Below are 60,948 nucleotides of genomic sequence, written 5' to 3'. Positions count from 1 at the left end.
ATCATCATGTACTGATGTTCTTTGGATGAAGAATGTTTTTGCTCTATGACTTATCTGAGAAAATGACTCAGATGTAAAGCTTTGAGTTGGTATGGTCACTATAGTGTGAGTAGGTTTGCCAACTAATGTTTTTAGCCTGCATCATCAATTGATGATAGCTGTAATGAACATAAAGCATGAAATCATTAATTGATGATGGCTGCCTTTTTCTAGAAAACACAAGTTGACAATGACCAACTTTTTCTTGGAAAACATCAATTGATGACAGCTGCTGTTTAAGGCTAATAAAGATGTGTAAAAAAAAAAAAAAAAAAATCAAACCACTCAGTAAATATTGAAAAGGATTAGTTTATTAATCAAATTTAACAGAAAATCATATGCATATAAATTTTAGATTTTCTGAAATGCTGCAATATCCACTGATTGGACATAATCTTGAAATTCTTCTATTTTTTCCTGCAGCCAGTCAATGCTCACCTAAAAGATTCATACCAATTAAAACAAGTAAAAATATTGAGTTCTTCCACAACTATTTCTTAATTGCATTTTTCAAACAAAAACCATAATAAAATAATTAGTAAAATATCTACCAACTATTTAACAATGAAGCTCGTTACCAAGATTAAAATGTGTTATCTTTAAAGATTAATTTGCAATAATTGAGACACAACAATTGAATGTTATTTGTAGTGATTGATGTTTCTCTAATAAAACAACTTCCAAGTGTTAACACAAAACTTTAGCAACATCATAATGTAGCAGACGATTAGATTGGTTGTCATTTTCTGTAGAAAACTAAACAATCATATTAGTGTTAATTAACTAGTTCAAAGAAGTTTTAAGCTGACAAACCTTTTCATCTTCAACGACACAAAGTATCTGCAACTTTTTGATTCCATAAGCTAGTGGTACCAGTTTGGCTGTTTAAAAAAATGGTGTAAATTAAGGAAACTAGTAGAAAATTAAAAATATATTTTCAAGCCATGAGTTTTAAACACTGGAAATACAATTAGTATTTATTACTATAATCTAAACATTTCTATTCACATCTTAGAAGTATATAAATATTCACAATCATAAATTAAAAACAGAAAACCCAAATCTGCATTTACTAAGTTACTCTGCTTGTGCACAAGTTAATTTTCCCACAAATTACTCAACTAATAATAACATTGAAAAAGTGTTGGTTATACCCAGATTTTCCATTATACTTAGAGTTACAAAAAATATCATAACCAAACTGAACACAACATGACTTACTAGATTACCAATAATAAACATTCAACACTAGTTTTCAAATTTCAAGACTACATAATACTTGTGAAGCTTCCAAAATCATAAACAGATTTAGTGAGACTAGAATAAGTTCTCAGAAGTAGGAACTATTATTACATGCTGTTAAGTAACTGCTACATACTTTTTAATAATGCAGATAAAACATGAATTGAATAAATCTCTAATAAATGCTGAATTTGATGATACTTTATAAAGTTGTCACTGTGCTGTTCAAGGATGGATGTGAAGCATTTATTTTAATTCAATAGATAAAAACTGAAAGTTTTATATTATTTAAATTAGTCCAGTTATAAACATCTTGACTATTTTTTCCTTAAGTTTGAATATGTGTGAAAAAATAGATTGTAAGTAAGATACAAGCTAACATACATAATTCCTACAAAAATAAAAGCTTGAGAAAAGCAATTTGTCCAAGGTGAAATCTTAATTGCCACTTCCTGAGGTAGGCCCAATTTTTTCTGTGGGTGTTAGTATTCTAGCCATCTCAAGAAAATTGCTCACAAGCTGTCATGTTATTCTGATTGTATCCATGCCTACTTTCAAAGTTTTATTGTTTGTATGTTGAATTTTCACACAAAGGTACTCAAGAGCTATCTGCATTAGCTGTTCCTAATTTTGAAATGAGAAACTAGAGGGAAGATAACTAGAGAACATATCCCACTGACAATCTTTGGGCTACTTTAATTGAACTAGTGCAATTTGAACATCACTTTCATAATGTATCTGTAACCCGTTGTTTTTTTTTTTTTTTTACTTTTGCAGCAAAATTCAGAACCTCAAATCTACAATCTATTGCACTAACCACTTAAGTATTTTATAAGTTAGTATCTACATAAAAATTGTATTTTGTTTTACTTTGTATTTTACATTGTTAACCCTAATTTTGCAAACTCCAATTCAGTGTGTGTGTGTGTGTGTGTGTGTGTGTGTGTGTGTGTGAAAAAATATAACTTTATATTTTTTCTTTAATAATAAGGACCTGAAAAGTTCAGTCTTTTTACATTCAATTTTTTCTTTTCAGAAATGAATTTATTTTTATTTAATAAATATGACAGAGTTCCATGCACGAGTCTCTATTAAAGTCCTCTACGTGCATAGACAATCTCTTGCAAATTAGATGAAAACCTGATAGTAAACAATAGAGGATAACCACTCAAAAAAAGATATTAAATGTTGTTTTAAACTACCACTAATTTTACTGATGTCTTCAACAGAAAAAATTAAAATACTTACATAAGGCATGTGAAAAATACTTTAAAAACCTTTTCTGAAGGAATTTAACTCTAACATGACCTTAAAAACTTTTATTGAAACTACAATGTTTTAATATTAATCTCACAGGGCATTCTTATAAACCGTAAAAACCTAGGTGTAAGTTACATAATATATACTTACCTGCTCCCCAAACTAAACCATCACATTCTATTGTTCTGACATTCTTCTCCATTTCTTCCATGTTTGTTTCATCATCCCATGGTTTCACATCTAATACCACACTAGACTTGGCAATTGGTCCAGGCTCTGCAAGTTTAATTGAAATATATCTTACTTATCCCAATAGATATGATACACAACAATCATAAATATAAATATATAAACTTAATTTAAAAATTAACTAACCATTACAATAAACTTTGATTATGAAGAGTACAACAGCACACTGATTCATTCAATAATAATGTTAAGCAGACTCAGTTAATAAATTTAAGCACATTTTTACACCACCATAACACATCACTATAAAAGGGGTAATATATTTTGCTCAAGAGACAACTCTACACCACTGAGATTAAAACAATAAATGACAAATAACAGAAAAAGAAAGCCATAAACAACATGACTTGGTAAATTTAACATCATTAGCTTTTTGAGGAGAAAAAAAATCTAATTCATACTGCTTTACTTTATATACAATATCCTTCACATTGCAGTTTGTTTTAATTGTAATGTAACTCATGTGTACCTTTCAGGTGATAAACGTAATACATTTTTACAAATTTCAGTATATTTCATGCAGAAAAATACACAAAAATGTTTACACACACAGATATATTTTATGATATTCCAAACATAATGATCCAAGTCTTGTTTTTCAAAACATTTTTCTTCTCTGTCAGTGGTTTTATCACTACATTATTTCACTGTCTCCTTTTTATGGTGTCACAGTACATGCTCTGAACCTATCACTCACAAAGCCCACACAGCCTTTGAAGATATTTAGACCTAATCATTGAAAAAATTATAGTTTAATATACATACATCAACAAAGTGGTCCTAGCAGTAAGTTTTTTTTGGTCAAAGTATTAGGTACCCAAAAATCTCCTAGGAGCTAATACTGAATCCTAATGTGAAAGTGGTTCTAACAAAGTTATTGTTTGTCAAAGTAGTAGCTACCAAACATCTTGTGTGAAGTTTATAATACTTTGAAAAAGATTAAAAACCTAAGAATTTTCTATCATTTCTTTTCATTCCTAAAAATATTTCATACATGTGATTGAAAAATCACAGGAATATTTTTATACGACAAGACCTTAGTTGAGATCAGTTAGTTTAGCAAATATGGTAAATAAAAGCAAACAACTTGGATGGATAGTCCTTTTTCATTGGACCTACAGTTAAGTTCATCATATTCAAATAACACCAATAAAAGAACTTAATACTTACTGGAAAAAACAAACAAACTATTTATTATATACGAGTTGATCTCAAAATAATCTTGGTAAGAATCATAACACATGGAAAAGGTAACTACATATTTTTGAAAGGTAAGATCATAGGTCACCAATAAATCTTTTAGTTTTTGCCATGTTTAGCATGATTTACAGCAATAAATTTCTCAAAAGAAATATATAAATAAATATGAAGCAGGTTGAACTTGACCCTACATATAAAATGGAACTTTTTGATCAATAATAAACAAAAGTGAAATTATAAGATGAAGGAAATATTTTTTCAAAAGCACCTAATAAATACTAGGAAATTTCATGTTATGATTATACACTTTTTAAAGCAAAAAGTTTGTAACATGCTTCACAAAATTTGGTTAAGTATTTTCACCATGAGTACAAAAAAAACAGAACATTTCACTGATACCCCTACAGTTCAGAGAGGGTTGAAGAAACACCATTAGTGTCTGAAGTTTTCAAACAAATTCTACGCTCAGAATTTTAAACAATTTCCTAAGTCATAAAACTTGAAAAAGTTATGCAGAATTGTGCAGTGCATGCTACTTCAGAAAATGAATATATCTTGAGGGTACGAGTTTTTCATTTGAAGAGAGAGAATCAACAAGTAGGTAGTTAAAAAACTAGATATTCAATACAGCATCTCCTCTAATTTATTCCAGTAGAATAACATACAATTTTTTAAAAAATGTACAGTTGATAAACCAGTGATAGGTAAAGACACCAGAACAAAGATTGCTGATTAAAACAATCCATTCAATTGAATAGAGTATATGGAAAACCCTAGATATAAATTCTGGTCTTTAACCTTAGTATGAAATAATACTATTTTGTTTTTCATGACACAGTTGTGTTTCAATAATCTTTCTAAAAATTCATAACATTTTTAAGCAAAATATATTATGACATGTTCAAATGATACCAAGGTAATGATTTAAGATTCCTTTAAAATTGCTTTTCTATGCTGAAAATGTTTCATAAACAAGACTCAGTTGAGTTAAAGAAAAAAGTATTAAAGATATTCTGTTCCTCAAAATAACTAAATGTTCACAGTTGAAAAACACTAATATCTATTATTTGTTACAACTTTCTCCCTTCTCACATTCAATTTTACTAAAATAATAGCAAGAAAAATATTATAATTAAAAAGGTAGGTAATCTTTTACCAAACCTGTTCAGCAAGTTCATACATTAGCTATTTCCATGGCACCTTAAATATACTTCTGACTTTCTTCCAGTTTATACTTTTTTTTTTTTTTTAAACCTGGCATTAATATGCCACTGTACTAATATTTTTAGATGTATTACACTTATGACTGGTGAACACCTTTCAGGTATTCAAGTGCATACGTGTATATCAAATTTCAAAGTTCACGTAAAAAACTATATTTATAAACCCAATATCAATAAATTCTTATTCAAAAATATTTTAAAATAAGAATAATAATAATGTGTAATTTTCAAATAAAACAAGTTTTCCAACTTTAAACACAGTTCAGCTCCAAAGTCTCACAAACAACAAATTTGCAATTTTTTTCAACAATTTTTAAGCCCATCCTCAATCAATGACTTATTTTAAAACCCCACAACTTATATTTTGTTATGACAATTATACACTGCATGAAAAGTATGGAAAATTTAAATAAATATTATGTAGCTGGAGGCTTTTTAGATCTATAATTTGGTTTAAGTTCACTAGTAACTACAAGAAATCAATTATATATCATTATATATAGCTTTACATTAGTACACAAGTACTTTAACTCTTAGCTTACAGAGCTGAGCAATTAGTTTGATAAAACTAATTACCTATGAGTATCAATTAGTGTAACAAAAATAATCAACTGGTTTCCAATTTTTTTAACCAATTACTTCAACTTCCCAGTAATCGAAGTTACAAATAAATCAGTTGTAGCTATGAAAATGACCAGTCAAAGTCAGTATATCCAATTGTCCCAAGTTTCTATTAATTGAAATACTGCCATTATTATTATTATTCATTATGTTTGACTATTTGAAGTTTGTTCTGTGTAATTGGTTGGCATCACAACTAACAAAAATAATAAACTAGTAAAATTAGGGTTTTTGATTATTAATATTTTCAATTATTCCAATTAACTGATCAGTAAATTTCAATAATCTCCCAGTTCTAATAGTTTATTCCGTATTCTAGACAGTTTTTAGATGCAAAAGTTTCAGTCATCCAAGTATGCTAATGCCTGCTCTCAACTGAATTGCTTTTAGCAATTTCAAATCTTTTTAATCTGACTGCCAATGAAAAATGATTGCTCACTTTTGTTAATACTATATCTGCTATCATATTAAGTTGGGAACTTAAAATGTTTTAGTGAAATGTGGGAAATTTTAATGAAAAATTAATACTTTTGAATTGTTTGACAAACTTAGTGTTTCTGTTACAAATTTTAGGGTACTTCACATTAGAGCAAGACATATATCTCAAGGATTACATCTGACACATAAGAATGACTTCTTTTATCACACACAAAACACACCAAGTAAAATTTCACATCAGCTCCTAGCATTTTTTGAACTTTCAATTAAATATAGTTAGAAGGATTACAGAGAGAACCTTCAACTTTTCACAATAACACAAAATGAAACTACATACTTGACTTTTGCTTTCACTTTTTATTCTGAAATTCACACATCCTGTGCTATTAGAGCAGATATAAAACAGTGGTTAGTACATGAATTAAATTCTACATACTTTTGGATTTCTTTTCTTGGTATTGTTTTAATCTTTCTTGTTTCAATTTTTCAGCTTCTTCATCCTGGAGAGCAAACACACAAAATTAACACAATTACAAAACTGATAAAAATGCAGCATAAAAAAAACAATGAACAAGAAATATATCTGACATTAAACAAAACGTTACACTAACTGCTGATAGAACTTCAAATTGTGTAACCCACAGACATATAGCTGCAATAATGATGCACATACAAAAAGGCACTAGGAATACTCTTTTTATCAGAATTAATGAAAAAATGGTTGACATATGAAACAGTCATGATTGAGAGACAGTTGGTTAAACAAGTCTAAATGTCAGTGTTGTTAGTACAGTATACAACTATATTCCCATTAAGCGAATGCATATTTTACAAAGAGTAAAAGTAATATTTACCTAAGGGGTCAAATGTTACAGATATTAATGAAAAATATTTACCACTGCTGTAATAATTATGGAAATATGTAACATTAATAATAACAAGTACCGTTTCATCTTTACATTAATGCAAGTGTGGTGGTTCATCTTTTTCACTGGTCTTAATTTTCTTAGTGCACTAAGAAAAGTAACATCTTTTTTGAAAGAAAAAAATATATAAATAGATAAGTGATAGTAATACAAAATATAAAAACCTTTATCTGAAAAACTGTTAAATTCAATATGATACAACTTCCAAGTATATATAAAGCAAACATGTCCATCTATTGGGTGTCAATTTCTTGGGAGGAACTGACTGAACTAATATCACTGAAATCTGGTACAGAAAACAAATGCACCAGAGAATTAAAAATGCTTTTGCAAAATAATCCTTTGTTTCATTCACACATTAGAAACTTCAAAGTTGGAATGTACTATATAAAAGCTTTATTTATTTAATTTTTTATACATAGAATAAATTACAAATTCTGATTCTGGGTTGATTTCAGCACATTTCCAACAAGAACTTCATGTGAATTTCACTAATGTTTTAATAAAGCTTAGCTTGATGATACATTGTTGGAAGATTATTATAAAAAAACTTTTGACACTTAATCATTTTATAAAGCTTGCTTTATCATATAACACTTCAAATAAATTATGATATTGCAATTTGATAAGAAATGTTTTTCATAGAACCAAATGATATAGAGAATTTTTAGGCTTAGATTACTTTCCACCCAACCCTATCAAGTTTCATTACAGTTCATAACTGAAATCTACAGCAAAGTAAACATCTGTAACAGTTTTGTACAAAAACGTATTACAATGAAATCTCAAATTTTCAAAATACTGAATTCATAACAATGTTATGTACAAGAAATGCATTTTCATTTGCAGAATCTACATAAAATTCGTAAAAAATAAAAGTACTCAAACACTCAAATTTGTGTCCTTGAGTGTTTGAATACTTATTTTTTGCATTTACAGCAAAGCTACTATTAGTCACCATTCATAACTTTGAACTGCTGACCAAACAGAAAACAGTCAATGAGCAACATCCTACAATCCATAGTAAGTGATTGAATGCATCTTATAATGCACTCACAGTTAAAGTGTGTAAATATTTTATTGTATCATACAGACACCAAGCCAGTTCTAAAATCACAAATTCTACAATAGAGCTAACTTGTATCCTAGGCTGTTAGGAACTAAATATAAACCTATCACACATAAAAAGAACATAGGGATATGAAAATGTTCAAAATAGCAAACAATTTACTTCTGCTCACAAGACAATGGGCAATGCCATATAGGATATTTTCATTCAGTTCTGCAATTCTTATAAATTAACTTGCTCTGTATAAAGACAATAATTTTAAAGCCTGAGAGAATATTTGATATTTATTAATATTAATTTTCAGCATTATCTAAGTGATTACACTGTCATGTTCACAAATAACAGTTAACTATTACATAAAGGTTTTGTTTCTTTGTTTGTGATTAAGAAGAGAATATGGATTCTGAAACATCTGTGGCACTTTAATAACAGCATATAGTATGATCTTCAACTCTTACTACAAAACAACTTGATATTAAACATACATGCATCAAAAATGACACATTCAAACACCTGTCTCATTTCATAAACAGTTGGAATAATACATGCACTCACAATCTCATCATCTGAGCCAAATAAATCAACATCATCATCGTCACCTGCAGCTGGTTTATTTGGCTTAGTATCTGAAATAGTTTCTGAGGTACCAAAGGCACTGATGTCCTTCTTCTCACCAGGAAAGCTGTGGTAAAACAAGAAAATACTTTTAATTATAGTTAACCAATAGATATTTTGTTGTTTATTGCACTCATATAATCATCCTCAGTAAGATACAAGAGAAAATTAAAGTCAATGCTAACTCAACTAGGATTCAATCTGTAACTTGAAACTCAGTTCTATTAACAAAATTTACAAAAAATATGTTCAAATTTTGAAAGTGAATCTTTTAGGACTTCAATTTAAAGTTTCCAAAATATTAACTTCTTGTTATATCATATTCATCATGCAAGCCACTCCAAACTGGAGAAAGGAATCTAACAATCAACATGTGACTCAACTTTATTCAGTTGATCTAAAAAATCATTAAAATATTTGTAATTTCAAACTTATTTTGATGAATAGAACATGGATTACATAACAGGCTGACATATCTAACAGTGCTGATTTTATATTATATGATACAACATAATGCCTTAGTTACACAAAGATCTAATAAATGTAAGACAGTGTATTTGGGTTAAACACAATTTAAATTTTGATAGGAATAACCTTAAAATTGTTATGGAAGACAATTATCTTGGTATTCCAGTTGATCAGTACCTTAAACTCCAATTAACCTTAGGTTAGACTCCTATACAAAATTGTGTGTGTGGATTATACTGGATTATCCTAAATGAAGATTGAATAGTAAAATCAAAACCTACCAAAACTCCTATCCAAGAAAAGTGCAAACAGAATGAAAAATGGAGAGTTCCTAAAACATAGTGAATGTATGGTGTTTCACATTATTCATACAGTGAAATCATCCAAATAGTGTGCTGTTGATAGATGCATGGCAAATAGAATTTTAGGTTGTATCTTTGAAATGTTACATTTAAAGAAATTATTTCATTGTAAAGATCACTGATTAGGCCTCATTTGGAATATTGTGTTGAGTCTTGTGCACTTTACTTTAGAAATGATACTGAACCTTAGAATAGGTAAATAGAAGGATACTAGGAAGACATCTGGTCTATAAAGGACATATGCCGTTTGATAACCAGAATTATTTTAATTTGAACAAAGTAAAGCTAGTCATATATCTCATTGAGGTGTCAATGTATTGAGGTAACTGGTTGTCTCAATGCATCACTTTTTGTATTTAACAGTAAATATGATAGGGCTTAAAAGACATTAAAAACTTAAAAGTAGGGTAGGAGTCATCTTTAAGTTTTCTAACAGGGTCTCAGGCCTTTGGAATGAGTTACCCTCAGGTGTGGTTGATTTAGTAAATTTAAGGGAAATTAAAGGATATGGTAAGTATTTAAATGATAAGGGTAAGCTTTTATGGTAAATTTTGTGAATGGGTTTGCCAAGTTGGAACAATAGGTGCCTTGTTATTAAATTCTGTAATCTAACAATTACACAATAAACTTCAAACTAAGTAAACAAGACATAACTGCCTCATCTTGATCTGTATTTAATCAGTCTCTTCCATTGTTAAACCATAAACAAATGGTGAAAAAAAAAAAATTGTTTGCAGGATTGAGTAGAATTCTGAGTACATACAAATTGTATGACAAAGTAACATGCTTAATTACATTGAAGTAATATACCAAATGCTTGGAAATGAAAATAAAATTATTCAGCAGAGGACTGCAGTTGATGGCTTTACTTACATCCATAATTCTGATGTAACCATGCACACAGTAACACTAAAGTGAACTCTATTCCAACATTCGTATTGAAAATTAAATTGTTATATAACAGACATTTCAGTTATGTGAGTTTGAATGGGCAAAATGTGCAGGTCCACTTTCAATTACTATGCAAATGAATAAAACTGAAAGCAACTACTGTTTTTGAGACTTGTACCATAATTATTAAGCCTATAGAAGTCTTCCAATACACAAAGATGCTTGTACCTTATAACAGCATTTACTTACAAATATTTTGCAATGCAACTTATCACTTATGTAATTCATAAACATAACATACCTGCTCCGTTCTCCTCCATATGATGCAATATGATTGTACCAACGCAGAGCATGAGGGAAGGAAGCTGCTGGAGGATTCTTCAAAGTTTCAAACACCACAGTATCAGCTTGAGAAGGCTGATAACTATTATGCAGAAAAAGAAATTACACAATCTGTAAAATGTATTGAAAAAATTAACTTAATAAAGCTCACAAAACTTTAAAAAATGCTTTTTGCCTTAGCATTTTTATACTGTCATGCTTTAAAAGACTTGTTTTAAAAAATGTGGTTGCATAATCTGACAGAGAAACAAAACCTAACCAAAATAATTCTAGCTTTTAAACTAAAAATCCTAATGAATGAAGGTGAACAAACTCAGTCCATTGGATCAACCCATAGTGAAGAAGGAATACTGAATATAATTCCACATTTACTTATAAAGATGGAAAATTGCATTTAAACAAATTTTACACTTAGCTTGGTTTGTTACCCTACTCAACTAAGTTCAGTTGTAACTAAGTTTCATTAAAACTGCTGGTGAATAACTTGGATGTATGATGTTATTCAGAGGAAACTGAAGAAATGGCATGGCAATGAAAGAGAATATTACAATAGGAGTAAATAAGTCACTCAAGTCTTTAAAGCAGTGCTGCATTGTTAATAATTAGTAAAGCTAATCATAGGGTCTATTTATATCAGTGGTTCAAAAAGGTCCTCCAAGTGGTTTGCAAGATGGTCCAAAATACACATTAGTTAGTTAGTTATCACCATTAGATTCCATCTAGGAACATAGGGCCACAATCACTTGTGGATTCTTCAACAAGTATTTAAGTGAGTATGTTGTTAGCCCACTGCACCGAGCCGTCCCTAATTTAGCAGTGTAAGACTAGAGGGAAGTCAGCTAGTCATCACCACCCACTGCCAACTCTTGGGCTACTCTTTTACCAATGAATAGTGGGATTGACCGTCAAATTATAATGCCCCCACGGCTGGGAGGGCAAGCATGTTTGGCCCGACGTGGGCACGAACCCGCGACGCTCGGACTACAAGTTGCATGCCTAACATGCGTGGCCATGCCAGGCCTAAAATACACATTACTGACATGCAATTCCAGGTCAAGATTATCTGAGAGAAAAGAACAGGTGAGATAACACTAGTAGGTGGTCAGTAGGGTCTTTTTTCCTGCTGAAATGGTCTGCAGAAGAAAAGTCAGAGAGAGAGAACTGCTAATTTATACTTAAACATATGGTTACAAGGCTTTGTTTGTTTTTTTAATTTTGCACAAAGCTACAAGAGCTATCTGCGCTAGCTGTCCCTAATTTAGCAGTGTAAGACTAGAAGGAAGGCAGCTAGTTATTACCACCCACTGCCAACTCTTGGGCTATTATTTTACAAAGGAATAATGGGATTGACCAAACATTATTAACACCATCACAGCTTAAAGGACGAGCACGTTTGGTGCAATGAGGATTCAAACCCACGACTCTCAGATTATGAGTTGAGTGCCCTAAATGCCTGGTCAAGTTCCATAGGGAAACAAGAACTTCATTATTTACAAGAATTTAAACTTAAAAACATGGAGTAATATATGGTGTGTTTCAATTGTTACCTTTTATAGAGTGAATGTTTAAGAACAGTATTTAAAAATACAGAAGTTAAATGGGTCATTGTTTTATATATATATATATACATCATTATGGATTTTAGCCACAACCTACAATGTTACTGCTAGTATTAACCATTATTAAACTAATGTTACATACAACTTATTCCAGCGTCTTAACTTTAGGGACAATTGAAACTGTAGAATGTAACTCAGAAGTTATGAATAATGCGTTAATATTATTATTAGTTGTATTGACGTAATTAATTATTAGTCAATGATTAACGATGGGATACTCGGGTTAGGGTTCGTAATTATATTGCTTTAATTAAATAAATACAAACCCTTCTATATAACTGCGATCACACAAATAATCATTCAGGGCTTTTACACCAGTTTCGCTCTTTAGATCACCGAAACCCATTTTACGTTTATATTTAAAAAAATAGACTATTTCTAACTTTACAAGACACGTGTTCACCCAAAATGCTCTGGCCACCAAAAAGAACTAGATCCCCCTACATTTTGTCGAAAACATATTACTATAACTTAAATTTTTATCGTAAATAAATATATGTGTTATATAATTTTCATTATTGAAACAATACGAATATAAATATAAACTGAAACAATAAAATTCAAAGTTATATCCCTAGAATATGGACAGCAAAGACAGCATAAGTTCTGTTATAGGTGGCTGATAGAAAACAAGTACAAGTAGTCCTGTGTACTCATTGCAACTGGATGAGTCGACAGATGTTGCCTCGTGTTCCCAACTCATTGTTTATGTTCGCTGTCTTGTCAGAGAAGTTATGAAAGAAGAGTACATGTTCTCTGAGCCAGTGGCCACAACAACTCGTGGAGAAGACATTTTCAAAATCTTAGAAACCTTTCTCCTTAAACGTGAGCTGAGTTGGTCTGTGTACAGATGGGGCTCCTTCCATGATTGATTGCAAATCCAGCTTCAAAGCCTTCGTGAAGAATGTCGCTCCGTATGTCTCACTCACTCATTGCATGATTTGTCGTTTAGCTTTGGCGATGAAGACTCTCCCACTTGGACTTCAAGAAGTGCTCAGAGACGTTGTGAAGGTTGTGAACTGTATCCGAGGGAGTGCAACAACTTCATGAGTTTTTAAAGTGCTGTGTGAAGAAATGGGCGTTGACTTCTCTGTTCTTCTGTTTCACACGGAGGTAAGGTACGTTGGCTCTCACGTGGCAAGGTTATGAATCAGGTGCTACAACTTCGAGAGGAAATAAAGGTGGTGTTGGAACAAGGTCGTACCTCGAAAGAGAATCTTCTTCATGAAAAGATGCAAGATGACCGTTTCGTAACAAAGGTTGCCTACCTGGCTTATTTCTTCTCTGAGGTGAATTCTCTGAACATTTCACTCCAAGGAAATCTTGCACACAGTTCGTGACAAAGTAGCAGCGTTCAAGTGTAAGATTCAACTTTATCATAAAGGAGTTCAGGACGGTGACACAACGTTCTTCCCTCAGATGACAACTAACCTGGTTTCTATGCTAGAAGCTGAATGCAGTTTTCGTGAAGAGATCTCAGCTCATCTTCTGGCAGTGAATGATGCCATCGAAAGTTACTTCACAGGATTGGATGACCGCTGTACTGTTGAATGGATCTGCAGACTCTTTTCAGTGAAGGAGAGTGCCATCAGTGATACTGATGTTGCTGCCAAGGTAGAATTTCTTCAAATTCGTGAGGATACTCTGATGAAAGTCGATTTTTCTAAACAAGAGCTTCCTACATTTTGGGCAACACTGAAGGACGACTATCCTCTTCTTTCGATGCGTGCACTGACTATCCTGATCCAGTCTCCCTCGACCTATCGCTGCGAAGCTGGATTCTCAGCAATGATGGCTCTGAAAACAACAGCACGCAATAGGCTTGTGATTGACGCCGACATGAGGTGTTGTCTGTCGATCACTGTTCCTTGCTTTGATGTACTTATGGCTGCAAAACAATATCAACCCTCACAATGAGTGAATAAGTAGGTTTTCTATTATGTTCAGTAATTCCATGGATTTTGCATTTGTTTAGCACTTGTAGCATTTCTCAAGGTCATTTGTAACATTTTCAATCAATTAGGATCTTTATATAGTTTTGTTTTATTCTATCTTTACGCAAAGTTCACCATTACAAAAATTATTATAGGGGTCACGGTAATACCCTGGAGAGTCTCAGGGGGTAAGACGATGAAAAAGGTTAAGAACCACTGCGGCCTAAGCAAAGGAAATGCTGAAATTGAAAATGATGGATATTATAGCATCATTAATAATCTGAAAAGGTAATGAAATAGAGAAAATATATAAAAGAAAGTTTCTGATCCACTATTAGAATTTAACAGTTTTCAAAGTACATACACAACAAAATCCATAGTATTTTTGACTTTCATTGAATCCATTTTGAGCCACAGTTGCTAATTTGCAAAAGCCAATAAACAAATAGATAAAGCAAAACGTATGTAAAGTAATAAATATATTAATATGAAAAAAATTGGGTTACACATTTTCCCAGGAAATAATCTGACAAATATTAATAAAAACATTATCTCATTTCCATTTGAGAAATCATTTTGCATCAAATCTGAATCAAAACGAATTATTTTGTCACTAAGAAAATGACATGACGTTTAATTTTATATATTTATATCTAACAACGTAAATCATACTAAGTTTTTTTTCGCATAGATAGTTTCTCCTGAGACTTCACATGACGTAATATCGTAACTATTGTAGTCATTCCTTTTGATATCTTGCAACCATTTTTTTAATGGAGCTATCTTTCAACCCTTAACAAGTATTGTCATCAAACTTACAAATAATCATATACACAGAAGTATACGTTGATTATATATATAAAAAAACGTTTTGCAGTTAAGCCCATTATGCTTCACAAACTGTGAATAGGAAGGTGAAATGACCCAGATGCGTTAAGGGTATTATGTGGTTGAAAATGCCACAGTTTTCACACGTTATCACAAGGGGCACCATTTTGAATTCTTTTGCATAATTTCAATGGTTATAAATGAGTCAACTGATTACAGTACAGTTCATTCAACCAACACGAAACTGATAAGTGTTCAGAGAAGTGAGCTACTGAAGTGTTATAACACCAAATGATACAACACTGGAGAAGTTGTCTGGAAAATTGTAGAATACACCTGTTGAGAATTTGTTCTAGTGTTGTTTTGCACAAGCTCATAAACAAATTTGAGAAGTAAGACTGCACTTGTGATACGTCAAGTAAAGGGAAATTACCAATAACAATTGAAACTGTTGCTGAGGTCAACTATGGCATAGCAAAGCAAAACAGCACAAGTGCACTTTGATGCAGTATTGAACATCATGTTGTTTTGCATCTGGGTTTGAATATTTCAACTGTTTCGAAGGCTCTTTGGTCAACTTTGAGAATGTTTTTTTTGTAAGCTTCATTATGTTTAAGCATTGATGAAAATGAATTTAGCCTTAGCTGTTGATTTTTCATTGCAGTGCTTAGCAGATTGAAAGTGAAAGACCTAAAGCTTACTAATACTTTAAGAATTGGTGAAGCACACTTGACACATTTTGGAAGTGTAAACAAACTAAATTTTATAATAATACACATATGTTTTCTACACACCTCTATGATGGACCACACTTTTTAAAATCACTACTAGCACATGACTGCAAATATGCACAGTAAATGTTACATAGCACCGTGCAATTCTCACAACTAGTTAACTGCCATTCTGATAGACACTGTGATTTTCTTGTTCACATGTTGGTGAACAGGCAAAAAACCTCTTATGGGAGCACTTTTAGGGCACAGTAATTTCACATCACTTTCCTTTGTAAATGACCACCTTATTCACCAGACCTAACACCATCCACTTTGTAGTCGTGGGATACCTGAATTCATGCATGTACTATGAAAAGCCTCATAAAATTCCAGACCCCAAGAATGCAGTTGTCCATCATAGTAAATGAGAGATATATTTTTGCTGTAATGGAGGTATTGCATAGCCTAGCAGTTAGGGCACTCGATTCACAATCTGATGATTTTTGAGTCGAATACCTGTCACCAAACACCCTCACTCTTTTATTTGTAGCCACAACATAAAATGACAGTCAATCCCACTATGTGTTGGTAAAAGAGCAGTATAAAAGTTGGTGATAAGACTAAACTTGAGGTTGGGATGATGCTTGTTTGTTTGTTTGTTTTTTGAATTTCGCACAAAGCTACTCAAGCGCTATCTACGCTAGCCGTCCTAATTTAGCAGTGTAAGATTAGAGGGAAGACAACTAGTCGTCACCACTCACCGTCAACGCTTGGGCTACTCTTTTACCAATGAATAGTGGGATTGACCGTCACATTATAACGCCCCCACGGCTGAAAGGGCGAGCATGTTTGGTGCGACAGGGATTCGAACCCGCGACCTTCGGGATGATGTTCGCTGCCATTATTCCATTATAAGTCTATACCGAAATTAAATATATTTCTCACTTTCAAAACATTTTACATTAAAATAAATCCTTAAATATCTTCAGAAAAGGAAATAAATATATTTCAACTATTTAGATTCTAATTTTAAAAATATGTACTAAATTCCATTTCGGGATGTGCTATAAACACTTATATGTGCGCCATACATCAACACTTTGCTTAAACCTTAACACAATCTAAATGAACAAATAATAACATCATTGGAGAAGAATTGCATGTAGTATAAAACAATAATTAATTATTTAATAAAAAGTCGTGACGGCTAAAAACAAAGCATATTATAAGGATAAACAACTGTTGGAGGTTTTATGGGACAAAAGTGCAACAAGTTAAGTATAATTATTCACAAGTAAAAAAAAAAATAATTTCAGTTTTAGTTTTAGGAACTTCTATTCTATTCTATGCACATCTTATTGGTATAAAGTGTTGTTTAGTATAACATAACATATTATTGGTCCATCCATGGACTCATCTCCTAAGAACTAGAGCAGCCAGAGAGATTGCATACCTTCTACTCCGTCGAACATTTTCGAAATTGCATCGCTTATATTTGATAACATGAAATTTCATTTTCGAAAACTCAGAAAATGTTTCTCAGATTCAAAATGATCAGTGATCTGGGTAATGTTTTGTAGTGTGATGAGGAGTCTTAACCTTAATGTGCCCCTGATATTTGATTAAAACACATTCACATTTACAGTATCATTAACCGAAAACCTTGAAAATATCCAGTATAATAAATGTTTCAGTGTGATCCAGAACCCGGAAATAAGTTGGAGAGGACAGCCCTATAGTGATTTCATATCTTGTGTAAAAGTTTCGCATACACAGACACACACGGACCAAATTGTAGTACCCCCGTTAGTACAGCGGTATGTCTACGGATTTACAACGCTAAAATCAGGGGTTCGATTCCACTCGGAACAGTCTCGCAGGGCGAGAGCGAAAATATTCAATGCCAGTCTCTGTCGTCTATATATAAGCTATCTCTTAAGCTCTCTGATAGCCCTCATGTAGCTTTACACGAAATTGAAAAAAAAAAAAACAAAGATGCAAATAAATTTTAATCTCTTTAAGGTTACATTTAACACTCCTTTCGATATAACCTAAAACTATACTTAGAATGCCCTACCAGTAGCAACAACACAGTGGAAGATTTAATTACCAAGTTACTTAAATGGGGGCTTAGCTCTTTCTAATGCTAATTTAATGTTTATTAGGTACTAAACCATACAGTTATGCATATAGAAAGTCGTAAAGATTACCTTGCTATAGTTGCTTCGTTTCTTTGTTCTTTATATTAAGGTCGATGACTATCTACCCTGAGAGGGTATTTCAGTAATAGATAGCATCCAGGTTAAACGGTTTGGCACCAAAATATTCTATGATGGCCGAATATGACATTGAATAAATGTGACAGCCAGCCATGATGTGTCTGAGATAATAAAGATCACGGGGAGACGCTGTGGACTGGACAGAGAAAGCTAATTTATCTCGTGATTTTCAGTGCGCTTTCTTCAGCTAGCTTTCACTATTAGATCGTCAAATGATGACTCATTCATAAGATCAATGTGCAAAGTTGAACGAAAAGCTATCCCGAGAGAAATAAAGCTCTGGGAACAGGCACAGCCTAGTAGAAATTATTGTCTTTTTTGTGCGCAAGTACACACCATGCGTGTTTTTATTTATTTGTTTATGTGATATATAATACATTTTGGTTTCGTTTTTACCAACTTTGTTCAGTTTTATTATCTTACATACACATCAGAAAGATTCAATTAAGCTATATGATCAGAATCTTTTTCCTTCCTAAACGAATTGGGGCCTGGCATGGCCTAGCGCGTAAGGCGTGCGACTCGTAATCCGAGGGTCGCGGGTTCGCGCCCGCATCGCGCCAGACATGCTCGCCCTCCCAGCCGTGGGGGCGTATAATGTGACAGTCAATCCCACTATTCGTTGGTAAAAGAGTAGCCCAGGAGTTGGCGGTGGGTGGTGATGACTAGTTGCCTTCCCTCTAGTCTTACACTACTAAATTAGGGACGGCTAGCACAGATAGCCCTCGAGTAGCTTTGTTTGAAATTCCAAAACAAACAAACAAACCTAAACGAATTTATAGTTATTTGTGGGATTTTCTGTCTGATACTTGTAGGGAAATCGGCAGTTTTTACCCGAAAATATTGTTTGTTTTTTTTTTTTGGAATTTCGCACAAAGCTACTCGAGGGCTATCTGTGCTAGCCGTCCCTAATTTAGCAGTGTAAGACTAGAGGGAAAGCAGCTCGTCATCACCACCCACCGCCAACTCTTGGGCTACTCTTTTACCAACGAATAGTGGGATTGACCGTCACATAATACACCCCCATGGCTGGGAGGGCGAGCATGTTTAGCGCGACGCGGGCGCGAACCCGCGGCCCTCGGGTTACGAATCGCACGCCTTACGCGCTTGGCCATGCCGGGCCGAATCCCCCCGATATATCACAATACACATTTCATTGATTTATTTTTGAACTTTTGTGTTTTCAGAAAGACTATCACATAGTTCAGAACTGAAAAAGTGAGAAATTGTTTACCTCACCAAATTTTGTTTACAAACGTTCAGTGAATGTTGCAGCTACCTCAAGTTTAAATACATAACACATCAATTTTTGAGTAACAGCTAAATGTATTTGTAATAATATTATCATGAGAGCAAATTATTATTTGAGAAAATTTTACGAAAAACGTCTTTCAGCGCCACCAATTAATAAAATATAAACCGCAGAGGTCGAAGTGAGAAGTTTGTTATTCTTTACCTTTGGTAGGTTTATTATATTTTTTCGTTATAAGTGTTGTTTAGGTGATACACTTTTTCCAAAACACTATCGCTGTATGGTTTCAATAATTTTGAAGATGAAAAATCTCAAAAGCGCTAACATGAAAAATAAAATTTAATTATTTAGCCGTAGTATTAAGTAACGAGACTCGATTATGCCTATTGACTTCGAGCTCAGATTCGTCAACTGTATAAATGTTCTCGCCTTCCCACCCTTGATAAATTTAAGATTTAAACCTATCGTTTATTTTGTAGGAAGTCGGTGATTTCCCGTATAAATACACTTAATTTGTGGAGTGCTGGCTTTCCTACGACAGTATCTCTTTTCATAAGTCAATCACTTAGTGTTATACTCACTAACAACAACACGATAGTGTTTTTACTATTGCTCATCTTTTCCAAATCGTAAACTTTTGGCCGCACATCCTAGTAGTGGTATCTTAGAGGAGGGTTCTATCCCATATATATGCTGCGTAATTTTAAAATTTAATTGTTTTCAGTAAGATTACCTATTACTGTTAGCCCTTTTTTACTTTCTCAAGATAAAATAAAAGAACCTTACTTGTACTTAAAACATTTTAATTGCTGGAATCATGTTATTGCTAGCCCACTTGTAGAGAAATATATATATATATAAACAGCTCGTTTGGGTTGAAAATGTTTTACGCAGAGGAGCGAACAGTGTTTCGACCTTCTTTAATCCGATTTTACATATATATTGCTAGCCCAGTATGAATTTTTTTGTTTTTAATAACAAGCCAATATTTTTTCTTAGAACTTGAAGGGAATCAAAACTGTACACTGTATAATACAAGTGAAACCTACCTAATACTTTGAATAGGCAGTTAATTACCTATCTTGATTTATTGTTGGTGTGTCTGAAATTTGTAAATACACCATATGTTAGTTTTACTAGTAATGAAGAATTATTTGAATGGGTAGCTTGTTCACTACTAGGCCAAAATTTCTTTTGTCACTCATATTGATCAGGTTAATATTTATGTTAAACATGTGATCCAAATTATGGTAACCAAAATACTTTATCTACCCTGTTTCATTATTGGTACTGTCATTAACTGTATTGGTTAGAATATTTAATGTGTAAAATTTTAATAATTTATAATTTTATCGGAGATTATTTTGTGTTAAATTTACAGATGTACTTAGACTAATATGATTCTCCTAAACTGACCAAAACATGTGATATTGGATTTACAGTCACAAATATTGCTCACATTAAACTGATGAAACAGTGAATTATAAGATTTATAAGTAAAAACAAGAAAAGTATAGTTAATTTGCTATGTTCATACTGACTTTGTTTTCATCTAAGTAGATAGTTTTCTCACCTGTCAAATATTTGACTCGGGTCATTCTGAAATGCCTCCTACTAGTACAGCAGTAAGTTTAGGGATTTACAATGGTAAAATCGGGAGTTTGATTCCCCTTGGTGGGCTCAGCAGATAGCCTGATGTGGCTTTGCTATAAGAAAAACAAACATTCTGTAATTCACAAAAGTCTTAAATATACCTGAGAGTTTAATGTTATCATACTAGCTATGCCTTTATCAGTGTCATTAATGTAAATAAACAAGTAAAAAGCTAAAGACTGACTGCTCTAACACTTGAGTTAGTAAAAGGGCTAATGTTTGTCTGGATGCTGTTAATAATTTTTTGCTTTTTTCTATTCAACTTCTCTACAGTCCTATTAACTCATTTTCCACAACTCTTATTGATGTGATTTTCCAAGCCAAGCTTTTGTATATACCTAATTAAAAGTTTTTTTTGATATAGAATAACACTAAGTTCATACTATTTCCATTATCCCATTAATAAGTGGAATCATTTTAAGAAAGATAATGGATTAGTAAGACAATATGTGATTTTCTCAGCTAATATTTGGATGGTGCATTATCAAAAGGATTTTGAACATCGAAGTACACTCAACATATCCATACTAATTCTATTGTTTAATTAGCAAGTACAATCTATCTGATGCATCTGTTTTGGTTTTGATACTAGATACAAACTAAGCCTTGTGTGATTTGAATGTAGACAGATTTGTTTTGGAAAAAAAACAAAAACAAAGGCTAGTAAGATCTCAGTTTAGGAAAGTGATTTCTTTAAAAAAGCCTAAATAAAATTATGTGACTTGGAAATGATAGTTCTAATTTGCTTAAAATATATTTAGATAAAAGTATATGCAACTTAAATTTGAGCATTTCATTTATTACTTCTTGTGGCAGGTTTGAGTTGATATAAAATACACAGTACAAGTATACATACAAATGTATATACATCAGAGATAATTCTTTTTTAATTTTCATTTTACACTAATTTCAATTGTTAATTTCGGCTATATGAAAATGTATTTTAAGGTTCACCACTCATTTATCTATTTTTCTTGTTTCTTATTTTATGAAGTTAATAATTTGAGATATGTCTTGATATTTTAATTAATTTACACATTTTGTGTTTTGAAAGTGTTCAGTTTTAACCGGTTTCTTTACATAAAGAACTCTTCACATAAGGTAATTTTATATTTTATTACAAATAATTTTTATCTGTAACTTTGAATTGGACTTTAGTTTGATACACTATGTAAAACAATTCAATTAAAAACAAAATTATTTTTATTTCTTTTTTAGGAGGTCATGTTACGGACACCAATTCAACACGTTTTGAAGAGAACACTTGGTCATTCTCTAAAAAACCCAGGTATTGGTGAAAGATTAATAGCACAAACTAGAAGACAATTTAAAAAATATAAGTAAGGTTTTTTACAAGCCTAACTGAGAAATACGCACACACTGTTCTCCATTACACACACATCTGTGCATGAGTTATGTATAAATGTAGTAATTCAAGTGCAAAAATTCTACTTGTACCTACATTTCACACAGAAAAAAATAGCAATTACATAAGAGAAATATTCATGCACTCTTGCTCATTGATAAGTATTTATTAAACCCAAAGATATTTATATAATTACATTTGTTTAGGGTTCTAATTTTAGTTAATACATTCTATTTACAACCTACAGGTGTTTGTGTAATTGTGCAGTTATTTTCTGATATAATAATGCCATAAGTCATGTCATTTCAATAAACTAGTAATCTCAATTGTTTCCAAAGCTCTCTTTGCTATTTTCAATAATAAAATCAATTAGCAAACATGAATGATGAATATCCATTAAGTTACAGTAGAAAGACTAGGATAATTTCACAAACTTATTTCATATCTGAATCATTTAAAATATGCAACATCTGCAGAGTCTGAGACAGTTTATAATTGCAACAATGAAGTCATTTCTTTAAATCCATCTAGTAAATGTGGTAGGCCCTAAACGTTCCAGTCTAAATAGTACAGTAAGTTCAAATGTCTTATCACTGATAAGAACAGTGGAAAGCTGTGTAAACTTTGTGTTTATGCTGCCAGTCATGGAAAACCAAATCGGGTATTTGTAGCTGACTGTTTAATTTATCAGAGATATGTAATTTTGTCACCAACTACCAACCTTCATATTCAAAAAGGTAAGAGTGAGAACACTACATTAATACCACATGATTTATTCATATTAATTTGGCTGTAGCTAAACTACCATATCCTTAACATTACTAGAGATTGTTTGAAAAATAATGGCAGATTTTTGTATTAAAATTTTAGTCATTTACAGGGATACGAAACCTGTCTTTTTTACAACTTCATATATACCATTGATAAACTAAAGCTTTCTTATATTCATTAGTGTTTTTATTTTCTAAAACTTTATTCCTAATATTTCAAACCCTTACAATTAGTGATGGGTGAAAAAAAAGTTGCACATATTTTTTTTACATGATTTCAAACTTGGTGATAATGCATCACAAACACCTAGCAATAGCAACCAAGTGTGGGGTGAAGGAACCACCTGTGAATGTATGGCACAGCATTGATTAAAAAAGTTTCATAATGAAGATGAGAGCAGAGAAGGTCCTTTTGTTGTTGAAAATAACCAACTTAGAGCATTAGTGGAAAGAAACCTGTGCTAAACTGTTTGAAAGTGGTGCAAGAACTGGGTGTTAGCATTTACACAGTTTCAGACCATCTTGAACAAATTGAAAAGGTTGAGTAAGTGGGTTCCACACAAACTTGGAGAAAATCAAAAAAATTACCATTTGAACTGTGCTCTATGCTGGTTTCCTGCAACAGAAATTACCTTTTTTTGATCAAATTGTCACCTGCAATGAAAAGCAATCTGCATAATGGCTCAACTATGATGAGGCTCCAAAACACTTTTCAAAGTGAAAGTTGCACCAACAGAAGATTGTAGTCACTATGTGATGGTCCGTGATCAGTGTTATTCATTAGAGCTTGCTCAACCAGGGCCAAAATATCACTGCAGAGGTATGCTGTTAAGAATTGGAAGAAATGCAGAGAAAGTTGTATGAGAAAATGCCAGCATCAGTCAATCGAACAGGATCAATCTTGGTTCATGATAATGCTTGGTAACACGTTGCTCAAATAATACTCCAGCAACTCAATTAATTGGGGTACAAAACATTGCCTCATCCTACTCACTCCACAGACTCATTGCTCACTGACTGTTGTTTTTTTCCAGCATCTGGACAATTTTTTTACAGGACAAAATATTCAACAGTAGAGCAGCAGCAGAGAAAGGGTTTAAAGAATTTTTGAGTTCGAGGACTTCAGAGTTTTATCGTCATGGCATTAATAATCTTTTTTCTCATTTGCAAAAGTGTGTAGATTAACTAGGTTCTTATTTTGATTAATGAAGCTGTTTTTGAATTTTTTATTTCTTATCAAGTCTACAATTTAAAATCCATCTTTATTTTTCCCACAATCTAATACTTTCATCTGAGTCATATTTATAGTGTTTGTATGTAATTATTTTTTTTGACTTTGTAAGCTTGTATCTTGTCATTCAGAACAATGCAGTAAAAATAAGTAATAATAGTAATAATATTATGAATTGGAAAATCATGCTCTTAAATTTTATACGTTTTATGTTTCTCATATTGTGTGAATATATTTTGTTACTGGATAGTTGTTTATTGTTGTGAATTGAAGTAGCATAAAATATGTCAACCGTACTTCAATGTTGTTAATTGCCAAAATAAAATCAGGATTATTATAATTTGTTTAAATGTTGTCTTTTTTTTTTTTAAAGTGGTTCTACAGGTTTATACAAATATTCATAAAACTGAATAGGAAGAAATCACTCATGATTTGTTCTATTCAGAAGACATTACACTATATAACACAAATTTTGTTCTGGGATAGTCTGTGTTATTTCTTAATTGCTTATGTTGTAAAAGTACAGAAAATGGCCATTATTCCCTTCAAACTTTACTTTTGTGACCTGGTTAATGAAATTTAGAAATTAACCTATTTTCTGTGTTAAAACAGGCAAATTTGCACATTTTTGTTTACATAAGGTCTGAATAAAACAACATATGAATCATGATTTACATGTTTTTATAGTAAAGTTATATGAAAATGTTTAGAAGTGAGAAGTTTTTTGAGATTTGTGACTGTAATGTAAATTATTTTCATGTATCAGCCCCCAAATAGTCTTCCATCATGTTTTTGTTATATGCTCTCATGTCAAGAAAGCAAAGTTTGAAGAGAAAAACAGGTCTTTTCCATTTACTTTAGGCATAAGCAATTGGGAAAAAATACTTTCTGCCCAGGAACAAGAAAAAGTAAACATTTTGTTACATACTGTTATTATTAATATGCATTTTATCATAAGTTTTATTACATAATTTTTATAAACAATTATAATGAAGTGTAGAGATAAAGAATAAGATGGATTGGGATTTTTAAAATACAAATAATGACTAAGTATTCAGTTTTCTTTATGTTAAGTTCAAAGTATTGATTTAAATATTTTTCCAATGAAATTATACTAGAAAAATTATATTAACTTTTATTAAAATGTTGACTTAAGTATTAAAAAGTTGAGAAAGAATTAATATATTTAAAAAGTTCAATATCTTTTTGTGCATCTGTATCAAGTATCTAAAGTGTTTATATCTGAATGATTATTTTACATGCAAGTAGAGAAAAATTGTAAATTGCAAAAATGTGCCACCTTGTTTCTGTGTGGAATATTTAGTTTTCCACTAATTTAGTGGAAGACTTGATATATTTAAGTGTGTTCTTACAAATTACATAAAGGACTGGCTTATGAAGCAGACAACTACTGGAAGTCCTAATTTTTTTTTTCTTTGATTGTTAACTTCTTATAGCACGATGCACATCAACAGGACAACAGCAGCCTGAAAAGATTGAAGTATTTATTGATGATAAACCAGTTTTGGTTGAACCAGGAACAACTGTTCTACAGGTTAGGAGATTGAAGTGCTTGTATATATTTTGGATATTTGTAAATTGCATGAAGTAAAAATAAATGTAAATGTGTATTTGTTGGTGATTTTTAGTTTTAGACTTGAATGTTTAATAGTTTAACCACTTATAAAATCTGCTGTGTGAAATTAACAATTTTAAATTCAAATGTACCTTTAACATTAAATATGAGTAACGTTATTTTAGAAGAATTGTATACCATATGATAGTTCAAAACATTTTTCAAGTGAATTTTGTTTTTTTCCTGGGTGAACCTTAATCATATATGATTAAAGATTCTGCAAACAAATGTTTTAAGTTAAAATTTGATTTGTTATATAACTGACTAGTTTTTGAATATATTCCCAATTATATTATTATATATGGCTAATTTCTTTAGTTGTTAAAATATCAAGAATCTATGAAAATAATTTGTACAAGTATGAGTGCCAAAATATTCAATATTTTAATTTTTTTCCATACATCTGGCAGGCTGCAGCAGTTGCAGGTGTTGAAATTCCAAGATTTTGTTATCATGAAAGATTGTCTGTAGCTGGAAACTGTCGTATGTGTTTAGTGGAGGTGGAAAAATCAGCTAAGGTATGAAACCTTTTTTATCATAGACTAATATTCCTTTCTTCTCAGTTTTATAAAAACATGTAACTGTTTTTTGTTACAGTTTCTAAAGAACATTGTGCAGTAATAGAAGTGTATTTTAAACTGGAATAATTATTAAAAGAATTTAAGAGAATTTTCAGAAATGTGTTAATGTACCAAAAAATCAGTACTTGATTTTGAAATCTTTTGTTGTAAAGTAGTGTAAGGAGAGCCCTTTCATAGCTGCTTAATCCTCTTGAAGAATCAGGTTTAGTATCTTACATTTTAGAAAAGTAGTTTGTACTAATAAGTAAAAGCATAGGAAAAAAGAATCAATTCATCTTTTTCTTTTATAAAATGTTAATTTCCTTCAGTGTACTTTTATTTGAATTAGTTTGTTGTAGACTGTATATTACTTTTAAATTAAAGACAAAGCTATTGGCATCAAGATTATTTCAAGTAATTGAAGTTTATACATTACAGTTTGGTGTATTATGTTTATAGTTCTTAAACCTTCACTGGGGATATGCTTTAGTTGTGATATATTTGTGATTGGTCATATAATTCTCAGCTAATTCTTAATTTGTTACAACAATAAAACAGTTATTGTTATTTATCATTTGCACTTTTTGAGCACATTAGTTAATTGTTTATTTTTCATGCTAATTTAGATGCCTGAACCATTGTGTATCATAAACATAATAATGCATGTACTTGTACTTAACCTGATAATTAAGTTTCAAAATTATGTAATTGTTTTTGTATAACCAAGAGACTTTATTCAACATCGTAAACCATTTCTAAGTAGGAGATGCTTTAATAGTTTTTGTCAAGGGCTTTCTTTTCAGAGCATATATAGTAATATAAACATATGGGTGTGTTGGGCTAAGGATTCTTCTGCAGTAGGTGTATGTGATTTGTTGGTGATAACTTTGACAATAAATGAACAGCACACATTCCACTCGTTTTTATAATATGTATATTTGAAACAAGATAAATGAATATAGAAAAATTCCTTGCACTATGGAGATCATAGTTGTGTCTTAAACACTATACAGTTCACTTCTTGTCAAAAGTTCACTTAGGCCAATTCAAATGCTTTAGAATTTTGGTTGACAAACCAAACTGTTTGTTTCTATTTCTATCACAGTAGTATCCAATTACATATTTCCTTTATGGTGTCATTTGAGTTCTTGCAGTTGTATTTTGAATTTCTAATTGTCTGCTCTTTGTACTTTCAATAATTGTCTGCCTTTTTGTCAAAGTCTATGTAGACAGGTTCAGTTAGTTTATAACACCCTTTGCTGAGACAAGTTATTCTTATCTCTTTCAAACTGTTAAGTACACTTTACCACATCAATCATTAGGCCATTCACTCTCATGACAGTTAACTCTACATTTTAAACCTTTTTTTCTTGTCTGAACGTCTCTAACATGACTTTGCTTTTATTCTCTTTCCACTTGTGTGGTCACAAATGTTTATATTTCTATCATTTAGGCCTTCTAGTGATTTCCATAACTTCACCATCAGTGAATTGTACCATAGCATTTGATAGCCTCAACATTGTTGAATTCCAAACACAAAATAAATAAATAAAATAATAATTCTACACTAAACAGCCTGTTGTATCTGACAGTCTTAAGCAGTGTTTCTTCTAGTCTGTGTGTCCACATAACAACCAATCAAGTGCCATGAACTTTGTTATTTTCACTGAGCACATTTTTAGTTATGATGAGGAGTCTTAACACATTGATGGCCTTAATACCCTGACAGTCAATACACCAAAAGCCCAAATAACCAACTGGAAAAATTGCAAATTGGCCTGGTGATCTAATAGGGTTGATGGTCTAAAAATACCTTCAACCCCTTAAAAAAAATAAAAATACACATTGCTGTGATAGTGGTGCACATGAAAATATACATTATGCATATTGTTTGAAAAAATAAAGGGAATATTGGTCTTAGGTCACTGAACATCAGAAGTTTTTAGATTTTTTGGATTAATCTGTTTATACACATTCATTAATATTGTTTTTCAGTGGAACATATTTTCTATTGCAAAATTATTTAGACTAAGAACTTAAACTGACAAAAATAAAAGTGCTATTTCAACCACTTGTTTCAAATAGACTGAGTCCCTTCATTTCTCTCTTTCTTTTTTAAGAAAAAGTACGTATTTGATATTGAGATAGTAGATAGTAGATATTAAGAATGACATTTGTCATAAATGTGATAAGCAAAAAGAAAGCTGATTTTTTTCTCCAATCTAGTTTAAATGGTTTAAATTCCTTTACTATTCCTTGTTTGTGTTTGTATTGTTTCATTTTTGTAACATAATTTTCACCATAAGTTAAAGTTTTTTTTCATTTAATTTTTATTTCAAGCAGCATTTTGCACATTTCTTTTTTGTAAATGTTTTCATACAATTTAATCTTGCTTTTACTCAGGCCTAGTGAGACAAGGTTTCTAAAAATTATTGGCTAAAAAATAATTTGCATATTTCCGTAATTCATTCAACTTTAGACCTTATGGAAGAAGAGTTAGTAAAATAAAGTCAGTTATGAATTTTGGTTTATAATTAAGAATTAAAAAAATGGTGTCAGCTAGAACTTTAAAATAAGTATCTTTACACCCAGAATAATTTTTAAAATGCTAATAAAATCAAATGTTTCACAAAGTGTCCTGTGTTATCTGATCATGGGATATAAAGTTGTGGAGATATATTTAGGTTCCCATGCTATGATTTTTTTCCTTACTCAGAAAGAATAGTCCTTCGGATTGGTGTACTGTCACCCTTCTATTGTGTATTGTGCTAATTCTTGACTAGAACATGAAATGTGAAGTGTTTTTTTTAGTTCTAAGCTGCTCAAGAAACATTTGATTTATACTTCTTTGATGTTATGAAATTTCACAAAACACTTTTGTTTTCCTCTTGTGGCAGCCTGTTGCAGCCTGTGCTATGCCTGTTATGAAAGGTTGGAGAATTAAAACAGACTCGGAAATGACAAGAAAAGCAAGGTTGGTTGATATTCTTCTCAGTAATTAAAATCGTTTAAAACTGTTTTAAAAACATATTATCTTTATATAAAATTTGAATATTGGTATTAAACTACTGTACAATTGATGTAGAAATATTTTATTTTGTAGGGAGGGTGTAATGGAATTTTTGTTAGTCAACCACCCTCTTGATTGTCCAATCTGTGACCAAGGAGGAGAGTGTGATTTGCAGGTTGGTGACTTTTGCTGAGGAAATATCAAACATATTATTCATGAATGTGTGTTATTCATAGCAAAATTTCCTTTTCTAGTTAAAATAGTAGGTTAAATATTTCTAACTAATTACACATTTTATAAAAACAGAGAGAGTCTGCTGATATGTTTTTTTGTTTATTTGAAGACTTGTTGCAACCTTACTGCTTTCCTATGTATATGGATGATTTTAACAATAGCCTAAGCATCCAGAGTTTCTAGTAACCAGACTGTGTTCCTTTGTAATGTTACTCTTACATGTATCCACTAATGGATTTTATTTTCAATGCTTGCCAGCATAGAGAATTAACAAGTAAGTAATAATATCCATTTGTTGGCTAGTTTCACAGGATTCTTATTTAAGAGGAAGTTGTGCTTATAAATTTATTCAAATAATTCTGCAAAGTACATCATTGTATACACTAAAATCATTTGCATTTTAATGTTAAAAATAGTACTGTATGCTAGAATACCTTGACTGTAATATCTTGTCAACAAATTCTATGCACAGAGTTTAACCATTTGTTAACAATAAACATGAATTTCTCCAGATGTATGTTAAGGACATTCACCAGTAGTTTAACTCAAAACTTAAGTTTGTCATCAAAATATTATTAAAGTAATGTTATTCATAATCAGACATTCCAAGTATTGTTAAAAAACAGAGATAATGCTTGTAAACATAAAGTTTAGATGTTATTTTGAAAAAGTGTGGTAATATGAAAACAACTATAAACCTAGGATACATTATAATACAACGTTATAGCTTGTACCCTAAGATCTTTTTTCAAAAATATCCAGTGTATTTTGTTTAATTTTAATGTGTTTTGTTTATGGCTTAAAAATTTGTGGTTATAATATATATAGTGTAGCATTAATGTAAGGCACTTCAACTAAACATTTAAATTTTGTGTTATATTTAGTCATTCCAGCAAGAAAAAAGCATAATTTATATTTTTCTAATTTTTTTTTATTGTTATGAGGTTGGTTAAATGACAGACCCCACATAGTTAGAGTATAGAAAATAACAAAATATAAAGTCTTACTGAAAACAAATGTTTGAAATGTATTTTGGAGGTTTTAGAGGTTATGCAATAATAGTTGAGATTTTTGGACAAACAATAGATTTTTTTTTTTAATCATGACATAAAATCACATTGCACTGAGACTAGTAATGAAACATTCTATTTTCACAAACAAATTTTTATGGAGATACAGATGCTATACTAAAAGTTTTAATGCAAATATTAGTGTTCAAATGTGTAGAAAAGGTTGTGTATATTATACCAAGTCTGTTGCTATTACTCAACTGTGGTAAGAGAGAAGGTAACTATTGTTGGAAATTCATTTTTGATTTAAGAACATGTTAAATTTTAAATTATATTCTTGGCCCAGCATGGCCAGGTGATTAAGGCATTTGACTCGTAATCTGAGAGTCAAGGGTTCGAATCCCTGTCACACCAAACATGCATGCCCTTTCAGCTGTGGAGGCACTGTAATGTAACGGTCAATCCCACTGTTTGTTAGTAAAAGAGTAGTCCGAGAGTTGGCGGTAGATGGTGATGACTAGCTGCTTTTCCTCTAGCCTTACACTGCTAAATTAGGGATGGCTATTGCAGATAGCCCTTATGTAGCTTTGTGCGAAATTCAAACCAAACCAAATTATATTTTTCTATTTGCTGTAATTAGCTGAATTCATGTAAATAAGACTTCTCAGAATGTTATTATTTTTGTAAAGTTTTTTTTATGCTTTGATTTTACTCTAGTTAATATGAAACTAAAGCAAAGCTTGTTCAATGTTTGAATCTTGAAGGTCAACTAAAGAACTACATATAATACCCAAAAATTAACCTATCATCAGAAAAATGGGATAAATTATCAGTTGCTTAAATAATTTTGGTGTCTGCACTTTTTCGTGAGGAGAGCAACTCTTAAGTGTAAAAGATAAACCTTTCTGATGATCTTCATTTTAGAACATACAATAGTGAATATTTAAAAATTAATAGTTTTAGATCAGTATACAAATGAGAAATTTTGTGTACTACTTTGTCATTTAAAACATTTTTTAGTGTAATATTTTTGTTACTATAATAAATGGGTCATAACACTATAATAACACATTTGAAAGTAAAATTTGATACTGAATAAAAAAACTCTCAATTCCATCTCTCACAGATGTATTTCTTAGTCAAAACTTACAAATTGAACTTATAGAAGTGATTTTTTTATGCAAGTTATATCTGTTTTCTAAAGTTTTTAAACATTCTCTAATTTCTACTTTGTGAAATATTCAATTAAGCAATTATAATTTATTCTATTTACTTTTTTGATTATAATTATTCTTGTTTTTACACCAGGACCAGTCAATGGCCTTTGGAAGTGATCGCAGTAGGTTTGTGGACATTGATTTTACTGGAAAAAGGTAAAAAGGATGTTTGATCAATGCATAATTTGTCTGTTTAAACAGTTATTGCACTTTGTACCATTTTTAGAAAATCACTTTTTGACAAAGTTGGAGATATTTTGTTCTGATTTTATAACTTAGAATTGGTAATATATAGAATTTTTATTTTTTCAAAGAGACGGAAATAATCTTGTATTTTTCAAAATAAGTATTCTATATTTTTAATATATTTTGAATAAAGAGTTGTGTAAGGTGATTAACATTTTTTAAAATGATAATTAAACTTTATAATGTAATATTTTTTTGTCCTGAAAGTAAGAGAATGCACACAATTATTAATATATCAGAAGGAATGTTATATTATCTCTACTTGTGTGTCTACACAGTTATTAATATAACAACAGAAATATTTTAATTAGCATTTATAAAATTATTAATACATAAGCAGGAATAGTTTCATTAATGTTTACAAAATGTTTAAAATGTTTGCAGGAATACTATTTTTACTATCATGTTTTTCTCAGTGGTCTATTATGATAAAGCTCAATCTGCTTGGTGCTGGTTTTGTGAACCTTGAGGAATCTGATTTCAAAGATGGATAAAATATGATTTGAACTGTTACATTTATGAATTTGAAATAATAAAATGAATAAGTAATACAATAAATATATCAACATTATTGTATATGCTTTTTTTTGTATGTATATTGTACCCTAGCTGGAGTATATTGTTCTGTTGAATGGGTGAAATAAAAACTTGTTTGTAAAAAAATATTATGAAATTGCTTCTATTTTTATTTTCTTAACATAATAAAAATACATAAAGATGCCAATACTGAAAAGAAAGAAATATTGTTCTCAAGAATTCTAAGAATATTGGTTAGATAGTTGATTCTAATGTTGAGAGGTATATATAACATTGGTTTTTCAGAAATTAGATGGGGAGTCCAACCCCTTTGACCTTCCTCATTTTATCCTGTATCACTATTTCAAGTATAGTGCTAACCAAGAAATGTGGAATTTATAAAGAACACACATTGATGTTTCTTTATATAGATTTATGCATTAATAAATAAAAAAAATATTCTTCAAATATATATTTATGCAGTAACACACAAATACCATATAATGGGAACCTGTGACAGACACGATTCATAGAATGGACTATTAAGTTATTCATCACACTTCCTGTTAAAATTGTTCAATTAAAATCAACTGGGTTTAAGTGTTAACTATAACTGGAGTATGAATTCTGTTATATTTTTTGGGATGGGTAGGTGGGAGGAGTGGATGGGGTTGTTAGAATGAAGTTACAGTGATCCACAGGATATATATATATATATATATATATGACTGAAATCAGTGTTTTTACTGCTGTTAGTGTAAGTTTGAAATTTAAATCCTTGCATAAATTTTATTATTTTTAGAGCTGTTGAAGACAAAAACGTGGGACCTCTCATCAAAACCATCATGACCAGATGTATACATTGCACTCGTTGCATCCGGTTTGCCAGTGAAATCTGTGGAGTGGATGACCTAGGAACAACTGGAAGAGGAAGTGATATGCAAGTGGGCACTTACGTTGAAAAAATGTTCATGTCAGAATTATCTGGTAATGTTATTGACCTGTGTCCAGTTGGAGCTCTTACCTCAAAACCATATGCATTTACAGCCAGACCTTGGGAAACTAGGTTTGCATTTTTTTTTTTCTTTTTGTAGTCGTTTTTACTTCAATACCATGGACTAATGGATTTTATTCAAAAATGCTAACAAATGTTTGTTTTGCAATCCTTAAGAAAATTATTATATTGGCCTGGGTATAGGGTTATCTCAAGTATAAGGTGACTCATTTTAAGAAACCATTGAAAAAAAAAAAAAAAACGTTAACATCCTTTTCTTGGATCTGCAAAATCAGTGCTATAACTAAACAGCTTGCAGGTGGAGTAGGTGTAAAAATTAGTGATGAGCTTGAGGGAACATACGACACGCATGTTGACGAGTGCTAGCTGGGTATGCAGGAACGTAACTGTCTAGAGTCAGCAGAAAGGGACTGTGGTTAACAGTGTTTGAAACATTACTTATAAGGAATAAAAATAAATATTTTACTTAGAAGATCCTCAAAAGTTGTCTTCATCAAGAATTCCCTTTTTCTAATATGGTGAAATACAAGTGTCACTGTGTATTAGTTTTTAATTAATATTAATGGATAACTGTTTTCTACTTTAAAAATACCTGTCATGTTTGTATAGGAAAACTGAGAGTATAGATGTTATGGATGCAGTTGGATCAAACATTGTTGTCAGTAGCAGGACAGGAGAAGTGCTTAGGATTCTTCCTAGGATGAATGAGGTGAGAAGTTACATTCCTGATTTGTATGGATGATTATTATAAAAATGAGAATATTTATTATTGGGGTTTGGAGGTTGAAAATATATTGTGTAGATTTACAGGCTTATGAAACTAATCCAAAAATAAGTATGCCAAATAAAGTTCACATTACGTATAAGATAAATTAAGTAAACTGAAATAATAATAATAAAAAAAAATCATGCTCTACAATTGTTGGTCATGAGATTTAATTTATGAAAGTGATGAATGGTAGTGGTATGCTGATTACTTTGAGTGAATTTGTATGAATTATGTTGTATTTTATCATTATTTTCTGAAATGTAGTGTACATTTTGTACCAGTAGGACCAGTTTTATAACATGCTGTATTCTTTCTATTTATACATGGTTGGTCATTTTGACTGATCTCGTAATTATGAAACTTTCAATACTGTACCTGCGAGTGTGCTAAGTGTATCTTTGTTAAACCTGGCCAGTTTTTTTTTGTAAACATTGCAAGACCATTTTACACAACAATTTCAGTTTTTAATAGATTGTTTTTGCTATAGATTTGTTTGTGAATTTATGAAGCTTTTACTGAAAATCTGATTCACTCCTCAATTCATTCTAAGAATAAAAATACTTTTTATTTCTCAGTTTTCAAATTTAATTTGCCTAACCCCTAAATCCTCTCAACTGAATAATGAAAGGTTTTTCTTTTTTCAGTAAAATTTAATACTTTGTCACATTTAACACTTATCTGTGCTGAAATCATAAATGTGTTTGTAATGAAAAAGTTGAAAAATATGAAATAAAAAAAATGCCTTTTTTCTTTCTGTAGAATAATTGCTTATTGTAACAGATAATTACAAAATTTTATCTCGGTATTTTCCAACTTTTTGGATCTGCTTTTATTACTTTTATGGTTTCACTGTACTTTGAACACTTGTTTTTGGACAACTAATATTGCAAGAAATAAATGAGCTTTTAAAATAATGCACCTAACTGCAAAACACTTCAAATCTAAAATAGGTCCTAAATCACTTGTTTCTTTTTGTGTATTTTTAATACATATAACTAAAATGTCGAAATTAGAAACTTGTTAGTGTATCTATGAAGAAAATGTAAATGATAAAAAAGAAACATTTCTCCTTGAGGAATGCTTGTGGGCTACTATTACATGATTTACCTGCAGAGGCAGCTTGAGAATATGTTTAACTAACTTGCACTAAGCACCTAATTGTTATGTTATTGCTTTATCACTCTTGTTAGACGAGATTCAAAGTAATGAAATTAAAGTAGATGTGAAACGTTGTTAAAAGATAAATGATTATAATTTTCTGTTACAATCTGCATTCATTTTAGGAAAAAAAAGTGTTTTTAATTTTATCTTATTTTATATTTTTCTTCAGTTATTGTTAGGGTAGAGAAAATGGGATGTAATGTAACATGTTTTAATGAAAGAAAAGCTGTTAATATTCAGTTAGGAGGCTCTACAGGTTATGCAAATCAAATGGAAACTAATATGAAAATATTTTCATTTTAACATGAAGTCACCTCCACTCAGACTGTCTCAGTAAAGGCTTTGTAACTTCACAGTCACAAATCTTTAGAAAAAATACTTTTCAGAACTCTTTGTTATACAGTGTAGTTGTAATGTTTACTTGAAACGTCATATTTCATGGTTAACTGAAGGTTACAGGGTCAAGGAAATTGGTTTTACTCATATCCATAAGTTTAAGTATTGTTATGAAAGTAAGAAATGAAAACTTTGGTCAAATAAAAATTTAAATTATAAATTATGTTTTGATGCCAATCGTATAAAGTTAGTTTAATTACATTTGAATGTAACTATGTTAAAAGGTGATGTTGTGCATACTTTGATTCCCTGTATGCATGGGGTTAAAATGCATTAGAAGAAATACAGATTTCTGACCTGGCTACAGTTATTTTGACTAATAAATCTACTCACACTACAAATTACTTTTACAGTTACTTTAAACCTGCCATTACTGGATCATTGTATAACCACAAGTTCATCCAAATATTAATATTTTAATGGTTTTCCTTATGAAGTAAATTACAACACTTTTTACTGCCTTAAATATATATTGCAATAAAATCTTCCCAAAAGTAAGCACTGAAAAGTCTTTGTTCATCTATTTTTAAGCTGTAGCTCTTAGCAGTTAGATAATTATTTCCATTGAATGGTTGTTTCAAGTAATCATATTTTCTTACTAGTGTTCATTAGTGCATTTGCCCAGTTTTTTATACATTAAAAAAATTAGAAAAAAATCCTTACGTAAGCCTAGAAATGGAGATTTTCTTTTGCTCAGATAATGTTAAAACATTGAAACTGTTATGTTGGTGATTTTGAAGTTTCATGGATTATTTTCTGACTGTTACATAGTCTTGTTAATACTGCTTTACAAAATTTGCTTTTGCCAAAACTGTGTTGAAAAACTTTTCTTGTATATAACTCATAATTATTATTAGTAATTATGTAATTCAATAGGAAAATATACATTATAAGATTCAACTTTAGTTTGTAAATAAATTTGTTTCACACAGAATAGGAAGTTTTTCATCAAGTTATTTGCATGCTAATTATAAGAATCATTTGATATATTGTATAAAGTAAATAAAGAAGCCTGAATAGTTTTTCTGTTGCATTTTTTAGGATATTAATGAGGAATGGTTATCAGATAAATCAAGGTTTGCTTACGATGGTCTGAAGCGTCAGAGACTAACCTCACCTATGTGTAAATCAAAAGAGGGAATTTTGGAACCTTGTGACTGGGGAGATGCATTAGTAAAAGTAGCACAGAAGGTGTGTTTGTAGCTTTTTATTATACTTCAGAAATATATTTTCTACATTTATTGTTGCATAGTGGTAGGTCTATGTACTTATTGCTAAAATTTGAGGTTTGATTTCCCAGGGTGAATACAGCAGATAAACCAATGTGGCTTTACAGTAAAACAGATAATTTTATTTAATAGATTACCATTATATTGGTAAACAGTGATTTATAAGATTAATGAAGCTATATATTGTGGAACATGATACATGTTTTGATCCATATTTTTCAGGTCGAAACATCTAGTATATTCACCAAAATAAAACTTCATTATGTCTATAGTTCCATGTTTGTCAGTTTACTTTTATATTATCAAATGTGCTTCTATGCATAAGTAGTGGATTACAACAAAACTGAGTGTATAAAAGCACTTTAACTTTCTCACTATGAAGTCAGTTGGTTTGACTGGCTTCATAATCATTTTGTACTTGTATAGATTCCATATAGTAACTTTTAACCCTTAAACAGCAGCAGTGTTGTAGGTAACAGTGTCAGGTGATGATGGCTGCTGTTTAAGGGTTAATACATTGTGTATCTTTACAAGATTAGGAAGACTTTTAGTACTTATTACAAGTCTTTTGTACACAAAGTAATGAAGTAATTTTCTAGAGATTTGTCAGTGAATATGTATATAGTCTTTTCTATAAAAAGGTTAAAATACTTTTCATCTCAGAAATTTCAACTTTCATTTTCATAATCTGTACAACTTCCTAAATAAATTTCAATTTTTTTTAAAGTAAACCTTTATATTTTATCTGTTATGTTCTTTACCCTAACTCTATACTAGATTGGTAATTTTGACTGACCTTGTAATCACCAAAAAGAAAAATCAAAATATATCTAAGTTACCCTTTTTTTCTTTCTAGACTTACTTCAAATTGTAACATGAAACTACATTTGTTTATCCTTGATAGCTTAGTTATTAATGGTATACATTTATGTATATTTAAATGTTAGACTTTTTTTGCCTTTTGAACCATATCTAAATACTATTCATAACATTATAAATTGTGAATATCTTACTAAATGCAAAAGTTATGTTATGCTGTTGAATTACATTACACAAGATACTCACATGTTTACCTTTTGAAAATTTTCTATTATAATATTCATTTTGCCTAATCCAATCTTAAATAATCTAAAAAAGTACTTGTTTTTCACATTTTAGTTACTTTTGTAATAATAAATAATGAATAAAAAAAGTACTTACCTGGGCCTTCTTTTTTGACTCTCAACTGTTGATTACATTTAACCCTAATTTTGTTATAAAAGTAGTTGTACATTAAATATTTTTTTAAATAATTAAATCATGCGAGAAAGAATACAGAGTAATAACATGTAAAGATCAAAGAAAGCCCCATAACAATTAGTGTTTTTTTTTTGGCCTTCTAACTATGTGACAATAGCTGTTACAAATTCATCTAAGCAAGTCGATGTGTTTTCTGTGATAATAAAGCTTTACGTGAAAGTAAAATTGACAGTTCTCTTTACAGAAAACAGTGTGATACATCATTTTATAAATGAAAACCTTGGCATCTATTGGTTATAAATAATATAGTATTGAATAGTATAGAGAATTATTGGCCATTTTTTAAAGAGAGGATGTGATAGGTAAGCATGGTAATAGGAGTTTGATTTTCTATTTGATGGTTTTGTAACCAGATAAGATTGAAGGCTATAAAACTTATGCAATATCTGAGCAATGACAACATTATAACAAGTAACACTAATAATACTATGTAACACACATTTTGTTCCTGGATAGTATGTGTTATTTCTTAATTGCTTATGTTGTAAAAGTACAGAAAATGACCATTATTCCCTCAAACTTTGCTTTTATGACCTGGATTATAAAATTTAGAAATTAACCTATTTTCTATGTAAAAACAGGCAAATTTGCACATTTTCATTTACATAAGGTCTGAATAAAACAACATATGAATCATGATTTACATGTATTTATACTAAAGTTATATAAAAATGTTTAGAAGTGAATAGTTTTCGAGATTTGCGACGGTAATGTAAATCACTTTCATGTATCAGCCCCCAAATAGTCTCCCATCATGTTTTTGTTGTATGCTCTCAGGTCACAAAAGCCAAGTTTGAAGTGAAAAATAGGTCTTTTCCATTTACTTTCGGCATAAGCAATTGGGAAATGACACTTTCTGCCCAGGAACAAGAACAAGTAAAAATTTTGTTACATGGTGTTATTTATGTTAAATTTTGTACTTCTTGGAGGGATCTTTAAATAAAAGAAGAGGGGATGTCTAGAAAAAAAATATCATAGTTCTCATTACACTGGTGGAACTCAAAGTTGTGCTTCATCGGTCTAGCAATACATCAGTTGAACCTGATGATATACATTATGAGATGCTACACCACCTTTCTCCTGCTTCTCTTACTATTCTCCTGGCTGTCTTTAACAGGATATGGCAGAAGAATGTCTTTCTTGATGCTTGGTGCCAAGCTATTGTACTTTCTGTTCTTAAACCTGGGAAGGATCCATAGATTCCTTCAAATTACTGTCCAATTGCTTTGACAAGTTGTTTTGGTAAGACTTGAGAGAGGATGATTAATGCTTATCTTGTTTGGTTCCTTGAATCAAACAACCTTATCTCACCCACTCAGTGTGGGTTCTGAAGACAATGCTCCATAATAGATCACTTAATTTGCCTTGAAACATCAGTCAGAGAAGCCTTTTTGAAACAACATCTTGTTTCTTTTTCTTTTTATTTAGAGAGAACTTGTGATACAACATGGAGATATGGCATCTCGCGAGATCTTCACTTATACGGATTGCATGGTAATTTGCCACTTTTTACCAAGCATTTTTTAATGAACTGCTGATTCGAGGTCTGTGTGGGCTCAACACTTCCCCATTTTTTCCCACAGGAACTTGGAGTTCCTCAGGGCTGTTTTGTGAGTGTGATACTTTTCATTATAAAGATTAATGCCATCACTGAACAGCTATCATTTACAGTTGCAAAATCGTCTTTACATTGATGACTTTCACATCTCCTGTCAGTCATCAAACATGAGGTTTATTGAGTAGCAGCTACAAACTGCAACCAATCATGTACTTAAGTGGACAACAGTAAATGGTTTTCAGCTTTCTTTCCCTAAAACTGTTTGAACATGTCTGCTGCCAGCAGGGTGTTCATCCAGATCCAGAATTTTGTATTGATGATGCTATACTTCCTGTTGTCCCTCAGGCAAAATTCTTAGGTCTTATATTTGACTGTAAATTAAACTTTATTTCCCATATCAAGCAACTTTGTGTCAAATGTATAAGAGCACTGAACATCCTCTGTGTCCTCTCTTCCACCTCTTGGGGAGAGGATTGATACTCCATGCTTAAAATTTATCGTGCCCTTATCTGATCCAAACTTGACTCTGGGTCTATGGTTTATGATTCTGCCAGAACTTTAGCACTGAAAATGTTGGATCCTATCCACCATCAAGGGCTTTGGCTTTGCACTGGGGTCTTTCGTACTTCTCCAGTCCAAAGTTTGTATGTAGAGTCCCATGAACCCCCTCTGTATATTTACCGTTTACAACTGTCTCTTATGTATGCTTCCAAACCTTGCTCTTTACCACAGCATCCGACTTGGGGTTGTGTTTTCCATCCTCAGTGGGCCACACTTTTTTGATAATAGAAAATCTGCCATTGTTTCTTTTAACCTTCGTATTCAGGCACAATCAGGAAAATTGGATATATCTTTGAATAGCATAGCAGTATCAACAGTTTGGTCTTTTCCACCATTGCTAATTACTATCACCAACTGTGACCTATCTTTGAGTCATCTGAGGAAGGCCAGTATTTGCTGAACATCTTTCAAACAATCCATTCATTCCCATATATATAGATGGTTCAAAATCAGGTGACTCTGTAGGCTCTGCCATGGTCTGTTACAGTTCGGTTGTAGCACACAGAATCCCCTCTGCAGTTTCTGTGTTCACTGCCAAATTGTATGCCATTTCTCTTGCCCTGAATCATTGACACTATGCAATATACGAATTGTACGACCTATATTGATTCACTCAGCTGTCTTTTGGCCCTGACATCATTCCATGTTAGTTACCATCCTTTACTTTTCAATATCCAAAACAAACTGGCCCATCTCTCTCTATCATCTATCTCTGTCCAGTTTTTTGGACACCATGTCATCTTCGTATTCGTGGGAATGAGCTAGCTGACAGAGTGGCAAAGTCAATCTGCTCTGGCTTTTACACCACTGTCCCCATTCCATACATGGACTATGGTCCAGTTATCAAAACATGACTATACACCAGTTGGCAGTTGACCTGGAGTGAGCAACGAAATAATAAGCTTTTTCAAATCAAGCCTTTTTTAGTTCTTTGGCCATCTTGTTTCTGTAAAGATTGAAGGGAGGAAGTTGTTTTGGCTAGGCTACATGTCACAGTTTTTTTAACTCACCACTTCCTTTTATCTGGTACTGATGCACCAATGTGTGGTCTGTGTGGCACTCAGGTCACAATCGTACATATTTTATTATTATGCTGTCGTTACAACCAAGAACGACGATGCCATTTTAAACATATTTTTAATATAGGTTTGCTCTTGACATTAGCCACTGTCATAGGTGATACTGGCTGCCTCACTTATGTTTTTACATTTTTAAGAGCCATTGGTCTTTTCAACTTAAGGTTTTTATTGGACTGTACACTGTTTTGGCATGATTTCTTTTACACATTTTAATTTTCTTTTGACCTGAACCCTGGACTAGAAAAGCCAACATCAGGTGACTGACAGCAAGTTTGAACTTTATGCTTCAGTCTTCCTGGCAGGTCTTAATTTTACATATTTTAAGTATTTTTATCTTCATTTCCATATACCATTATAATGTACTACATCTTGTTTGGCACAGATAGCCTAGTAGCTTTGTGCCAATAAACTTGAAATACCTACCTTACCTACCTTTTCATGGCATACAAGTTAATAAAGCACAAAATCTTAGCTAATAATCCATATTTTAATAGTATAAAAGTTTTAAATTCTCAATTCTACAAAACAATATATGAAAAGATCCTGAGTATCCCCTAGTGGGACACATGACACATTTTCTCTAGGGATCTTCTCCATTTTATCCACAACACCTCCAAAAAGTATGAAATTAAACATAAGTTACTACAAAATCATCATTGCTAAGACAAACCATAATTTTTATAGCCTTCAATTTTGTTTGGTTACAGAGCTATCAAATAGAAAATCAGACTCCACTTGTCACATCATCTGTTTCAGTGTTTTTTAATAGTTTGCTCTTTAAGATTAGTTATATATTACCTATAACCAATAGAAAGCCAAGGTTTTCATTTATCAAATGACGTACTATATAATGTTGTATTCTGAACAGATGATTGTCAATTTCACCCATAGTGCAAGCTCTGTTTCCATGAGAAAGCTAATGACCAGCTTGGATGAATTTGTAACAGCTTTTGTCACATAGCTAGAAACTCAGAAAAATTTTTACAGTTATGGGAAGTTGCTTACATTTTGTATGTTATTAATCTATGCTCTTTGGGCATTGTTTAATCAAATAGAAATCATTTAGTGTGTTACTACCTTTAGTATAAAAAAAAAGTATGGTTAAGTGTCATTGAGAATCTACAGCAATAAAAAAGGATTAGGTAAGTACTTTATTTCTTGTTTTTCATGCTTGTTTTTAATCTGTTATTATAACAGTAACTAAAATGTAAAAATAGGGATTTTTTAAAGTTATTTAAGACTATATTGAGTAAAATAAATAAATAAATGTAATAAAAAAAATGTTTCAAGAGGCACTCATGCGAGCATCTCTTAGTGGCTCATGGATAATGTAATTTGATAGTGTAACAGGAGCTATGTGTTTCCTGAATCGTTTACAATTATAATGGTGCAGGTGGTAGTTAGACATGGTTCATAGGGTAATTAAACGGACAATAAAACAAAATTTAATTACAAATAGACGTATACTGTTATGAGCTTAAAGTTACTTGGAGTAAACATGTAGTTTCTTGTTACAATTTGAAGTTGTTCCAGAAAAAAAAAAGAAAAATGTAATTTTGATTTATTTCAATTTTATTTTTTGTGGTTAGTATATTAGTTAGAATGACTGTTCTTGTCTTAAGATAGGATAGAAAATATAACAAATAAAGTATAAAGTTTTTGAAAACAAATGTTTGAAATGTATTTAGGTAGATCTTAGGGATTACACAAAAGAAATTTGAGTGTGATGAAGTGTTTTTAACCTTTTTATGAAGATCACTTTGCACACATACTATTCAAAACATGCTTAATATATTCATGGACAAATCTTTTATTTTAGTTAACCAGTCGTGTATTCGGAGAATTAAAACTCATTGTAGGGTAGATTTTATTTCAATCAAAATTAAGTAATTTTGACTTATTTCTTAGTCACAAGATATTATATATGACAGTAAATGAAGTAAAACTACCTAGTTTATAAATGTATGTTCAGCTTTAAATATCAAATCATCAAATTTCAGATAATATATTTTGCAGCTACAATCAGTTCCTGGCCAACAGGTGGCAGCAATAGCTGGGGGAATGGCAGATGCTGAGGTAAAAATACTTTGTAGTTTTATATTTTTTAAGGTATCATTTTTAATGTGGAATATTTGATTGAATTTCACCAGTACTTCATAACAAGAATAATTTCAACAATACAATCTTTTGTTATGGATTGTTAAGATAGTTAAGAACAATATCAGAGTTAAAAAGGCCCAGAACTTGAACTCCTTTAAATAGAGACAAATTTTACATCTAACAGAAACAGAGGAACTAAAGGAACTTATAGGATAACAGTGCTAAATATTGTAGTGCTAATTGGCTTAACTGTTGCTCCCAGGATTGTGTTAATACTTGTGCACCTCTTAAAAGATTCCAAACAAAATTTCTAATTAAATTTACTTTTATTTATATTGATGTTTCTGTTTCTCTATATTGGTATTATTTTCTGTGCATTGCTTTTTATTATCATTTTCTTTAATTCCCATGCCATTTTGTTTTTTATCCCATGAAAACTGTTTAATTTATTATTACTGTGATGTCTTGCATGTAATGTACACATTTCATTTGTATGAACTAAACCTGATACCTGCTTCTTCAGTTATGACTGATTAGTTGCAAAGTCTCAACTCACTTGGAACATTTGGCTAAAGTGATATTGATGTCCGTACCAGTACATTACACTCTTTAACGATCACCCTCTATTCTCCTGAAGAATAGTCAACTATTTATAAACACTTTGGTTTGGGGTTTTATTTTAAAATTCATTGTGCCATTTGTGTGCAATCCTGTGTGCTAACACTTTTATCAGAGTAATGTCAGAAATATTCTAAATTTTAGACAAGGATTGTTTATTCAGAAAGGCAAGACACTCGTCAATTTACAGTTATGTAGACAACTATGAAATGGTGAACGTATAGAAGGTATAATGATTTTTATGAATTTCAACTGTCTGTACATTCTTTTGTAAATTTCATCAAAAAGTTGATGCTACAAATTATTACTTGAATTATTTAATGTAATAATTAGTGAATGTTCCATCCAATAGTGTTATTTTTTAACAGAGTTACTTATTCAGCATGTGCTTCTATGTTTTATGATTTGGCAGTCCTGTGACTGTAAGAAATGAAAGTTGTACGAGTAGCTTTGAAGTATATGATATTGTATTTGAATGGAGCATATAAATGTATCCTCAAAAATTCAGTGAAACTGCTCAAAATATTTCAGTAACATTAAAAAGAATATATGAATAAGGAAAATATATTTGTTGAAAATCTTAGTATTTTTAAAATAAAACATTGATTTACAGGACAAAAACACAGTATTATTAATAAATAGTTCCCCAGAATGTTTGAGAAATTAGTGTTTCTGAATTTTTTTTCTAAATTTTATAAACTGTAGAGAATATTGTTTAAGAAACAAAGAAAAACTGTTGTAAACATCATTCTTCTGAAATAAAAGCAACTTCTAATGTCCTGACATTGTATCTTTCTATGTTGTGAAAAAAAATCTAGTGCTTATAATTAACCTGTGTGCTCTGTATATTGTTTATAATTAACCTGTGTGCTTTGTATATTGTTCATAATTAACCTGTGTGCTTTGTATATTGTCTATAATTAACCTGTGTGCTTTGTATATTGTTCATAATTAACCTGTGTGCTTTGTATATTGTTTATAATTAACCTGTGTGCTTTGTATATTGTCTATAATTAACCTGTGTGCTTTGTATATTGTTCATAATTAACCTGTGTGCTTTGTATATTGTTTATAATTAACCTGTGTGCTTTGTATATTGTCTATAATTAACCTGTGTGCTTTGTATATTGTCTTAGAAATTTTCTCAAATATTTAATTTAAAAAGATGAAATATTAGTAATTTATTTTCAGTTTAATGTTTTTATGATATGTTTTGAAACTATTAAATTCACAAAATAAATGTAAATTTACTTTACTGAATTTAAAATTTTCTAATGAATGTGGAAAGAAAACAAGAGATTGTACAATTTTTTTAAAATTAGAAGGCACCATTTTGAAAACACTTTTTCAATTCTTTTTATGGATTGAAGAAAAGCTAGTGAGAGTTGAAAGTGATGTATCAAACAATTATACTAAATAACATCTGGTAACTCAGAAGTAAGCCAGAGGACTTGTAACACTAAAAACTGGGTTTTGATACTAGCAGTTGGCAGAGAATGGGTAGTCCACTGTGTAGTTTGCACTTAGCAACAAACATCAGTGCTTTTTAATAATTTGATTAAGTCATCAGATGATAACATGATTGGCTAAAGGTATAATGTTGTGAAAAAAAAAGTTTTGCTCTATAAATCATGGAAGTAGTGTTGAAGACTGCCTTATTGTTCCTTGAAAGAAACATAAAGACGTGTGTTTATACAAATTCAAACAGGCTCTGGTGGCTTTGAAAGACTTGCTTAATAGGATAGGAAGTGAAGGACTGTGTACCGAAGAGATCTTTCCAATGGATGGTTCAGGGTGAGTTCAGTGAGTTGCAAAGCTTTTCATTGCTAACTGTAGTAATTCAACCACTCTGTTTAGTGTTGCACTTCTGTTTCATTGTCAAGAAGGATAGAGGCAACATTTTGTGTGAGTTTGCAGGTGTAGTTGTCAATCTGTAATATAGTTAGAAAAAACGACCTTTGTTCTCCAGATAATAATAATAATGAAATTATTTTTTTTAATCTCAGCCAACTTTCCACCATTGTGGCTTCATCAGGGCTAGTATAGTATTTTCATTTGGTTGACCTTTAGGTTTTAATCCAATTATTCATTCTAATTTACTTTATTATTGCTATTGTTAATGTAAAGATACAACTATAGAAGAAGGATCATGTACTTTCTTACAACCAAGTGTTAAAACTGTGTATACTAGAAATTTTATAGCATATTATAAATAATAGTAATGGAATTTGAAATTAATCTGTGCAAAGATTAGTAGATAAAAGAAATTTGTCCATTTTTGCCAGTAGGTGAGAATTATTTTGCATATTTCCTTATATTATTAAAGTATCTTGAATATACTTAAAAATTGGTTATAAAGATTAATTCATTTCAATATCAAGGGCTGTTAAATTCATAAAAAAAACTTGTAAATTCCTAGGTATTTCTATTTGAATTGTTAGTTCAAACAAAACAATTTTTGTTTGTGATTTTTGAGTTGAGCTTGATTTCTGGGAGAAAAAAAAACCCATAAAAATACCTGCTTAGTCAAGAAAGCACAAATTTATACTTGTCTGTTTCAAAATGCATTAAAACTCTAATTTAAATATATTGGAACATTTGCTACTAGTTGAATCAACTCATTCTTAGATCAGCTATCAGTCCAGAAAATAACAAATGTGTGCTAATTTCTGTAAAGCAGTTGCTTCTTATTTTATTGTATTTTATAACTTTCTGATACTGTTTGACTCAATTGTTCTTATACCATGTGTAAAAGTAACTACCTTCTTTGTTTTCAAAAATAGTTGTTTATTTGTGGGTATGATTTTAACATTTTTAGAGTAAAATGACTTATCTTTACAGTGATACTTAGTCACAAACTAATACGAGGACTTTAACATTTGAGCTAAATATAAAATAACTTACAAACCAGTCAGAAGTCTGCTGTGTAACTGTAGTATATAAGTTAGTCACAATCAAATAAAAACTTTAAAGTGTTCAAGTTAATTAGAAGTCAAACAGTAATTTGTTTTTACAGTTGATCAATAACATAATGTCTTGTACTAAGTGTTCACAAACCATTTGTAAGATTAGTATTACAGTGTAAGCTAGTCATAAATCAACTTGAAATCTAACTGTGGTGCTAGCTGATCACAAACCTTGTTTAAGTTTTGTAGTTTTCTTCTTTGAGGTTGTAAAAGTAAAAACACTAATTAGTATTTTCATGTCTTGTTAAATTTTAACTGTTTCCTTAAAGAATTTTATGGATTTTTTAAACATTTATAAAAATAAACAGCCTTTTCCTTATTCATGTGAAGTCTTGTTGGAAACTGGTTAAAAAAAAGGAAGTGTTACATTTTTAAACATTGTAATACATTTTGCTGGGGTCAGTTTTTATAAACTGTGACTGTTGTATTTAGAAACTAAATGCTATCTACCATTTATAGGACCGATCTTCGATCTAGCTACCTTTTCAACACCCAGATAGCAGGTGTAGAAGATGCTGATCTAATACTTCTGATTGGTACCAACCCTCGGCTTGAAGCAACACTCTTCAATGCACTTATCAGGAAATGCTGGATTCATAATGAACTTAAAGTAGCCTTAGTTGGACCTAAGCTTGACCTTAAGTATGAGTATGAGGTAATGTCTGTCTATTGTTAGTAACGAAGAAAGTATATTATATCTGATCAAATTCCATTTTTGTATGTCCTTTACAAATGTTATTAGTATATGTAGAAATGATATATCCACAGGTTGTGTGGTAATGTAGTTCAACAGAAATTTATTTTACAGAAAAACTACCAGTTTATAGCTTTAGTTATGAATAACATGAGCCTAATCAAAGAAAGTTTTGAAGGACCCTAACATTTAAATGCAGAAAAAAAAATCTCAAAGATTTCTTGTATCCAGTTTAAAAATTTCAGAATAAAACAGTTGTAAATTGTTTAAAGGTATATTACTTTATTTTAGTAATATTCAAATAAGCTGAAAGCTTTTATCATGTTTTCCACTTTCAGTGTCTAAATCTTTAAAATCTTTGGCAAGAAGAATACAAGTAATTTGTCCTTAAAAAGAAAAAAATTCTGATAATTTATAAATTCCAAGCTTGTTTATAGCAAAGGTTCTACTGTTTAGTTAAGACAACCTGAAGTAAGACCCAAGACACATTATTAATTTTGTACAAACATATTTGAAATTAAAAAACAAAGTGACACCACTTTTCTACTAGTTAAGCTTGCGAATGTTCAAGTTATTGTTTCAAACAGTTTGTAGTGTAATCTATACTTCTAGTTGATTAATTTCTCTGTACTTTTCCAGCATCTTGGAGACTCGCCCACTGTTTTGAAAGATATTGCAGAAGACAAACATCCTTTCAGCAAAGTGAGATTTGAATAAAACATAACAAAAACAAAGTACTTTTATAAATGTAGATCTTGTAAAATGATTTATAAAAATTAGCTTACGAGTTCCAAATGGAAGAATAAAACTGGTATTGTTTCTTGTATGCGTTTTTGATATTTTTAATGTATTGTTTATTTATTTTGTATCCTTCTTGTGTGTAGAAAAATGTAATGAGAAATGTAATATTTTTGGGAGTATTGACATAAGAAAGAAACAAGGAGAGAGAGAAGTAAATCTTAATCCAGTTTTTATGTTTTAGGCTCTTGCTGCAGCCCAGAAACCCATTGTGGTTATTGGGAGCATTATGCTTCAACGACCTGATGGTGCTGCCATTTACAGTGCTGTAAGTCAGATAGCCCAAAAAGTCCAAGCTAAGGTGGGACCTGACTGGAAAGTGTTTAACGTATTGCACAGGGTAAATGTTCTTGTAATTGTTTCTATGTAATATGTTATTCAAATGTTAACTCTGTACAGGATTTGATGCACAAAATTTATCTTGTATTTATTTCATGTGTGGGTGGGAGTTACATACCACTAGTTATTTATTTATTTATTTTTTGTTCTTGTTTCTCATTTGGAACATAAGGGTTCAAACTTGAAGGTATTTTACATGAAATAACTTTTAAGATCCATTTTAAGAAATAGGTAGTGACATAAAGATTTAGGACAAAGGTTTTATTAAACATTTTAGCTGCATGAGAATCTGTTGTGGTAGTAAACTTATTATTCGTTTGCTCTTCAGAACTAGGATAACTGAACAAAGTACATGAAAACAACTGTTAGTTGATATTGGTCTGAGCTGGTGTAATGGAAGCTGGAATATCTTCCAGAGAGGAAGCAAGAGGATGGATTGGTACAAAGAGCAAGTGGTATTAATGTTCCAGCAAGAGGAAAGTTGGAATTCACCCACATGGAAATGCCCTTACAGGACATGATGAGTGGGGTAATTGAAAATGAGGAAGAATGCATCTTGGGAATGGACTTCATGCAGAAATTTGAATGTCAGTCGATAATCAGGCGATCACTGTGTGACAACTGCAGTAGAAGATGAACTTAAAGTAACAACAAAGAAAACAATTGCATTGTTAAGAAGTCTGTTTCGATGGCATTAATTTCAAAGAGAAAAGCAATGCATTGACTCCTTTATGTAGTTTTTGTATACCCAAAATGCACACAGAATGTTTTAAACTGTAACTATTTTACTGTGTCCTTTATATTGTATTGTAGCTATTTCAGGCCAGATATATGTGTAGCGTAGAGGACTTCATAAAAATTCACTTTTTCCAAGGAGTTTAACAGTGGCTGTACTTATGCCAGCAAGTAAATTTCTGCATGAGAATCTGTTGTGGTAGTAAACTTATGGCAACACTCCAGTTTATCCTGAGGAGTTTTTATTTGAAAGTAATCTAATGGATCTGAAGGAAAAAGGATGTCATCATTAGGGCCATGATCATAACCATCAAATCCATATCAGTTCTGGATGAAAATCATTACAGTATGTGATGTTCTACGATTTAAATAATGCTCATTGATAGGCCTGAATCTGCAGTAGATATTCATATGATAATTGTTTCATGTACTTCCTATCTTCTTTTGTATTTCCATTTCTTCATCAAAACATAAATATTTACAAATTGAACTAAGTGGTTCTCAGTAACGGAGAAACTGACTGACAAATTAGTGTTGGAAAATTTATTTTTTCAATTACACACAAAATTACACTTGAGAAATGGGTTGTAGCCTAAGGATTTAAGACATAAATTTAATTAAACGTTTTAATTTAAGTACATGAAACACTATAGAGAACTACCCTAGGATTTAAAAAATCAAACTTTATTTAGAAAAATAGTATTTATAAACTTGGTTTTTCCAATTATACTTCTTTGTAAACACTTGGTTTGTATAAATTTGTATTATGCAGATTTATGTGTTGAAATATTTTGTTTTAAAATTAATATGATATTATTGCAATCATCTGTTTGTGATTTTCATAGATATTAAAAATACCTGCTTAGGTAGCCAATCAAGTAGCAGCTTTAGATGTTGGATACAAGGCTGGTGTTAATTATATTCGTGAACATCCTCCAAAAGTTTTGTACCTCCTCGATGCTGATGAGGGAGCAGTTACTAAAGATGATTTGCCCGATGACTGTTTTATAATATATCAAGGTAATAAAATATGTTTTGGGTATTTTTCATTGTAAATATTGTTATTTATCTTAAACATATTTTTAGTAGATTTTTTTCCTTTTTAATCTACTAATAACTATTCTTGATGTTTGTGTTAGTTGTTATTAGATTGTTTACAACTTAGGAGTTCATATTTTTAGGGTACTTTACCAGCAAGAATGGAAGTTGTTAGGCTTGTACCTAAAGTGCTTTTGATTTTGCTTTCCTAATTTTTATCCAAAATAATTAATGTCTGGTATGAGTTCTCTTATTGCATTGTTGTTTCGTGGACTCAAGAGGTTGTAACTTAGGTGGATAAAGCATCTGTTCAGTAGGTATTCGTGGGTTTGAGTTCTACTGACATTGTGTGTCATCCAGCTTTAATACTTAAAAACACAGAAAATTGTTACTTTTAACCAAAATTGTAATAAACTAGAATTTGAGCTGTGTAATGCATTTGGCATAGTTCAACAGTTCTGGCAAATTCAAAATTGAAATTTGTGAGATTAGAGACACATTAGCTGAGATTACTAATATATGTATGGCAAAAACAAAACAAGGGCAACACTGCAGTTTATCCTGAGGGAGTTATTGTTTGGAAGTAATGTAATGGATCTAAAGGAAAAAGGATGCCATCATTAAGGCCAATGATGACATCCTTTGTACTTCGAATGACATTTGTTAAGGGTTACTTTGTATACCTGTATATTTTCAGGTCACCATGGAGATGCTGGTGCAGAAATTGCTGATGTGATCCTCCCAGGAGCAGCCTACACTGAAAAGCAAGCAACATATGTTAATATGGAAGGCCGTGCTCAACAAACCATGGTGGCTGTCACTCCTCCTGGTATGGCCAGAGAAGACTGGAAAATAATTCGAGCTTTATCTGAGGTTTGTTAAAAATTAACTGCTAAATCCCTCCACCAATTTTTTTTTAAAGTGATAAATTTGTACTCAAGCCATCACCTACTTTACTTTTTCTCATCTATGACCACTTGTTTGAATCCTGTGTTCTCTAATAAAATATATTGTACAAAACAAACAAACAGCTTCTAAACCACGTTATAAAAACGATTATTAAATAAGTTATTAAAGATCAGATCATGTTGGGTGATAAATAGAAGTTGATTACATTATATTAAATCTAAACAAAAATACCTTAGGTGTGAATAAAGGTGTAGCCAAAAGAAAGAGTACTGGGCATACAATTTATACTTATGATGCCAATAAGAACCTTTCAGCAAATATTCATCTGTTAGATAGCCAGGCCCCATTTGTTGTTCAACTAACAGTATGATGGTGGGGCCCAAAATACCTGGCCTAGCTAACTAATGAATAAATATTTTCAGTAAAAGTATTATATCAATACTATAATTGAAGCAACCAGTTTTGCCTCCAATTTTGTTTTCATTCCTTTAACTTGCACACTTGGGCTATTTGTGGGCTGTCCCTTTTTTTTTTTTTCACATCTGAGGGGTTTTGATTAGATATCATTTCTTTTTATCAATACACACCAATAAACTATGGCAAAAAAGTGCAATCGATAATAACCAACATTAACTTTAGAATTGGAACCTTGTTATTCTGAATGGACCAGATAATTTAAAATCTATGGTGATAGTTTTTCCAGTTAAAAACAGTGTTAACAATTTCCTTTAATGCCATAGAATCTAGATTAATATTTCTTTGTCATCACTAGTATGCACTCCATACAGCCTTATCAAGCATTACTGTTTACACTAACCATTTAAGGTAATATCACATGATGCAAAATACTCCTTAATTAAGAGAATTTCACAAAATTTAGCAAACTTGTGCTTGAAAGTTGGCAGGGAATAATGAATAATATTTGTCCACCCATATGATTCTTTTGGCAATTTGACCTAGAAACTGCTAATATAACTTGCTTGGCCTAACCAATACTTGTGTAGCTGAATATGCTTTCACCTTCTAAATCAGTCATTTTTAATGTTATTGACAAAAAACTAAAAATGGTTCACTTTAGGTGAAGCTCTAGTAAAAAATGAGACCTATAGCTAAGGACTTCTGGACCAAAATAACAAAATTCCAGGACCAACACCTTTATTTGTGAACTTGTCAATATCATTACAAAATATTAAATATATTAAAACTTAATAATCCTAGTTTACTAACAGTCTGTTTTGTAAACTTAGCTGTCAAGATCATTACACTATTGTAACTATAGCATTAAATAAGGTTTAGAGTAGTATTTTACCTAAACTAAATAAATTGTATATAAATCTATGTGACATTAGAAAAACAAATTGTAACGTTCATAAGTGTAAGTTGGTATTCCTTAGTGTTTGTAGTCTGGTCTGTTTACACCTAGAACATGTGTTTGCATAAGTTGCAGATAAATCTGTGTGATAGTTTAGGTTATTATTTCTGTATAGATTAGAAGAGTATGTAACTTTCATAAGTCTACCTTGGTTTGTTCATACAATATTGTTTCATTTTCTGATGCCAATAGTACAAGTTAGTTATAACTGTGAATGATGTAGGTTCACAAGATGGAAATAGGTTTATGTTCATAAAGCCTGCTGACAAACATATTAAAACAAAGAGAACTAAGAAAAATAAATGTTGGGTTTTGTTTTCTCTACTGGGACTGTATTCATTAAATACAAGAATTACATTTTAAAGGATGAAAATGATTGATATTAGAAAAAGAACAACAAAAAAACATGAAAATTGAAGTAAGGAGTCACAAGTGACTTCATAAAATTTAATTAAATTTTGGTAAAATTAAAAGTTAGACTAAACATAGTATTATGTATTTCAGTTGAACATCACCTGTTTCCAAATGTTAAAACTAACATATACAAGAGGACAATTCCCTCTGTAAAATTTAATTTTCTCAGGATTATCAGGGTCCTGGATTATTCTAGTGGAAGCATGAAATACTATGTCATTGAAAACTGTGTATTTTGGATTACAGATCATGGGCCAGAAACTGCATTATGATAGTTTAGAAGAAATTCGCCAGAGACTGGAAGAAATTGCCCCTCATCTAACAAAGTTTGGCAATGTGGAAGAAGCTAATTATTTTGCCCAGGGGTCAGAACTGTTCAAGGTAAGAGTTTTTAATTTATTTAATAGTATGGCAAGATTTGTAACAAATTCTTCTGAAGGTTTATGAGAGCATGTATCATGTATTTTTACAGAATTGTGATAACGTGCTGACTAAAACAAATGATAGGTGAGGAAAAATGTTAGTTTTATTGAATGATTGATGTACTTGGAATCTTAGATTTGGCTATCCCTGAAGGTTAAAACAAATTGTTTGTCTGTCTCTTAATGTCACGTTAAGATAATGAATAATTGACCAAGAAATTTTTGTTACTCGGTGTTAATTTTATTTGTACTTACTGTCAATTAATAATGAGCCTACTTCAATGATTAATTAATTAAAATGTAATAAAATGATCCAATTATTTCCATCTTGTTCAGACAGACTTTGCTGACTGTGTGGCTACTGGTGATTTGTAGTGTATTTCTTAGCTTAAAAAAAAAAGACCCACATTGCATTTTTTTTCTATCAATGTAGTAATCTCTTTCCTATTTTCAGGCTGTACAGCTTCAGTTTGTATCCCAACCTCTTGAACCCAAGTTGAAATCCTTGGTTGATTTCTACATGACAGACTCCATCAGCAGAGCCTCCCCTACTATGGCCAAGTGTGTGAATGCTGTTAGTATACAGATGGAGACAAGAAACTAGCTCTGTATCAATTATCTCTGAAAAACTGAAACCAAAACCAAAATATTTTATGTTCAGGAAATTTGAATCCTAGAGCAAGTAGAAAAATCTGCATCCATATTTGAACCACATTTTCTACGGTCATTAGGATCAAACAGTTTTTCTGAAGCAGCAGACCAGTTTAATTGATGATAATGTCATGTATTTCTTCTTGGAATCAACTGTGCTCTTTTTGTTGTTACTTACAAATAAAATAAATTTCAAAACTTATTTCTCACATCGAAGAGTATTCAGTGAATTAAGGAGTACATTGGTGAGAATTTCACCTTGGTTCTAACTTTTTGTTTAGATTTCTGTGTTTCCTCCTTCAGCATTTTCAAAGAGATAGGTTACGTAGGAATAGAAGTGTTAGAGAATGCTAATGTTTATTGGGGATAACTGTAATTTAATTGCCTGGTTATCAGTTATGCTTACTTCGATATGATCATAGATGCTAGAATATTGAAACATTAACTTAACAGTCTACATTTACTTAAAGTCACAAAGTAAATTGTGTTTGTTGTCATTCTCATCGTTTAACTGTTTTAGTAATAAACTGAATTTTTCTTCAGGTAACTTACCATTTTTCTGTACCCAAAAATAACAAACTCCAGATAAATGTTAATAGAATTAGAGCAGTTATTTGGTACTGTAATTGTTATTTATTGTTTTCTGTGTGCATAAAAGGATTTAAAAGTTTAATTCGAAATTTTAATGGTGTGTAAAGGAAAAAGCTATTTAAAAGTTATTAGAAATCAATCTTGTTCGTGGATAAGAGATATTTTCAGTTTGTAATCTTAGTTTATAGATATGTATAAGCAAAAGTAATATTTTGGTTTTAATATGAACATTGCCTACTGTCCTGTGTGTTTAAAGCCCTGGGTCACTAGGTACGGGGAATAAAATTCTGGTGTGGCATGTTTTTCCTCTAAAGGAGAAAGCTTCAACTTTTACGAGAACTAGTATTAGAACTGCAAAACGAATCCAGAACATGTAAATACGTTGGTGAATGTGAAATAAATAATATGAAGGTGTTTTTTTTTTTAAATTTTCACACACACACACACACACATGGTAAAGGATTTACTTCCAAGATTTCTTTCATGTACTTTGTTGTATAGTACAAAAGAAAAAATAAATTTGTTTTGGTAGTGAAAAGAGAGATTGATTTATTACTTAGTCTGTCAGGTAAAAACAACTGGTTTTCAGGTAAGAATTCTGTAAATAAATGTTCCATACTACAGCTGGGTTTTCATGTTATCGTATATAAGTTATTCTGGTTATTGTGGTAGATATCTGTATATTTTGCCCACTGCTAGCTCAGCAGTAAGTCTACGGATTTATGAAGCTAAAATCAGGGGTTTGATTTCACTCAGTGGACTGAGCAGATAGCCCGATGTTGCTTTGCTATAAGAAAACACACACACAGTGTATTTCATTTGTTTTTACATTGTGATTAATGTAAATCATTTAACCGAAGGAAGGATAGATGTAATGTGTACTAAAACTGTAGAAATTTAATCTCACAGCCAAACTAGATAGGCAGTATACATGTTTGAAAATATTGGATGGTTAAAAAATTGTACCAAAATTCAACTGCAATTGTCATTTTACTAATTTGTTTTTTATGGACTAACGTTTATGTAGCTTCCAGACATACATAACCTTGTATCCTCATGCATGTAAATATTTATCAGGTTATGGAAAAGGTAATTACTTTTGAAATAAAGCTACAAATTATCAAATTTCCAAAATTTATACTTATGTTATCTAGCCTCTTTTAGCAAACAAATTCTATGATATTAAAACATTCAGTATCTTTGGTCCTTGCTATGAATGGTGTTGACCCATTCTTATTGACAAGTTAAGAAAATTTAGGCTACTTAGACTGAAACCAGCACACAGGAGAGACTTCACTCCTTGTTTCTATTTCTTATTAATAAACAATTTATATATTCGATTTATTTAATTAACATGTTGACTGTATATCTTATATTTGGATGTTTAAACCAAATATCTGTGTGATAAAACTGCTTTACAGGTATGTTTGTTTTGTATTTTTGTTTAATAGCTTATATTTCTTTGATACTATTCTTGGTAATATATCGATATATCTTATTGACTTTAACATCTTCAATAATTTTAGGCAATACAAATACTATCATCTGTCTTGTAGAAAAATGTTGGTTTTGTGTCTTGGCTAATTTTGCCATGTTTAAAATATTACTTCTTATGTAATAATCAAGAACCTCCATGTACTTGCAGAACATTCTGTTTATTTTTTTTTTATATAAAATAAGACTAATCATGTTGCTTGAGCACCATAAAAACAGATGTATGGTTATATTATGGTAGTTTGGAAGACAATGTGTAGTAACTAAAATATTTCAGAGGGCTGTGATACTGGGTGTCCAACAGGAGTATCAGTATTAAACACTTACATTGATTGGTTGTTTATAAAGACCTCTTATTACTGTACCAACATTGACAACTCAAATGAATACCACTAGAATATACTGTAGCCACAATGTACTGATGATAGGTCAAGGGAAGGTTTTATTTGCTTTTTCTTCAGGGTAATAGAAGTCAAGTTGAGTTCTAGTTGGCTAACTTGTTCATAAATGGTTAGGACTTGATTATTTTCAACCTATGCCAAATAAAAGACTTAAAAAGCTGTTGTATGACAGGCAAAAATCTTCAAAAAACAGCAAATACCTGAAAATGAAGCATTTGTTCATTGGTATTAAAAGTGAAAGCTGTAAACATTTAATGACTGGACTTGTGTGATATTGAATTTTGCATTTTACTGTACTATATACTAAGAACATAGAGAAGAATTATTTGGGGCATTTATATTTATCTTGTTCTAATGATACAGTCTGCTAGAGGTGATGTGGGTAAAATTCATTTGATATTTTTTTGGAAAGGCAAAATCTACTTACAGCTTAATGTTGTTATTTCTGTAGATCCCGTAATCCACATTTCCATGTAGATGAGTAAGATATGATTATGCAATAACTCACCAGACTCGTTTTGTTCGAAACTAGTTTACAGAGCACAAGACAGTAACTTCAGTTTTCTATTTTGATTAGCATACGAGGGCTGTTCAAAAAATACGCGGACTGACGTTATAAAACAAAATGTACTTTATTTAGAAGTTACTGGTCTGGGATCCCTTCAAGGTACTCTCCTCCCCAACGCACACACTTATCCCAACGGTGTTTCCACTTGTTGAAATAGTCCTGGTACGCTTCTTTTGTAATGTCCTCCAGCTTCTTCGTCGCATTTGCCTTAATCTCGGGAATCGTCTCAAATCTTCTTCCTTTCAAGGGTCTTTTGAGTTTGGGGAACAAGAAAACATCGCAAGGAGCAAGGTCAGGTGAGTAGGAGTGGGGGGTGGGGAAGAACAGTGATCGAGTGTTTGGCCATAAACGCACGAGTTCTGAGGCACAAATTTCGCAGCAACGCGGTGCATCTTCAATTTTTCGGTCAAAATCTCGTAACAAGATCCAACTGATATCCCAAACTCTTCAGCAAGCTCCCTAACAGTCAGACGTCGATTTGCCCGCACCAGGGTGTTGATTTTGTCGACGTGTGGGTCGTCAGTTGACGTGGAAGGACGTCCAGGACGCTCATCATCTTCAATGGACTGTCGACCATCCTTAAAACGTTCATGCCACTTGAAACATGCCGTACGATTTATAGCAACATCACCGTAATCCCTGTAAAGCATAGCAAAAGTTTCAGTCTCAGATTTTCTAAGTTTAACACAAAATTTCACAGCAAGTCGTTGCTCCTTCAGGTCATTCATTCTGAAATCCGCCAAACGAAAAAATCGCACTTCACTTACAACCGAGTAGCTAATACACAAATGAAGATATCTTCAATCGGGAAATGGCGTCGTAATCAGCTGATCTGTGCGAACCTAGCGACACCACGCGGATTCCACTGGAACCAACTGGAGCCGCGCAATTCAAACAGTCCGCGTATTTTTTGAACAGACCTCGTAGTTACTGGATTACATTTATATCAAGCATATCTGAAATGGACTTGTACATATAATCATCTAATCAAACCAAACCTCTGAACCAATTCCAGACCGAACTCATTGTGAAATAGTGTACAAGTGAACAACAACCAACTGACATCTGGAGGAACCTGTGCCATCCCAAGCTCTATTATCACTGGGAAATTTGATCCAATTCAATACTATATAGTAGTTTTTAAGAATGGACCAATCAGCATTCATGTAACATTTGGGTTATGTAAATCTTTTCATTTTGCTTCAGATATTATAATTATCAGGTTTAAATAAACGTGATGAATTTGCCTTCTCAATAAAACGTGTGCTTTCTATGAAGTGATAAATGTTTTAGAGGCCTAATCTATTCTTTGATTCTAGGTTATTAGTAATGAGTAAAAAGATGAGTCAAATTCTAAAAATTAAAAATCAACTTGTATAATTGATATTTTGTTTTCCGTTTATTTGTAAAAGCCACTCTGTCATCTATATGGTATGTGTATATATATATACTCTTCAAAAAAAGAAACGCAAAAGGCAAAATTTGAGACAATTTGTTAACAAGTTTATTCCGGGTAGTTCTGTATGACATGTGTGAAACTTTGCGCATTCACTGCTGAACATCCAAAGTCTGCAAAGGCGAAGTCCACGCTGAGTAGTGAAGTTTAACGTCACTCAACGTCAATAAGGAGTATGCCTCCCGTGAGCATCAATAACTGCTTGGCATCTCTTGCCCATGGAAGCGATGAAATGACGAATCACATCCTGTGGAATGGCTGTCGACTCAGCTGCTGCAAGCTGAGGTAGAGTCTGCAGTTGAGGTTGTCGCCATCGCAGACGTCGGTCCAACTCGTCCCAAAGATGTTCGATGGGGTTTAAATCTGGTGATCTGGAGGGCCAGGGAAGAACGTTGATGTTGTGGTGTCTCAAAAAGACAGTGGTGAGTCGGGTTGTGTGAGGACGGGCATTGTCACGTTGAAAAACGTCGTTGACGTTCACCATAATGGGTTGCACATGGGGCCTAAGAATTTCGTCGACGGTTGCGTACGGTCTAATCGGAAATCCTACGCAATCCTGGTATGGTTGAGGCAGTAGACGTCGCAGTGGTGGTCCTATCCCGAAGGTGACGTAACCTGATGTAGCGATCTTGTGCGGGCGTGGTCACATGAGGTCTGCCAGATCGTGGACGGTCACGAGTTGATCCATGTTGTTGGTGACGATTCCATAACCTTGTGATGGTGCTTTGGTGGACATTCACGGCTCTGGCAACATCTGATCCAAATTCGCCTGTTTTCAATCGACCAATGGCGTTGTTGCGTTGTGCTTCAGTCAGTCTTGGCGTAACTGTATTGTGTGTCGGTGGCTTAAAACTGAGCTACGGAAACCGAGAACCCGTCACTTTTATAGGGATTTTGCATATGTTGCACTTGCAGATCTCTCAAACAAATTTATTGGACACGAATGCGTTTTGGCGAAAAATCCGATGTTTTCCTCCGTTTCAAAGTGCACAACTTTTATTGTATTTTTGGTCTGACAATCAGTGCCTTAACACGTGTAACATCACATACTTTGAGCTTGTAACGTTATTACATATATTTCTCTTTAAAATAAACAAAATATCCCTTTTGCGTTTCTTTTTTTGAAGAGTCATTATATATATATATATAACTTTTAAAGGGTGGAGATTGAAACGTGCATACAAAGATCCTTTAAAGCGTACCATTCATCTTGGTATTATGCATTTTATGTAAAGGTTGTGAATTATTCATTTTACTGGACATTGCTATTTTAACAGCAGTTTATGATAGAGGAAA

At 31.5% G+C, this 60,948-nt stretch overlaps 3 protein-coding genes across 3 annotated transcripts; 2 read left to right on the top strand and 1 right to left on the bottom strand.

The window, feature by feature from the left end:
* Window positions 1-332: 332 nt before the first annotated feature.
* Window positions 333-13,009, bottom strand: eEF1beta (elongation factor 1-beta). Its single transcript, XM_076504979.1, has 7 exons — window positions 12,831-13,009; window positions 10,905-11,027; window positions 8,823-8,949; window positions 6,709-6,772; window positions 2,692-2,817; window positions 853-920; window positions 333-477 (listed from the first exon to the last, which is right to left on the bottom strand). Exons 1-7 carry the CDS (start codon window positions 12,908-12,910, stop codon window positions 391-393), a joined length of 675 nt encoding a protein of 224 aa, XP_076361094.1. The 5' UTR covers window positions 12,911-13,009; the 3' UTR covers window positions 333-390.
* A 629-nt stretch (window positions 13,010-13,638) lies between these two features.
* On the top strand, window positions 13,639-14,481 carry LOC143251620 (protein FAM200C-like). Its single transcript, XM_076502888.1, has 2 exons — window positions 13,639-13,677; window positions 13,882-14,481. Exons 1-2 carry the CDS (start codon window positions 13,639-13,641, stop codon window positions 14,479-14,481), a joined length of 639 nt encoding a protein of 212 aa, XP_076359003.1.
* Window positions 14,482-19,656: 5,175 nt separating this feature from the next.
* On the top strand, window positions 19,657-56,271 carry ND-75 (NADH dehydrogenase (ubiquinone) 75 kDa subunit). Its single transcript, XM_076504977.1, has 19 exons — window positions 19,657-19,779; window positions 22,442-22,511; window positions 26,048-26,145; window positions 26,637-26,744; window positions 29,684-29,760; window positions 29,890-29,971; window positions 32,349-32,413; window positions 33,822-34,085; window positions 34,644-34,743; window positions 37,402-37,551; window positions 44,103-44,162; window positions 46,513-46,598; window positions 48,230-48,425; window positions 49,104-49,166; window positions 49,447-49,602; window positions 51,203-51,356; window positions 52,072-52,247; window positions 54,316-54,450; window positions 54,946-56,271. Exons 2-19 carry the CDS (start codon window positions 22,448-22,450, stop codon window positions 55,093-55,095), a joined length of 2,184 nt encoding a protein of 727 aa, XP_076361092.1. The 5' UTR covers window positions 19,657-19,779; window positions 22,442-22,447; the 3' UTR covers window positions 55,096-56,271.
* Window positions 56,272-60,948: the final 4,677 nt, after the last annotated feature.

The sequence above is a fragment of the Tachypleus tridentatus genome, chromosome 6, assembly GCF_004210375.1.
Source record: "Tachypleus tridentatus isolate NWPU-2018 chromosome 6, ASM421037v1, whole genome shotgun sequence".
Lineage (NCBI taxonomy): Eukaryota > Metazoa > Arthropoda > Merostomata > Xiphosura > Limulidae > Tachypleus > Tachypleus tridentatus.
This window is presented reverse-complemented; position numbering and strand designations above follow the sequence as displayed.

Bases quoted from the DNA above. Each gene is read 5' to 3' on its own strand.
- eEF1beta (XM_076504979.1), bottom strand. From the start codon at position 12,910: ATGGGTTTCGGTGATCTAAAGAGCGAAACTGGTGTAAAAGCCCTGAAT. The intron at 8,950-10,904 runs GTATGTTATGTT...GTTTTACCACAG, and splicing joins TATGGAGGAGAACGGAGCAG to CTTTCCTGGTGAGAAGAAGG. The intron at 478-852 runs GTTTGTCAGCTT...TGAATCTTTTAG, and splicing joins GTGTCGTTGAAGATGAAAAG to GTGAGCATTGACTGGCTGCA.
- LOC143251620 (XM_076502888.1), top strand. From the start codon at position 13,639: ATGGGCGTTGACTTCTCTGTTCTTCTGTTTCACACGGAG. The intron at 13,678-13,881 runs GTAAGGTACGTT...TTTCACTCCAAG, and splicing joins TTCTTCTGTTTCACACGGAG to GAAATCTTGCACACAGTTCG.
- ND-75 (XM_076504977.1), top strand. From the start codon at position 22,448: ATGTTACGGACACCAATTCAACACGTTTTGAAGAGAACACTTGGTCAT. The intron at 32,414-33,821 runs GTAAAAAGGATG...TATTATTTTTAG, and splicing joins ATTGATTTTACTGGAAAAAG to AGCTGTTGAAGACAAAAACG. The intron at 37,552-44,102 runs GTGTGTTTGTAG...TATATTTTGCAG, and splicing joins TAGTAAAAGTAGCACAGAAG to CTACAATCAGTTCCTGGCCA.